This window comes from Aegilops tauschii, chromosome 2, assembly GCF_002575655.3.
Source record: "Aegilops tauschii subsp. strangulata cultivar AL8/78 chromosome 2, Aet v6.0, whole genome shotgun sequence".
Classification (NCBI taxonomy): domain Eukaryota; kingdom Viridiplantae; phylum Streptophyta; class Magnoliopsida; order Poales; family Poaceae; genus Aegilops; species Aegilops tauschii.
Window position 1 is genome coordinate 645,131,555 of NC_053036.3, and position 72,089 is coordinate 645,203,643.

Below are 72,089 nucleotides of genomic sequence, written 5' to 3' on the forward strand. Positions count from 1 at the left end.
TCTCGCTGAGCTTGGCGAAGCCCTGCCGAGATCCCCGCTGCTTCCACCACCACGCCGTCGTGCTGCTGGATCTCCATCAACCTCTCCCTCCCCTTGCTGGATCAAGAAGGAGGAGACGTCTTCCCAACCGTACGTGTGTTGAACGCGGAGGTGCCGTCTGTTCGGCGCTCGGTCATCGGTGATTTGGATCACGACGAGTACGACTCCATCAACCCCGTTCACTTGAACGCTTCCGCTCACGATCTACAAGGGTATTTTGCACTCTTTTCCCTCTCGTTGCTAGAAGACTCCATAGATTGTTCTTGGTGATGCGTAGAAAAATTTTAATTTCTGCAACGATCTCCAACAGTGGCATCATGAGCCAGGTTTATGCGTAGTTTCTATGCACGAGTAGAACACAAACTTGTTGTGGGCGTAGATGTTGTCAATTTTCTTGCCACTACTAGTCTTATCTTGTTTCGGCGGCATCGTGGGATGAAGCGGCCCGGACAGACCTTACACGTACGCTTACGTGAGACAGGTTCCACCGACTGACATGCACTAGTTGCATAAGGTGGCTAGCGGGTGTCTGTCTCACCCACTTTAGTCGGACCGGATTCGATGAAAAGGGTCCTTATGAAGGGTAAATAGAAATTGGCATATCATGTTGTGGTTTTACATAGGTAAGAAACGTTCTTGCTAGAAACCTATAGAAGCCACGTAAAAACATGCAACAACAATTAGAGGACGTCTAACTTGTTTTTGCAGCATATGCCTTGTGATGTGATATGGCCAAAAGGATGTGATGAATGAAATATATGTGATGTATGAGATTGATCATGTTCTTGTAATAGGAATCACGACTTGCATGTCGATGAGTATGACAACCGGCAGGAGCCATAGGAGTTGTCTTTATTTTTGTATGACCTGCGTGTCATTGAATAACGCCATGTAAATTACTTTACTTTATTGCTAAACACGTTAGCCATAGAAGTAGAAGTAATCGTTGGCGTGACAACTTCATGAAGACACGATGATGGAGATCATGATGATGGAGATCATGGTGTCATGCCGGTGACGAAGATGATCATGGCGCCCCGAAGATGGAGATCAAAGGAGCAATATGATACTGGCCATATCATGTCACTATTTGATTGCATGTGATGTTTATCATGTTTTACATCTTATTTGCTTAGAACGACGGTAGCTTAAATAAGATGATCCCTCGCAATAATTTCAAGAAAGTGTTCCCCCTAACTGTGCACCGTTGCGAAGGTTCGTTGTTTCGAAGCACCACGTGATGATCGGGTGTGATAGATTCTAACATTCGAATACAACGGGTGTAAGCCAGATTTGCACACGCAATACACTTAGGTTGACTTGACGAGCCTAGCATGTACAGACATGGCCTCGGAACACGGAAGACCGAAAGGTCAAGCATGAGTCGTATAGAAGATACGATCAACATGAAGATGTTCACCGATGTTGACTAGTCCGTCTCACGTGATGATCGGACACGGCCTAGTTGACTCGGATCATGTTTCACTTAGATGACTAGAGGGATATCTATCTGAGTGGGAGTTCTTTGAATAATTTGATTAGATGAACTTAATTATCATGAACTTAGTCTAAAATCTTTACAATATGTCTTGTAGATCAAATGGCCCACGCTAATGTTGCCCTCAACTTCAACGCGTTTCTAGAGAAAACCAAACTGAAAGATGATGGCAGCAACTATACGGACTGGGTCCGGAACCTGAGGATCATCCTCATAGCTGCCAAGAAAGATTATGTCCTAGAAGCACCGCTAGGTGACGCACCCATCCCAGAGAACCAAGACATTATGAACGCTTGGCAGCAGCGTGCTGATGATTACTCCCTCGTTCAGTGCGGCATGCTTTACAGCTTAGAACCGGGGCTCCAAAAGCGTTTTGAGCAACATGGAGCATATGAGATGTTCGACGAGCTGAAAATGGTTTTCCAAGCTCATGCCCGGGTCGAGAGATATGAAGTCTCCGACAAGTTCTTCAGTTGTAAGATGGAGGAAAATAGTTCTGTCAGTGAGCACATACTCAAAATGTCTGGGTTACACAACCGCTTGACTCAGCTGGGAGTTAATCTCCCGGATGACGCGGTCATTGACAGAATCCTTCAGTCGCTTCCACCGAGCTACAAGAGCTTTGTGATGAACTTCAATATGCAGGGGATGGAAAAGACAATTCCTGAGGTATATTCAATGCTGAAATCAGCGGAGGTGGAGATGAAAAAGGAACATCAAGTGTTGATGGTGAATAAAACCACTAAGTTCAAGAAAGGCAAGGGTAAGAAGAACTTCAAGAAGGACGGCAAGGGAGTTGCCGCGCCCGGTAAGCCAGTTGCCGGGAAGAAGCCAAAGAATGGACCCAAACCTGAGACTGAGTGCTTTTATTGCAAGGGAAGTGGTCACTGGAAGCGGAACTGCCCCAAGTACTTGGCGGACAAGAAGGCCGGCAACACCAAAGGTATATGTGATATACATGTTATTGATGTGTACCTTACCAGCACTCGTAGTAGCTCCTGGGTATTTGATACCGGTGCGGTTGCTCATATTTGTAACTCAAAGCAGGAGCTGCGGAATAAACGGAGACTGGCAAAGGACGAGGTGACGATGCGCGTCGGGAATGGTTCCAAGGTCGATGTGATCGCCGTCGGCACGCTACCTCTACATTTACCTACGGGATTAGTTTTAAACCTCAATAATTGTTATTTAGTGCCAGCTTTGAGCATGAACATTGTATCAGGATCTCGTTTAATTCGAGATGGCTACTCATTTAAATCCGAGAATAATGGTTGTTCTATTTATATGAGATATATGTTTTATGGTCATGCCCCGCTGGTTAATGGTTTATTCTTAATGAATCTCGAACGTAGTGTTACACATATTCATAGTGTGAATACCAAAAGATGTAAGGTTGATAATGATAGTCCCACATACTTGTGGCACTGCCGTCTTGGTCACATTGGTGTCAAACGCATGAAGAAACTCCATGCAGATGGACTTTTGGAGTCTCTTGATTACGAATCATTTGACACGTGCGAACCATGCCTCATGGGTAAGATGACCAAGACTCCGTTCTTCGGAACAATGGAGCGAGCAACCAACTTATTGGAAATCATACATACTGATGTGTGCGTTCCAATGAGTGTTGAGGCTCACGGTGGCTATCGTTATGTTCTCACTCTCACTGATGACTTGAGTAGATATGGGTATGTCTACCTAATGAAACACAAGTCTGAGACTTTTGAAAAGTTCAAGGAATTTCAGAGTGAGGTTGAGAATCAACGTGACAGAAAAATAAAGTTCTTACGATCAGATCCTGGAGGGGAATATTTGAGTCACGAATTTGGCACACTTAAGGAAATGTGGAATAGTTTCACAACTCACGCCGCCTGGAACACCTCAGCGAAATGGTGTGTCCGAACGTCGTAATCGCACTCTATTGGATATGGTGCGATCTATGATGTCTCTTACCGATCTACCGCTCTCATTTTGGGGTTATGCTTTAGAGACTGCCGCATTCACTTTAAATAGGGCTCCATCGAAATCCGTTGAGACGACACCATATGAATTATGGTTTGGGAAGAAACCTAAGCTGTCGTTTCTAAAAGTTTGGGGATGCGATGCTTATGTCAAGAAACTTCAACCTGAAAAGCTCGAACCCAAGTCGGAGAAATGCGTCTTCATAGGATACCCTAAGGAAACCATTGGGTATACCTTCTACCTCAGATCCGAAGGCAAGATCTTTATTGCTAAGAACGGATCCTTTCTGGAGAAAGAGTTTCTCTCGAAAGAAGTAAGTGGGAGGAAGGTAGAGCTTGATGAAGTACTGCCTCTTGAAGCGGAAAGTGGCGCAGCTCAGGAAAATGTTCCTGTGGTGCATGCACCGACTAGAGAGGAAGTTAATGATGATGATGATCAAGGTACTTCGGATCAAGCTCCTACTGAACTTCTTAGGTCCACAAGGACACGTTCCGCGCCAGAGTGGTACGGCAACCCTGTCTTGGAAATCATGTTGTTAGACAACGGTGAACCTTCGAACTATGAAGAAGCAATGGCGGGCCCAGATTCCGACAAATGGCTAGAAGCCATGAAATCCGAGATAGGATCCATGTATGAAAACGAAGTATGGACTTTGACTGACTTGCCCGATGATCGGCGAGCCATAGAAAATAAATGGATCTTTAAGAAGAAGACAGACGCGGATGGTAATGTGACCATCTATAAGGCTCGACTTGTCACTAAGGGTTATCGACAAGTTCAAGGGGTTGACTACGATGAGACTTTCTCACCCGTAGCGAAGCTGAAGTCCGTCCGAATCATGTTAGCAATTGCCGCATTCTATGATTATGAGATATGGCAAATGGACGTCAAAACGGCATTCCTTAACGGCTTTCTTAAGGAAGAATTGTATATGATGCAGCCGGAAGGTTTTGTCGATCCTAAGAATGCTAACAAGGTATGCAAGCTCCAGCGCTCCATCTATGGGCTGGTGCAAGCATCTCGGAGTTGGAACATTTGATTTGATGAGATGATCAAAGCGTTTGGGTTTACCCAGACTTATGGAGAAGCCTATGTTTACAAGAAAGTGAGTGGGAGCTCTGTAGCATTTCTCATATTATATGTGGATGACATACTGTTGATGGGAAATGATATAGAGTTCTTGGGAAGCATAAAGGCCTACTTGAACAAGTGTTTTTCAATGAAGGACCTTGGAGAAGCTGCTTATATATTAGGCATCAAGATCTATAGAGATAGATCAAGACGCCTCATTGGTCTTTCACAAAGTACGTACCTTGACAAGATATTGAAAAAGTTCAATATGGATCAGTCCAAGAAGGGGTTCTTGCCTGTATTGCAAGGTGTGCAATTGAGCACGGCTCAATGCCCGACCACGGCAGAAGATAGAGAAAAGATGAGTGTCGTCCCCTATGCCTCGGCCATAGGGTCTATTATGTATGCCATGCTGTGTACCAGACCTGATGTAAACCTTGCCGTAAGTTTGGTAGGAAGGTACCAAAGTAATCCCGGCATGGAACACTGGACAGCGGTCAAGAATATCCTGAAGTACCTAAAGAGGACTAAGGATATGTTTCTTGTTTATGGAGGTGACGAAGAGCTCGTCGTAAAGGGTTACGTCGATGCTAGTTTCGACACAGATCTGGATGATTCTAAGTCACAAACCGGATACGTGTATATTTTGAATGGTGGGGCAGTAAGCTGGTGCAGTTGCAAGCAAAGCGTTGTGGCGGGATCTACATGTGAAGCAGAATACATGGCGGCCTCAGAGGCAGCACAAGAAGCAATCTGGGTGAAGGAGTTCATTACCGACCTAGGAGTTATTCCCAATGCGTCGGGCCCGATGACTCTCTTCTGTGACAACACTGGAGCTATTGCCCTTGCCAAGGAGCCCAGGTTTCACAGGAAGACCAGGCATATCAAGCGTCGCTTCAACTCCATTCGTGAAAATGTTCAAAATGGAGACATAGATATTTGTAAAGTACATACGGACCTGAATGTAGCAGATCCGTTGACTAAACCTCTCCCTAGAGCAAAACATGATCAACACCAGAACTCTATGGGTGTTCGATTCATCACAATGTAACTAGATTATTGACTCTAGTGCAAGTGGGAGACTGTTGGAAATATGCCCTAGAGGCAATAATAAAATGGTTATTATTATATTTCCTTGTTCATGATAATTGTCTATTGTTCATGCTATAATTGTGTTATCCGGAAATCGTAATACATGTGTGAATACATAGACCACAACATGTCCCTTGTGAGCCTCTAGTTGACTAGCTCGTTGATCAACAGATAGTCATGGTTTCCTGACTATGGACATTGGATGTCATTGATAACGGGATCACATCATTAGGAGAATGATGTGATGGACAAGACCCAATCCTAAGCATAGCACAAGATCGTGTAGTTCGTTTGCTGGAGCTTTTCCAAATGTCAAGTATCATTTCCTTAGACCATGAGATTGTGCAACTCCCGGATACCATAGGAGTTCTTTGGGTGTGCCAAACGTCACAACGTAACTGGGTGGCTATAAAGGTGCACTACGGGTATCTCCGAAAGTGTCTGTTGGGTTGGCACGAATCGAGACTGGGATTTGTCACTCCGTATGACGGAGAGGTATCTCTGGGCCCACTCGGTAATGCATCATCATAATGAGCTCAATGTGACCAAGTGTTTGGTCACGGGATCATGCATTACGGTACGAGTAAAGTGACTTGCCGGTAACGAGATTGAACAAGGTATTGGGATACCGACGATCGAATCTCGGGCAAGTAACGTACCGATTGACAAAGGGAATTGTATACGGGATTGATTGAATCCTCGACATCGTGGTTCATCCGATGAGATCATCGTGGAACATGTGGGAGCCAACATGGGTATCCAGATCCCGCTGTTGGTTATTGACCGGAGAGTCGTCTCGGTCATGTCTGCATGTCTCCCGAACCCGTAGGGTCTACACACTTAAGGTTCGGTGACGCTAGGGTTGTAGAGATATTAGTATGCGGAAATCCGAAAGTTGTTCGGAGTCCCGGATGAGATCCCGGACGTCACGAGGAGTTCCGGAATGGTCCGGAGGTGAAGAATTGTATATAGGAAGTCCAGTTTCGGCCACCAGGAAAGTTTCGGGAGTCACCGGTATTGTACCGGGACCACCGGAAGGGTCCCGGGGGTCCACCGGGTGGGGCCACCTATCCCGGAGGGCCCCATGGGCTGAAGTGGGAGGGGAACCAGCCCGTGGTGGGCTGGTGTGCCCCCCTTGGGCCTCCCCTGCGCCTAGGGTTGGAAACCCTAGGGGTGGGGGCGCCCCACTTGGCTTGTTGGGCAAGCCACCCCCTTGGCCGCCCCCCATGGAGATTGGATCTCCTAGGGCCGGCGCCCCACCCCCAGGGGCCCTATATAAATAGGGGGGAGGGAGGGCAGCTGCACCCAAGCCCCTGGTGCCTCCCTCTCCCTCCCGTGACACCTCTCCCTCTCGCTGAGCTTGGCGAAGCCCTGCCGAGATCCCCGCTGCTTCCAAAACCACGCCGTCATGCTGCTGGATCTCCATCAACCTCTCCCTCCCCTTGCTGGATCAAGAAGGAGGAGACGTCTTCCCAACCGTACGTGTGTTGAACGCGGAGGTGCCGTCCGTTCGGCGCTCGGTCATCGGTGATTTGGATCACGACGAGTACGACTCCATCAACCCCGTTCACTTGAACGCTTCCGCTCGCGATCTACAAGGGTATGTAGATGCACTCTTTTCCCTCTCGTTGCTAGAAGACTCCATAGATTGTTCTTGGTGATGCGTAGAAATTTTTTAATTTCTGCAACGATCTCCAACAATTTAGTCCCGGTTCTTATACGAACCGGGGCAGATGGGCCTCCACGTGGCCACTGCGGCGAGCCCTGGCAGGAGGGCCTTTGGTCCCGGTTGGTGGCACCAACCGGGACCAAAATGCATCCACGCGTCAGCAGCTGGCAGAAGGTGAGGTTTTTTTTTGAAAGGGGGTGGTTTAGGGGTTTTGGGGGTTAATTTAGGTTGTTAGCTAGCTAATAGAGAGAAGTGTCCTCTCTTAACTCCGTGGTTGGTTTACCAACGCTACTGCTATGCCTAAACATGGCTTATAGATTGAAGTGAAGGCAACATGTGATGCATGTCGAAAGTAATACTAATCCTAACTTGATCAAGTTTGGATTGTACTACTTTCGACATGCACCACATGCATGTTGCCTTCACTTCAATCCAATCCATGTTCATTTCACCCACTAATATATAATAACTCTTCATGCTCGCATCATGCATCATCATAATAACAAGTCCTACTAATCATCATCATACAACTTATACTCGTTATTAATAACAAGTCATACGATCATCATCCTCATAGTCATCGAACCAACCCTACTTAATTGTTCTTAGCACATGATCATCAGTATTAGGTAGGACCTAAATACCCTCTTTAAGGTAAAATAGCATAAAACAATATAGACCCTGACTCTCCATTATGGAGAATGGAGATCATCCTGTCTCCAATTCTTGCGCTTCGCTTCCTTTTGCTTCCAAGAACCTCCTTACGACTGTCCATACATTTTTTCCATTCTTTGATTGTCATGTCTCCACTTCTTTTAGAAATCCGGTATGGACAGTTGAGATTCGCAGGATGACCTGGCAGTATGTTCAAGACATCAAGGCAACCATGCTGATACATCAGATGAGGCACACAATCATTCGGGATTATCTGTTGAAAAACATAGTAATAACTTCGTAGTTAGCAATGATGTATTAGTTTTAGAAGTATGCAAAAGATGCACATATGTCGTAATAGTAAAAAATCTTACCAGGCTATCTCCATGGTAGTTACCGTAGTTCAACACGTGCACTAGTGGCACGCATTGACCATAATGTTGAGGAGTTTGATTGTAGATATTGTAATTCTCAAGATCAGTACAAAATGCTATCAGATGATTTTTCTCCTGATAATTTAATTCGAAGCCATCGGTGTAGTGGGTTTTGTCTACCATCTTCCGCACATTCTTTGAAGAATCAAAATAAGCTGTCAATGGAAATAAGTTGTCAACTCTTGTGAAATAAACAATATAAATTAGTTAATAACTATGTTTGAGAAACTCACGTAGCGGTAGAATTGGAGGCGTATCAACAAGGACCCAAATGTCCATATTGTCTTGCTCGATTTCAGGATCACCAAGATCCATGGTGACAAGCATATCCTCATGAAAACCATACATCTTGCAAAGTGCTTCCCATTTTTTGCAACCAAAATGGATTACGCTCTCAGTATTGTACAGATTTACTTCGAAATCGATACCATGATGGGTCCTTAGGTGAATTTTCTTTGTTTCCATACTTTCATGGTCTTCAAAACACATCCTCTCCAAGACATAACGTCTTGCATAGCATCGGATAAGCTAGTCGAATTGTAAAAGATGAAAAGTACACGTTGAAATATAAAGTTGAAGTCGTGCTTAATTACGAAAAAACACTTGTCGTTGTTGCGTACCGTTTCAAAATCGAAGGTCTCCTCGAGCTTAATGCTGAAGCGCCGATCTTCGTCCAGCTCAAGGAACCTGTCGCACAGACCTCGGTCGTCGTGGCACCAGTCGCACTCCCCCGAGAGACTTTAGTCGTCCGAGTACGACATTTCCTATGTTCATAATTCAAATATTAAACTTATACAATTAAATATATGTACTAAAAAACCTAAATTAGATCATTATTATTCATCATGGGTTGATTATCGGTCTGTCGAGTCTTTTCTTGAAAACTCTCAGCTCACGTGGTGTACATATTTGACCGTCGGTGATGGTAGCTCCTCCTTTCGTTCCCGAGTGCATTACACCAAATTGTCTAGCACACGGTAATGAAGGAGAAGCTACGTACCCCCACGACAACAGTCGGGATTCTTCGTCCTCTCATATATATATGGTGGAGACTCCTCACTGATTCCTCTCTGACATTTGCGACCGTCGGTGATGGTAGCTCCTCCTTTCGTTCCCGAGTGCATTACACCAAATTGTCTAGCACACGGGAACGAAGGAGAAGCTACCCCCACGACAACAATCGGGATTCTTCGTCCTCTCATATATGGTGGAAACTCGACATACTTAAAGTCAACCCGAAATTTGCCGGAACGGAAATATACATGTTTTTATCTACATCATATGAGCATTCAAACTTGATGGCCATTACATTTCAACGGTTGAAAATATGAGCAAAAACATTTCAAAATATCTTATATATAGGACTCATATTGACATGGAGATTTGGCTGGTCTCACCTCGAGGTCGGAGGGGGGTCGGTGACGGGGACAACAGCGGGGATGATGGAGGCAGCTCCTAGCTAGATTTCTGCAAAAACAAAGACCCTATAAGCTATCAATGCATACGCCTAGCATAGTGCTCTCAAATTTTAGCATTCAAAGTAGGAGTAGTTTTCCAATTTGAGCATTCAATAAGCAAAATCAAATCATAAAATAAAGTAGTATTCAAATTAGCATGCATTCAATTATAAGCAAAACTACATCATGCATCTCTTGCGTCCGTACATCGTCGAATATTATCACTAATACACCTCGAATAGTATCTGCAGCTAGAATCGTAGCGCCCGACGGGTATCGGCGCGGGCGGTGGACACCCAAAGAGAAGGAACCATCACAGGATCATAGCTCCAGTGAGATCCCTGAAGAACCTCCCATGTATTGTCGAACCTGCCCTCCAACGCAACCATGTAGCGACGGACGTGCTCGTCCTCCTCGCTGGCACGGTGACGTACCACCTCCGCGGTGTCCGGAAGCCTCGGCACCGTCACTGGCCCACGCGACCGCCACCAAGCAAGGATCGGGTCAACGACGGGCTGGCTCCTCACCAACCTACGCCCCCGGAAGGTAGCACCTCCCAATACCAGCCCGACGGAGCCCAGTCCCGGACATGGCCCCTCTGATCAAGCAGGCCTCCTCCGCCGAGTCGACGACGAGGATGCGGGATAGGCATCGTCGACGTCGATGCGGGAATAATTGCTTGAACTAAAAAAATAAACTAGTTTCTATTAATTTTCTTGCTAAAAATAAACTACTTCTATAGTACAATAAAGTAGTTTTATTAAATCAACTAGTTCAATTATCTAAGCACTTACTATAAATAAAATAAAGTAGTACTTACTAAAAATAACCTACTTCTATAGTAAAATAAAGTAGTTTTATTAAATCAACAAGTTCAACTACACTAAGCACTTACTATAAATAAAATAAAGTAGTGCTTACTAAAAATAAACTAGTTCTATAGTAAAATAAAGTAGTTTTATTAAATCAGCTAGTTCAACTACTAAGCACTTACTATAAATAAACTTGTTTAACTAGTTCTATTATTTATCGATCCCCCCCCCCCTCATGTTGAAGTTATCGGGAGGGGGTATATCGACAACGACATACCCAATAAAAAATAAGAAGAGGAAGAAGAAGGGAAAAAAAGAGGAGAAGAAGAAAGGAATAGAGAGACTCTATTCCTTTCTTCTTATCCTCTTTTTTTCCTTCTTTTTTCCTCATCTTATTTATTTCTCCACTTCTTTCTCTCCTCTTCTTCTCCTTCTTCTTCTCCTTTTTCCTGTCCTTCTTTTTCTTCTTCTTCCTTCTTCCACTTTTCTTCCTTTTCATTATTTTACTTTTTCCTCTCCGATCCACTAACCTAGAATATACTATCCTAAAATGCACTAACAGTAGAACTAATAACCTAAAATGCACTAAATCAACTAACCTTAAATGTAACTTTTGCAACACAATTTTTTTCTAATTCAACTAATCTAACTAATTTTACTAATCACTTACTAGTTTTAAACTTATCAATCCTTAAATGTAACTAATCTAACTAATCTAAACATCTAATTCAACTAATCTAACTAATTTTATTAAACACTTACTAGTATATATACATGGAAAACAATACATATACGAAAAAATGAAAAAAAGAGAGCCGGGGCGGCGGCGGCTCACAACGGGGCCGGCGGGCGAGGGCGACGACGGGGGCGGCGACGGCGACGACGACGGGGGCGGCGACGGCGACGGGGGCGGCGACGGCGACGACGACGGCGACGGTGGGGGCGGCGGGGCAGGGCACGGGCGACGGCGACGGCGTGGGCGGCGGACGGCAACGTCGTGGGCGGCGGACAGCGACGGCGTCGGGCTCCGGGGCGGGGGCGACGGTGACGGCGCCCGGCAGCCTAGCGGCGTCCTCTCCACGCGCGTCGTCGGGGGCGAACTGCAAGATGCAAACCAAAGTTTCCACGAGTGTGCCTTATATACATGAAGCTTTAGTCCCGGTTCTTGTCACGGACCGGGGCCAATGCACCCTTTTGGTCCCGGTTGGTACGACCAACCGGAACCAAAGGCCTCTTTTCAGCAGCCCAAAGGGCGGGAACAAAGACCTTTGGTCCCGGTTGGTGGCACCAACCGGGACCAAAGAGGGGCATTGGTCCCGGTTGTTGCTACGAACCGGTACCAATGCCACCCATTAGTCCCGGTTGGTGGCACCAACCGGGACCGAAGATCGTGTGCTGGAACTGGCGCGGTGCGGTGCTATGTTTAGTCCCACCTCGCTACCCGAGAGGAGCTCGGAGTGGTTTATAAGCTCTGCCGGGCCGACCACTTCGAGCACCTCTCTTCTGCATGCTTACGGGCCTAAATCCACTCTCTATGCCTGTGGGCCTATTGGGCCTACTGCGGGCCTGCATCCTGGCCCTAGTAGTGGGTTTCTAGTCGTATGCAGGCCATGGTGGCCCAGTAGGTGGCACTTTTTTTAATTTTTTTCCAGTTTTTTTGCTTTATTTTTTTTATTTTTTTATTTTGTTTCTACGTACAGCAAAATACTTATTAGTTTTTCAGTTATTCTTTTTGGTTTTATGTAATACAAATTATAAACTTTCTGTTAGTGCCATTAATTTTTTCCAGTTTTTTTGCTTTCTTTTTTGTTTTATTTATTTTATTTTGTTTCTACGTACAGCAAAATACTTACTAGTTTTTCAGTTATTCTTTTTGGTTTTAGGTAATAAAAATTATAAACTTTCTGTTAGTGCCATTAATTTTTTCCAGTTTTTTTGCTTTCTTTTTTGTTTTATTTATTTTATTTTGTTTCTACTTACAGCAAAATACTTACTAGTTTTTCAGTTATTCTTTTTGGTTTTAGGTAATAAAAATTATAAACTTTCTGTTAGTGCCATTAATTTTCCAATTTTAGTTTCTAACAAAAGAAATCTTTATGATAATTCTTTTTCATGCATTTACTGATTTTTTTGAGCTATAAGACCCTAAAATGCAAAAGCATTTCAAATGAACTCTGAAAAGGTTGAAAGTTGGCATGGTATCATCATTTCACCCACATAGCATGTGCAAAAAAGTTGAGAGGGTTACGGCAAAAACTAGATGCAGTTCGTGTACAAAACAGACAATCTGTTTCGAAGTATCAGGGTTTCATACGGAAACTCATCTGTTACAACAGGCATTTCATTTTTTTGAACTTATTTGAACTCCAGACTTTTTGTGTGTTCAAAATGCACCATTCAAAGCCACATCATCAATTTTTAATCCTTTCTAACTTCATTTGTTATTATTCATGCATTTACTGATTTTTTTAAGCTATAAGAGCCTGAAATTTAAAAGCATTTCAAATGAACTCTGAAAAGGTTGAAAGTTGGCATGGTATCATCATTTCACCCACATAGCATGTGCGAAAAAGTTGAGAGGGTTACGGCAAAAACTAGATGCACTTCGTGTACAAAACGGACAATCTCTTTCGAAGTATCAGGGTTTCATACGGAAACTCGTCTGTTACAACAGGCATTTCATTTCTTCACATGTAACTGCAGTGATATTCTAGATCAAAGAAATCATCATAATAGTTGTGGAGAGAAAGTCTTCACTTTTTCTTCGCTTGTGTTCTTTGCTTATTGCGCCGTAACCATGGATAATCTTCATCGTTTAGCAGGATGCTTGGGTCAGCCTTGACTTTGAAGGGAGGAATTTCATGAAACTTTTAATAATCTTCAGACATGTATGTCATGCCCTCCACTCCCACGATGTCCCTTTTTCCTGAAAGAACTATGTGGTGCTTTGGCTCGTCGTATGATGTATTCGCTTCATTATCTTATCTTTTTCTCGGTTTGGTAGACATGTCCTTCACATAGATAACATGTGCCACATTGTTAGCTAGGACGAACGGTTCGTCAATGTACCCAAGATTTTTCAGATCCACTGTTGTCATTCCGTACTGTGGGTCTATCTGTACCCCGCCTCCTCACTGATTGACCCATTTGCACTTAAACAAAGGGACCTTAAAAATCATGTCCGCAGGCAAGTTCCCATATGTCCACTATGTAACCATAATATGTGTCATTTCCCCTGTTGGTTGCTGCATCAAAGCAGACGCCGCTGTTTTGGTTGATGCTCTTTTGATCTTGGTCGATCATGTAAAATGTATTCCCATTTATCTCGTATCCCTTGTAAGTCAATACAGCCGAAGATGGTCCCCTGGACAACGAGTACAAATCATCACAAACACTGTTGTCACCTCTGAAACGTGTTTCCAACCAACTGCTGATAGTCCTGATGTGTTCACATGTAATCCAGTCGTCACACTGCTCGGGTGTTTGGAGCGCAGACTGTTCTTGTGTTCATCGACATACGGGGTCACCAAGGTAGAGTTCTGTAGAACTGTGTAGTGAGCTTGAGACCAAGAATGCACGTCCCTGCATATTATTGAGTCCGCTCCAAGCGTGCCTTTTCCAGTCAGTCTCCCCTCATACCCTGATTTAGGGAGACCTATCTTCTTAAGGCTAGGAATGAAGTCAACGCAAAACCCAATGACATCCTCTGTTTGATGGCCCATGGAGATGCTTCCTTCTGGCCTAGCGCGGTTACGGACATATTTCTTTAGGACTCCCATGAACCTCGCAAAGGGGAACATATTGTGTAGAAATACGGGGCCCAGAATGACAATCTCGTCGACTAGATGAACTAGGACGTGCGTCATGATATTGAAGAAGGATGGTGGAAACACCAGCTCGAAACTGACAAGACATTGCGCCACATCACTCCTTAGCCTTGGTATGATTTCTGGATCGATCACCTTCTGAGAGATTGCATTGAGGAATGCACATAGCTTCACAATGGCTAATCGGACGTTTTCCAGTAGAAGCCCCCTCAATGCAACCGGAAGCAGTTGCGTCATAATCACGTGGCAGTCATGAGACTTTAGGTTCTGAAACTTTTTGTCCGGCATATTTATAATTCCCTTTATATTCGATGAGAAGCCAGTCGGGACCTTCATACTGAGCAGGCATTCAAAAAAGATTTCCTTCTCTTCTTTGGTAAGAGCGTAGCTGGCAGGACCTTCATACTGCTTTGGAGGCATGCCGTCTTTTTCGTGCAAATGTTGTAGGTCCTCCCGTGCCTCAGGTGTATCTTTTGTCTTCCCATATACGCCCAAGAAGCCTAGCAGGTTCACGCAAAGGTTCTTCGTCACGTGCATCACGTCGATTGAAGAGCGAACCTCTAGGTCTTTCCAGTAGGGTAGGTCCCAAAATATAGATTTCTTCTTCCACATGGGTGCGCGTCCCTCAGCGTCATTCGGAACGGCTAGTCCGCCGGGACCCTTTCCGATGATTACGTATAAATCATTGACCATAGCAAGTACGTGATCACCGGTACGCATGGCGGGCTTCTTCCGGTGATCTGCCTCGCCTTTGAAATGCTTGCCTTTCTTTCGACATTGATGGTTGGTCGGAAGAAATCGACGATGGCCCAGGTACACATTATTCCTGCATTTGTCCAGGTATATACTTTCGGTGTCAGCTAAACAATGCGTGCATGCGTGGTATCCCTTGTTTGTCTGTCTTGAAAGGTTACTGAGAGCGGGCCAATCATTGATGGTTACAAACAGCAACGCGTGCAGGTTAAATTCCTCGTGTCTGTGCTCATCCCACGCACGTACACCGTTTCCATTCCACAACTGTAAAAGTTCTTCAACTAATGGCCTTAGGTACACATCAATGTCGTTGCCGGGTTGCTTAGGGCCTTGGATGAGAATTGGCATCATAATGAACTTCCGCTTCATGCACATCCAAGGAGGAAGGTTATACATACATAGAGTCACGGGCCAGGTGCTGTGATTGCTGCTCTGCTCCCCGAAAGGATTAATGCCATCCGCGCTTAAAGCAAACCATACGTTCCTTGGGTCACCTGCAAATTCAGCCCAGTACTTTCTCTTGATTTTTCTCCACTGCGACCCGTCAGCGGGTGCTCTCAACTTCCCGTCTTTCTTACGGTCCTCACTGTGCCATCGCATCAACTTGGCATGCTCTTTGTTTCTGAACAGTCGTTTTAACCGTGGTATTATAGGAGCATACCACATCACCTTCGCAGGAACCCTCTTCCTGCGGGGCTCGCCGTCAACATCACCAGGGTCATCTCGTCTGATCTTATACCGCAATGCACCGCATACCGGGCATGCGTTCAAATCCTCGTACACACCGCGGTAGAGGATGCAGTCATTAGGGCATGCATGTATCTTCTGCACCTCCAATCCTAGAGGGCATACGGCCTTCTTTGCTGCGTACGTACTGTCAGGCAATTCGTTATCCTTTGGAAGCTTCTTCTTCAATATTTTCAGTAGCTTCTCAAATCCTTTGTTAGGCACATCATTATCTGCCTTCCACTACAGCAATTCCAGTACGGTACCGAGTTTTGTGTTGCCATCTTCGCAATTGGGGTACAACCCTTTTTTGTGATCCTCTAACATGCGATCGAACTTCAGCTTCTCCTTCTGACTTTCGCATTGTGTCCTTGCATTGACAATGACCCGGCGGAGATCATCATCATCGGGCACATCGTCTGGTTCCTCTTGATCTTCAGCTGCTTCCCCCGTTGCAGCATCACCGTATTCAGGGGGCACATAGTTGTCATCGTCCTCTTCTTCTTCGCTGTCTTCCATCATAACCCCTATTTCTCCGTGCTTTGTCCAAACATTATAGTGTGGCATGAAACCCTTATAAAGCAGGTGGGTGTGAAGGGTCTTCGAGTCAGAGTAAGACCTCGTATTCCCAAAGCTAGGGCATGGACATCACATAAAACCATTCTGCTTGTTTGCCTCAGCCACTTCGAGGAAATTATGCACGCCCTTAATGTACTCGAAGGTGTGTCTGTCACCGTACATCCATTGCCGGTTCATCTGCGTGCATTATATATAATTATGTGTGTCAAAAGTAAGAAAATTAGACAAGTATCTATCTAAAGTAAGAATTTTTTTCTTTCAGAAAGAAGATAAGAACAAGAGGCTCACCACGGTGGTGCCGGCAACGAGATCGGCGCGGGTGATCGACGGCGGTGAAGACGGGGACAGGGCGTGACGGACCGCTAAACCTAGACAAATCTCGGGGAAAATGGAGCTCGGAGGTCGAGCTTCGAGAGGAGAAAGCTTAACTAGTGTGGCTCGGGCATTTCATCGAACACCTCATGTGCATAGGAGGTGACCTAGAGCACCCAAATGCCCTCCCCTCGCCAGCCAGCAAAAAACAGAGCACTGTGGAGTGCTCTGCCGCGGCGAAGGGGTATATATAGGCAACTCATTTGTCCCGGTTCGTGGCTGAAACCGGGACTAAAGACCCCCATCTGTCCTGGTTCGAGCCACGAACCGAAACCAATGGTTGTGGGCCAGGAGCGGGCCAGGAACGAGGACCATTGGTCCCGGTTCTTGCCATGAACCGGGGCAAAAGGGTCCCGACGAACCGGGACCAATGCCCCACGTGGCCCGGCCGGCCCCCTGGGCTCACGAACCGGGAAGTATGCCTCCATTGGTCCCGGTTCGTGGCAGAACCGGGACTAATGGGCTGGGCAGCCCCCAACCAAAGCCCAGTTTTCTACTAGTGTACGGTAGCGTCGCTCGGCGTCGAAACCCGTGTCGTCCTCCTTCCGCCGTCTCCATGAGCACCGGCGATAAGACCGATGAAGTGAAGATGCGGTCTCTGGCGAGGAAGAGTAGAACACAGGAGACAGACCGACCAACATGGGACACAAGGCACCGCCGCCTTCCGTGGCCTACTCATCCTCGAAGGAGTCCGCGACCTGTCCGTCGCTGGTGGACGTGAGGTCCATGATGGAAATGGTAGCGCCTGTGTTGCCTCTGTCCCAACGGGCCGACTGACGGTTTGTCGGCGGCACGCACGAGGTGCAGCTGGCTATCTTCTCCTTTGTGATCGCCTGCAGCTGCGCCTCCGAGGTTGCCGCTTCCTGGCAAGCGGTGGCTTGAGCGGGAACGACATCGTAGATGGCACGCTGCTCCGCGACGAAATTTGGGTTCGCCGCGGCCATGGCCACCACGGCCTCCTCGCTCGCCATAGATCTGGCCCTCTACCAGCCGTTGCTGCTCCAGGCGGAACATATTGTACCGTTGTTCCTCATGCGCTTGCTGGAACATCGACAAAGGCGCCAGCGCAGGCTGCACCTCCAGCATGGCGGCGTTGAACTACGCATGGGCCTGCTCCATGGTGAAGCCGGCGTGCACGGGAAGGGCGGGAGCCAGGGCGGAGTCGTCGGAGCCCGTCTCCATCGTGGTGTCGTCCTCGTCGTCGGAGACCTCGGGCGAGCTGGCCGGCAAGCCGGCCTCGATCCATCTGGAACGGTGGCTATGCCAGGCGGCGGCAAGGGCGGCCACCGCGTGTTTCATCTCCGGGGACAGACTGTCCCACAGTGCTTTCCCGCTGGCGGTCATGGCGGATGTAGTGAAGGGAGGAGGATGTGGAGGGAATAGTGTTGTGGTGTGGAGTTAGCCAGGTGTGGCCACCTTTATATAGCGGATTCCGGTGAGGCGAGGCGTCCGGGTGCGTCAATGCGCGGCGCAGGAGTCGGTTTCTCGGCCGGTGAGCCTGCTTAATGGCGGCAGACGGATGGATAGCGGTGTTGAACGTGCGCGGTAGATATCTGTCTCGTCATGTCCAGTCACGCGTCTCCGGCATTGAACAGGCGCGGACACCGGAGACGCATCGCGGGCGCCGCGCCGCCGCTTCAATGGCGAAGGCAGTGAGAGGTCGCGCCCGCCCTGAGCCGTATTCAATGTTGAGCGGTGCACTTTACAGCAGCATGAATGCGGGCAGCTGGCGTCGGGCGGGAGCGCAAGCGGAATGGTGGATTTGGTGGGCCAGGGCTCAGAAACGGGCTTGGGAGCGGTCCGGACTCCGACAGACCTTTCTCATTTTTGTCTTCGGTTTGTGAGAGAAATCACGTCCGAACTGCTTAATGGACTGATACATGCTTAATGGACTGATACACGTGATGGCTTTCGCGATCTGAACAATGCGGTGCGGAGGGTTGCGAGAGTTTTATGTCTCCGCATTGGAGATGCCCTAACTGGCCGTTCGGCTTATAAATAACAAGGGGTAGTGGGTATCTTGTGCAAGCCACACGACCTTCATAGGAAGGTGCAACAAGCTTAGCTACAGCCACAGAGCTAGCAGCTAGCAATGGCGTCCAGAGCAGCAGCGGCCGCCCTGGTCGTCCTGGCCATGGTCTGCGCCGCGCAGTCGTCCCTCTCGGCGGCGGCGGCCGCCGGAGGTCTGTCCCCCGACTTCCACGCGGCGACGTGCCCGCCGCTGGAGCAAATCGTGGCGTTGCACGTGCGGGAGGCCTTCAAGAACGACTCCGGCGTGGCGCCGGCCTTCATCCGCATCCTCTTCCACGACTGCTTCCCGCAGGTGCGCGCTGTCAAAAATAAATATTTGTATGTAGTACGTATGTACTAGTATGTATGTATCAAAATGCATCACATATCTTACCCTAATGGTGTAGGGCTGCGACGCGTCGGTGCTCATAGAGGGCCCCGGCAGCGAGCAGAAGGAGAGGCCCAACACGACGCTCCGCAGAGGAGCGCTGGACCTCATCGACCGCATCCGTGCCGCGGTCCACCACGCCTGCAAGGCCACGGTGTCGTGCGCCGACATCACCGTGCTCGCCACCCGCGAATCCCTCTTCCTGGCCGGCGGGCCCCGCTTCGACGTCACCCTCGGCCGGCTCGACTCCTTCTTCCCCGCGTCGCCGGAACAAGTCAAACTGCTGCCGGCGCCCTTCCACAATGTGGACAAGCTCATCGAGTCCTTCGGCAAACGTGGCCTCGACGTGGCCGACCTGGTGTCCCTCTCCGGTGCGCACACCTTCGGCGTCGCCCACTGCCCGGCCTTCGAGACCGGTTCAAGAATGGCTTTGACACGAACCCCGCCATCGACCACGCGTTTGCCACGACGCTGAAGAAGAATTGCGACAAGGACTTTCCTCGCGGCACCGTGGAGCAGAACCTCGATAGGCGCACGCCGGACATCTTCGACAACAAGTACTACTTCGACCTCATCGCGAAGCAGGGGCTGTTCAAGTCGGACCAGGGTCTCATCGACCACCCGGCCACCAAGAGTAAGGCCACCCACTTCTCCCTCAACCAGGGCGCCTTCTTCGACCAGTTTGCCAAGTCCATGGCCAAGATGGTTAAAATGGACCTGCTCACTGGCAACAAGGGCGAGATCCGGGCCAACTGCAAGGTCCGAGGCAAGCCCCCACGCATCCAGACTGCCGTCGACGACGAGGGGATCGCCGCCGACATGTAAGAGTTGTTCGATGTAACGTAGAGTTCGTGAGCGAACTGTGTGACGCACGCACAGTGGAGTGTGCTGTGCTATCTAGTCAACAAGACGAGCGGTCAATCCGTATGCTTCCTAGCATAGGATCGATCGAGGTATGTTCTTTTTGGACACCCCTTTAAGATCTTCAGTAACATTGTAATGTCTTTTTTAGTTTTCCCACATCACTAAGCTGCAAGACAATAAATGGTGCCATGTCACTGTGAGTGCTACTGTATGCTACCATGTCACTGGGAGTGTTCTCTAGGGGGCTCGAAAAATCGCTGTCTGGGAACGACCCGGCGAAAAAATCAGCTTGGGGCCAAACGGGTTCCTAGCCGTCGGCCCCAGGGTCGCCCCAGAAGGCTTTTTTATTTTCTTAAAAGACATTCGGCTATTATTCGGCAAACGGGCATAAACTTCGGCGACTTAAACAGTTTTTACATAGAAAATTTAAAATTTACTAAAAACAAAGGCCTAGACTATAGGAAGAACGCGCTCAGCGTGGCGAAGCCGCCGCCGTCGCCGCCATCGCCGTTGTCCTCGTCGTCCTTCTCCTCCTTGACACGGCCGCCCCTGCTGGACCCCTGCCCGGGGTCGCCCTAGCGGACCGGTGTCGGCGCGTCGTCGTCGCTGTCGTCGTCGAGAACGACGACGCCTCACTAGTACAAAACAGGGCTTTGGTCACAGGGCAAGATTCACATTAGTCCCGGTTCAGTCACGAACCGGGACTAATGTGAGCATTGGTCCCGGTTCGTGCGGCTGAGGCATTAGTCCCGGTTCACCTGGGCCCTTTAGTCCCGGTTGGTGCCACGAACCGGGACTAAAGGGTGCGATGCCCATTAGTACCGGTTGGTGGCACCAACCGGGACTAAAGGTCTAACCTTTAGTCCTGGTTGGTGCCACCAACCGGTACTAATGGGCTTTGAGGCATTATACCGGTTCATGGCACGAACCGGTACTAAAGGTCCCATTTTCAAACTCTACCCCCCCCCCCCCCCCCGGACCGCCTTTTCAGTTTTAGAAAAAACAAAAGAAAATGATGGAAATGTCAAAAAAATAAAATAAAATAAGTTTCCCATGTGATATGTGGTCTAGTTGTTGGGAAATTTACAAATATGAATTTCGACTTTATTTGCAAAATCTCTCTGGAATTTGTAAAATGGGCATAACTTTTGCATACGAACTCGGATTAAAAAAAATTTATGAAAAATCATCTACTCAGAAAGTTACATCCGATTTTAACCGGGGGAACCCCGTTAAACATTTTCAAAATCCTCAAAAACCTAACAGAAAAAAAGTTACGGGGCTTTTAAGATATGGAGAGGCAAAAAAATTCAAAAAATTTCAAACTGTGGTCAAACTATGGTCAAACTAATTATTCTAGAATATTAGTGTTACTAAATAATTATTTCAGTTTTTTTTGAATTTTGGTCAAATCTGGTCAAACTATGGTCAAACAGTGGTCAAACAATGGTCAAACTAATTATTCGAGAAATATTAGTGTTACTAAATAATTATTGTTTTTTAAAACAATAGTTTCAAACTCAAACAGTGAAATGTGTCACTTCATGCTCAAGCTAAATTCCTGAGGGTTAATAGGATTGACATCTTACTATTGTCAGGAAAACAACAAGTGCAGACTTGAAAACGAGGGAGAATAGAACCCGGAAGTTAAGCGTGCTCAGGCTGGAGTAGTGAGAGGATGGGTGACCGTCCGGGAAGTTAGATGATTTGGAATGATGAGGGGTGATTAGAGATTAGAGGATAAATTGAGTAGTGATGAGGGGTGGTGATTAGAGATTAGAGGTTAAAATAATTCAGAAATTTGAAAATCATAAAAAAATTCAAAAAAATTCGCAAAAAAATTTTCAAAAAAATCATAAAATTTCCTTTAGTCCAACCGGGACTAAAGATGGAGCTCCACGTGGCCGCGGCCTTTAGTCCCGGTTCGTGTAAGAACCGGGACTAAAGGGGGAGGCATTAGTAACGACCCTTTAGTCCCGGTAACGACCCTTTAGTCCCGGTTCAAAAACCGGGACTAAAGGCCCTTACCAACTGGGACAAAAGCCCCCTTTTCTACTAGTGCCTCCCTCATCGCGGCCATGGCGCCGAGCGGCGAACTGCTCTATGGCGCGACACTGGCGCTCTAGCTCCGTCTGCTCCCAGTCTTCGCGCGCCCACTTCAAGGCCGCCTCGTCGGAGAGCCCCGAGCGGCATCTCCGCGGGCTCGGCCTTGACGCTGAACAGCGCCGGTGACCCGAAGGAGGAGGAGCGGGAGGAGGAGGAAGAGGAGGACGCCGTCCTCCTCGACATCCATTGGCCGCCGCTCCGGGCCCGGGCGGCAGGGTACGTCAAGGGCGGGTCGTTGCTGCCCTCGAGGTACCGGAGAACGGCGTGAAGCGAGCGGCCAGGGGCGCCCCACCACAGGCGGCGGCCCTCGCTGTTCTTGGTGCCCCGCACCACCGGTGCCCCGTTGGTGGAGGCCAGCCGCTGCGCCTGCCGGTGCTGGAAGTACGCCGCCCACGCCTCATGGTTGTCGGCGGCGTACTGCAGGAGGGCGCGCTGCTCCTCCGTCAGCGACGCCCGCACGCGGTCGACCTCGTCGGCAAATTAGTCGGCGCGCGTGTTGACGTCGGGCGGCGGGGGAATTGGGACGCCACCGGCACTGAGCCTCCACCCCCCGGCCCTGCGCGCATGTCGGGAGGCGCCGGGATGTTGTCCTCGAAGAGGAAGTACGCTTCCCACTCGTGCAGCAAGCGGCGGCCGAAGCCGTTGGCCGCCGCCCCATCGCCGGGGAATCGCTCGCACACTGTCGCGGCTGGGCTTGGGGGAGAGAGTGGAGGAACGTCGGCGGCGGCTGTGCACGGGGAGAGAGAGGCGGAGCACGGTTGCTGCGGGCGGGTGTGGCCAGAGGCGAGGGGGAGGCGTTGCTTTTATAGTGGCCGGGCACCGTGTGTACGCGTGGCGGGAGGGAGGGCGTCGCCGCGCTGCCCGTGAAAGCGCCGCCCGTGAGGAATCAATGGAAGGCTGACCGGCGGCAGCCTTGGCATTGATTCCTCGCGGGAAACCGAGGTGTTGTGAGGACGACGAGGCAAGTGTCGCTGACTCGGCGGGCCCGCAGTTAGTTCGCACCAAAATCGCTTGCCCCGGCGCCCCCAGCGCGCCGGGTTCGGCCTGGGTCCACCGGCGCCAATTTCGACCCAAACCGGCGAAAAACGGGCTCCTGGGGGCGCGACTGGGCCGATTTTTGGGCGCCGGCGCGAAAAAAAAACGCCTGAAGGGGAGGGGGAGGGGGGCGTGTTGGGGGCGCGGCTGGAGATGCTCTTAGATGTAACGTAGTGTTCGTGAGTGAACTGTACGATGCACGCACTGAAGTTTAGTTGGTGTGTTTTGTGTGAATGATGTGCTGTCTAGTTAATAATGATGAGTGATCGGTTCATATGCTTCCTAGTATAGGTTCGACTTAGGTTCCTTTTGGACGACAGTGCAAGATCTTCAGTAACATCGTAATGTCTTTTTAGATTTCCAACATCACTAAGCTGTAAGACCGGAAATGGTGCCGTATCACTGCCAGAACACTGTATGCTATTGCTACCATGTCACTGGCCGTATTCTGTGTTCACTGTGTGATGGTCAACATATACAACAAAACAAGCCAAATAATGCAACAAAAAGTTGCCATTTAAATTATAAGCAACAACGTAGAGAAACGATCAGCCGACTACTGTGGAGAGAAGTACATTATTGTCGGCTACTTAACAACCAGTTGCCGAAATCCATGGCCGGTTTATTTTGGAATCACTTTGCAAACGATGGTTGGTGGACGAATATTGCACGACACTCGTGATCAACGTTTGTAGCCCACTAAATAAATGGGATATAGGGCTGCAATCTTGTGTCATGTGGAAATCGGCCATAAATATGGTCAATGTAGCAGTGCTCGGTTGATTTATGTTAGAGCCTTCCAATTCATGTCAAGCCGCACTGCAACAACATGCTTTTTTTTATGACGAGAGGTGCTTCGGTACATCCCCCTATGAAATTTGAAAATTGCATTCTCGTTCTCGTCCATCTATGTAAATCATTAGGTTAATTCTCAAATTTGTTGGGTAGTTCACTATGCTCCACCGGCACTCTAATCCTTGCTCCGATCCTCTTCTTCTTCCTTCTTGCCACCGGAGAGTGAGCCATCTCATGGTACAACCAATGGCCTATCTGCACAAATAGTGGCAGGAGAGATCGATGCATAAAGAAGAATGGGGGGGGGGGGGGAGACCGGCTAAGAAACAGGAAACGATTTTGTTGTGCCCGGGTGAACGATTCCTATTGTACGACAGGGTGGGTAATCCTAGCTATGGTACTTGCTTTCTGCACTACCTCCTAGCTTGATATCGCAAACTATGGCATGGTACTTGTTTTGTGCACTACTATACTACGACACGGTTAAACTGAGCTCGAGAGCTTAGAAAAGCACCTTCACTGCTGCTGCTGCTGCCACTACTGTTTGTTCATCAAATAGTTTTGATGTTCAAATATATACTTATACCATTGCCAATTGTTTTGATAAATTTATGTGTAGATACATCAAGAGGTAAATACACCAGTGGTGTTTGAACTTGCCATGGATGTGCACTTTAGTGCCTGAACTTGCAAAATACATTGAACTAGTTCCATAACTTGGCATGGACGTGCATATACGGTTCAAATGGTGTTTGTATACGTCCGTGAAGCTAAGGAGGCGGGCCAGCATGCCATGGGGCCCGCTGTCAGTGACAAGGGTGTGTGGCCTGTTTTTTTGGAAAAAACCCTGAAATTATTTTCTTACCATAAGGCCCTCAGGGAGAAATCGATAAATTAGAAAATAAAAACTAGAGTATAATTATAAGATAAAAAATAAAACTGGTGTGCTGGATCGAACAAGCGACGTACCAGAGTCAGAGTGCATGCGGCTAGCCACTCGACAACTTTAATGATTCATAGCCTTTATAAACATTTGGCCGAACAAAATAAATAAAGAGAATTTAATAATCCAGCAAAAACACCATGGGATCTGTGACCCAAATATCGGACCAAAGCTTATAGGAACGGATGCCACTCCAACCATTGAGTTGTCATGTATCAAAAGTACAAGTACTCTTTATGACTGTATAACAAACATAATTTCAAAATAATGAAAAAAATCTTCATGTCACTTTAAAAATAATTCACGTGTTATTTTAAAACATATTCATAAAATTGAAACATTTATGAATGACTAAAATGTTTATATGATTCAAGTATTATTCATGTGAGGATCCGTAGTCTAATGGCGCACTGGGCTTGTATTTTTTTTAGATAAACTCCGTCCCAAAATAGGTGTTTGAAGCTTAGCACAACTTTGTACTAGAGTTAGTATAAAGTTGAGACACTTATTTTGGGACGGAGGGAGTACTATATAAACTTATTAAAACAACAGTTTTTTTTAAAGCATGAACACGTTGATATACTACATAAATAGTTTGTTAAAAATGTGAAATTTTAAAATTATGTGAGAATTTGTTTAAATATATGAACATTTATAAAATTACTTTTATTTTTTATTAAAATGCGAACATTTTTTCAAATTATAAATTATATTCTTAATTTTTAATTTTATTATGTGTATTTCTGTTAAATTACTGCATCGGTATTTTATGAAATGATATGAACTTTTTAACGTAATTTGTTTTAAATATATGTATATTTTTTGTAACGTGATAATAATTTAAGTAATTTTTAGAAAAATGAAATGAAAAAGAACAAACCCGTTGAAAACTGAGCCACACTGTGGTCCATTTTAGCCACACGGGCTCGTTATGTTATAAACCTAAATTTATCATTTTACCATTCGATGTCGCCAGTTGGAGTGGAATGTGCGACCATATAGCCCCTGGTTGTAGGTTCAAACCAATGACAGTGTATTGTTGGAATAATTTTTTTAATTTATGTTGTTCAGCTTTATGTTTATAAAGCGTATGAATCCATTCTTGACACTAAATTTGAATGGGTCGATTGGCTAACCATGCACACCTGCGCGTGTGGTTCAAACCCTGGACCAGTTTTAATTATTAATAGATTAATAAATTGTTTTAATTTATCAATTTCTCTTTGAGGGCCTTTTGTAAGAAAAATATATTCTAGAGGGTTTTCCGCAAAAAACCAGGCCACATGCCTTGTCTCTTACATCCTGGCGTGCCTCGTCAGCGTCATGGACGTATAAAAACAAGATTTGAACCGTATATGCACGTCCATGCCAAGTTGTGGAACCAGTTCAATGTATTTTGCAAGTTCAGGCACTAAAGTGCACATTCGTGACAAGTTCAAGCACCAGTATTGTATTTACCTCCATGCATGCATACATCATAGTACATTGATTTTATATTAGGAGCATAATATCATCTTTCGGTATTCATTACTAGGTTGAGTAGTCGTCATGTTAACGTCTCCAATGATAAACAAACCAAAATCAACTTATAGCCGTCCAATTGCAAAGACCTTATACCTTCGAACAATAAAATACACCTGCTATTTTTTCAGTTATTGTGGATAAGGGTAAATGCAATCATGGTGTGATGTTGTATCCTCCCTCGGGTATAATAAAATAACTAAAAAGGTTACGTTATTTAAATTTTCTCAATACACAAAGCTAGATTGATCATAACTAGTGTCAATAAGATGCATATTAACATTAGTTGGGAGGCATATTAACCCTACACAAGTTAAGCATCTGATCCTACCAATGCACAGCACCTCCAATGATCAAGTAAATTGTATGTGAACTATTCATGATTGTTCCCTCGTGCCAAACTAATTGACAATGTTGTTAGACATGTCTTAGCACTGTCAAATCAATTAACAATATATTCTACATATCATAGCGTGCCTCTTCTATGAACCAGTTGCGGATGGCAGATCTACCACCTATGATGCTTCGTAAGCATGTCAACCGATTTCATCTTTGATCCTCCGTAAGCATGTCATATATATGGCCTAGTGTGAATGCCCCCTCTACCATGTTGATGGACAGCCGATGATCTCATCTTCGGTCGCGATGTTACATATCACTTTTGGAGATTGGTCGATGATATTTACCCCACCAACACCTGGGTCGCCGCTTGAACATCATCCACCTTCATGTTCACGTGCTACCGATATCTTTGAAAGCATCATGACCCTGTTGTCTTCGAGGAGATATGGGGTGTTAAGTTAGGCTTAAGTTTACTTTTTTTTTGGCTCATAGGGCTTATCAAATACTTCGGACGTTGTCTCTCCCACCCGCCTTCAAAAGTTTTTCCTAGACGACATAATCCTTTGGCAATCTTGACTATCGCATGCCATCCACGGTGTAGCTAACACTTGACTATCTAGCACGTGATCATGATACATATAATCTCTTGTGTCCCAACACACTTAACACAATTGTGAATCATGTGGGTGCACTAATTCAACAAAGATATTGATAATGTATATGATATATGAAATTTTAAATTTTTGGACTAAATAAAAACATCAAACTTAAAGTGTGTAAAAGTGACCAAAATGAGGTTTTGATGGTTGGAAGACTAGGGTTCATAGGTTCACTAATTGGAAACTATGCAAGGAGCATTTGCTTTCTATTTACTACAGCGATAGAAGAGATTTTCATACAATTTGGAGCACTTGTTAATAACAACAGCAGATTAAATAGTCGATCTCACATCTCACATGCATGTTGCTTGGTTTTTCATCAAACGTCTCGTTGACAGCACAAATCACAAATAACAAAAAACAGTGAGAGAAAGATGGGTTTAGTCGTAATGAATGTAGAGATCAAAATCCATCACAAAAAAGAGAGGAACCTATTAAATGAATTGTAGCCGCACAGGTCATTCATCCTAAATCTATGCCAGTTCAAGATAAAAGAATCAAAAATACCTTGTGATAAAGCTAAATGTAGGGAACAAGGAATTAATGAAAATCAGGATACGTCAACCATATCTACCTTGTCGAGAGCGAAAGATGTATAATATGAGAGAAGCCCACGATCTCTCGACAGCACAGGGCACGAGTCAATCCAGACCTCCTGAGAAAAGATAGGGCTGGGAAAGAAGAAAAATACAAGCCTATTAACTTTGAAAAATCAAGTCCTTGTACATCAGTTCAAGCAGTTAAGATTTAAGAGTGAGAAGAGGCTAAATAAAGGTACTGATATAAGGTACTTAACTCGAAAAAGAGAATGATGGTTCAAGTTAGGTTGCTGCACAAGATACTGTTTTAACCAGGAAATTTATCGACATAAGAAGTGTCAAGATACCTTTTCAGAGATAGAAGAGCAGAATTCTTCCCAGAACCTCCTGAAGTCTGACTCCAGATCATCCCCCCCCCCCCCCCCCCCCCCCCCCCCCCCGGCTGCAATTACAAGAGGAAGAATATTGAGAATAAGAGTATAAACTGTAAACCATATAACTTCTGCAGAAGAATTTCATCATTCACTTCAAATAGCAGAATCAAATGTCTCAGCCCTCAACAATATTTGAAATGAAGGACTGCAATGTTTCTTTCATTGTTTGAAGGTATAATTCATGCACAAAATCAAAAAATGCGTGAGTGTGGCACTATGCGTGTACACACATGTTACCTCCAAAGCTTAAATAAAGGTTTATCTAACAGGTAAAAGATTGAACTATTATATCACGTATATGCTCTGCACGTCCTAATCTTGTCCCTTTTTCACATAGTAAATGATCAGACTATTCATCTCTTACCAATAGATTATCTAGTGGTCATTCGGTAAGGAATCAGACTGGCGGGAACTCAAGAGTACTGAAAGTGTGAAGTAATTCGTCTTTTTTGTTAGTTTAGGGGTGTCTAATAGACAACAGAGCAATGGAAAGGTTAAAAAAATAGTTAATAGAGAATGTCCGTTTCCTGACCAAGAAATCACACATATATGCTACTGAATTAAAATAAAGTAGACATATAGATCAGAAGGGGGACCTCACGTGGGGATGTGCAACATGCAGTGGGAGGTGCTGTAGAAAGGAGCAACCTGCATGCAACCACAAGGTCGTTTTATACAAATTCATGGCCCGTGAATTAGCTACTGAGCCAAGTTCAAAACCCTAGAAATTAAGGGATGGGGAGAGGAGGAAGACCATATCGTCAAGAAGGCTGCTGCGTGAGGGAGAGACGGAGGGTAGCGACAGCGCGAGCGAGCCGTGGATCTCCGACTGAAAGCCTCGAGCAGGCTACCCCGGACTCACCGCCCATGTTGAGTTCGAGCAACCGCCGTTGATATGGAGGTTGGTGGCGCAGAGGCCGCGTCGTTTCACACAAGCTCAGTGGGTGACCTGTGCTTCTCCTCTTGACAATGGCGCCACCTCAGACTCCAGGGAGTCTTCACCATGAGCAAGCCTGCAGCTATAGGACGTGCCTACCTCGCCTTCACCCAGCGGCCGCCAATTTAAGATCCATCTCAACGCCAACGACGGCGCCTGGCCCTTCCCGTCGCCTTCGTCTCCCGGTCCTGTGAAAAGATATCAGCAAAGTCATTAAAAATGGAAGGTATTGCACTCTAAATCAAGAACATGATTAAGGAAGCACAAAGTTCCTCTGTAGGTCGAGCTACATGGAACCTCTTATCTTCAGCCCTCCAACATTTCTTTGAGATCCGTACTCTCCAACTAACTTAAAACAAGAAGATTTCTCTTTTTTGTTTCTCTCAAATGAAACAACGTATAGACTTCAAATTTTGCAGATCAAACAAACTTTACAACTTCAATGTGTGAAAAAACTTTCAGATTTTTTGGACAGACCAAAATATAAAATGAAGATGTTTTTTTATTAAAAAATAATTTTTAGCATTTAAAATGCATGCAAAAATCTGAAAGTTTTTTCCCACATAGTAATTAGAATATTTGGTTGTCCTGCAAAGTTTGAAGTTTATACGTTGTCGTTTGAGAGAAACAAAAATAACAAATGTGCCTGCACGGATCACGATGCGAAAATGGATGGCTAAGATAAGGGGTACCACGTAGCTCGAGCTACACAAAAACACACTCGGAAGGAAGAAGTGCATTAGTTTCAGAGCGTAATGAAAGAAACATATTCTAATAAAGCATGACAAGAATGCATTAGCTTCAGATGATAATGACAGAAAACCGTTCTGCTGTCAGTTGAAAAAAATCATGTATTGGCTAATTCCGATGAAGATCAACAGAGTTAGCTTCAACTGGCAGCAGAACTACAGATGTGATCACTGATGCTTATTGGATGTAGTTGTGGTTTCAGAAGTAGCAAGAGTGCATTAGCTTCTGAAACCACAACTACATCCAATAAGCATCAGTGATCACATCTAAAGCTAATACCAATATACCTTTATCCCACATAGGCAGTATGTTATCTTTGTCTCTTTTAAATGCTAATGCAAACCAAGTGATTTCAATTATATACAAATTAAGCGCTTGCAGAAAATAAGAATGTCACTCTGCCACACAACTGCTTGGAGATGATTAAGAATGGATGGCAAGCATATGGAGGCCAGTGCATTACAAACAGACAGGACATGCGTAGTACATTGTTGAACAAGGGAGAATTTACAACAATGAAATATGGACAGGATGAGATATCCAAATACAACAGACTGGCTCCATATAAATGTGCAATACCCGAAGAAAATGGAGTGCCTTTGTATCTTCATCAAGGATCCAATCATTGTGCTGCAATGTCTAGTGCAAAACATCCAATTAATACCCTGTTCTTATTACGTGGATTTCAGGATATACATGATAACAATACATTTATTTTCTATATACTTTGATGGTTTAATGTAGATAAACTTAAGAAGGTGAAAGTTAATTACATCAAAGCAGCCTGTCATACAAATGTCATTTGAATCCTACCAAACCAACCTATAAAAAGTCACCTCCCCCGTATAATGCATCACACGCATCTCCAGCTCGAGTGTTTGACTACAACAGTTCTTTCGTTTTTTCCTTCTCAACTATCGCCTGATCGATCAACGTTCAAACACGTTTCTTAGGGACCACAAAGACCAGCCAACCTTTCCAAAAACACTATGAATCCTATCTTTACAGTCTTACATAAAGTGCAGGACACCATGAGTACACTACACACTCAATCACTCAACAGAAAACCGAGTGGAACAAGACGGCATATAAGAAATCCATTAAAAAGGATCATACTATCATGTACACCAAAACGGATTGATCACCCTTCTCAAACATGATAATCACTTCTAAATTATACAATTGTAGTTGGAAAGCAACCTCACTTTTAAGATTCTAGCAGCTGGAAATTAAAGAGAATCATTATAGTAGAACATAATAGTTAAACTTGACAGACTTTGTACACTACTTTAGTTGTAAACTACTTTTCTTCAACAAACAGTTACAAAGTTGCCACAACAAGAGAATATGAGAGGAAGCTGCACCTCACTGAAACCGATTCTGAACTTCTTATGCTCATCAACGTATTTATTCTTGAACTTATTGTACCTTCACAAACAAAGAACAATGGCATCACCATGTCAAACTTAGGACGAAGCAAAGGAAGGGATAGCATTGATAAATAATTATTTGAAGGAAATTAGAACTTGCAAGCATACCACTAGTTGTTTAGAAATGATGCTTTGTTGCTGGAATGGAATTTATTTTTCTCTAGAAGTTGATGGCTTGGGTACTCAAATGGTGGGAATGATTTAGGCACCGATCCAATAGGCAAGCTCCCAGTAGTATATGTGTGAGGAGATGAGCTCAGGTCTGAAATTTTATAGGTACTGAACAACAATAAATAGTCACTTGTGCGCACTTTCGCGGATGCGGCGAAGCGGCTCGCCAACCGGCGTCTGCATCTACCAGCTGCGCCGGTGATCGCCATCGTGTCAAATAGAACACAAAATCCTAGTCTTAATTTTATTTATGTATTTATGTAATGTGCCGAATGAAGACCGTATAGTTGGAACTTTATTTAAGTTTTATGTAAGTTTTAATTTATGTGTATATTGTTATATTTAGTTTTTTTTTTTTGTCTAAATCTTAATTTTTGTTTGCAAAGGTCATGTCTGCCCTAAAATGGAGGGAGCCGTTGAATGCACCCGACACTGACTAAAGCTGTTAGAATTTAGTTAACCTGACCTTCAGACTTCTTCATGGGGTGCTGACGATTAAGCTAGTTGAAAAACCAAGTCTTCACTTTGACCATTCCTCGTAGATATATACTGGGGACATAGGAACGCTCTGTCGCTACTGTAACGTGTTCATGCGTTGGGAACCACGATGTATGCGGAGAGATACTAATTCAGTGATAATAGAATGGAGTATACTACTACCTATGTTCATCAGTATAAGACGTTGCCTGGGTATAGGAACAAATCGTTGGATTTTGGGGCGGACGAGATCAAACGCTGAGTAACACAAATTCAAGGGTGCCGCATCAAACACTGGAAAATCAATAATGCTAGAGCTACGGATGGGATTCCTACAAAAATTTGTGTACGGACTGACGTGGGAATCATGCAGCTGCTCCATGCTGATTTTACGGAACAACTGATCTCGTTCTTTCCCAATCGTGAAACTCCACGATGGATCCGTAAGGTTAGCCCGTAGGAGTCATCCGTAAGTGTAGCATTACTGCTGAAAAATAGCCAACTGAAATTGGTTGGATGTCAAGTTAAGGTTGGGTAAGTCGGTCATAGAGCGTAAGCTATCTTTAGAGGGAAAACTCCACCAAGGATTTGATTTGCTGGTCACGCATAGCCAAGGTCATTCATAGACTTGGTGAACAACTAATGTTTCGTCCTCGCTCACGCCTTAGTCGTCTGCATCCGAGTGCCTAAAAGCAGCCGCAAGTGTCTCCTCTTCATTTGCGGCTACCCATTCTGAAGGATTGACTCTTAAGTCGGTCACATACTCGGGACTGCAAGCACGGCGGGAGCTCGACGGCTCCTCGGTAAGGCGTGGTAGTGAACGTCGGCCGCAAGTCGCTTCCGTCGAGGCACTGCCGTGGCGTAACACTGAACCATTGCCTCCAGACCAACGAGACATGGGGAAAAATCACCAAAATTCTTATTCTTCGGGTCAGCCGCCGCAAGGTCTCGTTCCGGGAAGACCTAATTTGTAGCCGTGTTTCGTCACTTTGCCAGGACCAGGATCCACCTTCGGACCCATCATCAACCTTGCTGCCCCATGACGATGTGTGATTAGTTCTACTTAGACTATGAATCCATGGTGTAAATAGTATGAACTGCTTGAGAACAAAGACATGTTGAAACCGTTGGACTTTACTTTATGTTTTGAACTATTATTTCTGCAACTTTAATGACTATATTTGTTATCCATGTAATTGTTTTTAAATTCGCGTCAAACTTCGAAGAAGGAAACTTCAACCCGCACATAGGTGATTGTATTTGCTCTCTTTGGAATTGTCTCGTTTGCATCAAATTTAGAAAATGGCGTAGACTTGTAGGCAAGAGTGAGGGACACCAAAACAAAGAGGGAAGAAAGAGGCCAATTAATTAATTTGTAGGAACCTTTGACGGCATCGAAAGCCTATGCAAGAAAGATTCTAATTTTAGGATAACCGGCGCACGATCTTTGTTTCTTTCTATGTAACCATAAAGATTGGATGATGAGTGCTTATATATTAATTGATTATTAAAAATGGAATTTGGAAGTGTGTGTTGCCGCATGAAGTCGTGCGTTGCACCTACGTGCCAACTTGTGAATAGATATGTTCAAGAACAAAACTAGTGAATAGATCGTGGCCAAGTTGCTGCTTATTTTTTATTTGTTGCTGATTACCGAGGAGATAATTAATATTCAAAAATCAGAATGTACATTATTATGAAACGAAGGGAGTACGTGCTATCTAGTGAATAGGTCTGTTCAAAACAAAAACAAAAACAAAAACAAAAACTGGTGAGTAGATGGTGACCAAGTCGTTGCTTAGTCGAATCGCAAAAAAAAAAAAAAAGTCGTTGCTTAGTCCGTTAGGGGTGTAACATGGTTGCGCAACCAGTTGGCAAGTTGTACGGAAAACTGCCAAGAATAAGGTTATCTCATACGTTACGTACTATCTATATATGAGAGGTCTAAGAACGATAGCTGCAGCGGCAGTGCGTGCTAAGGTCTGAACAATAGCTTCCCCCAACCCCTCAGGCCCCATGGTGAGCATCGACGTCGAGCGAAGCAGCCCGGCGCCGCCGTCCTGCAGGCAGGCGGGGCTTGAGACCGTAAAAAAGTGGCAGCGGATTCCATGCAGCATGAGGAGGGCTTGGCCGGCCGTCTGCGTTGTGGCCGCGACCCTGCTCGCAGTCGTCGTGCTCTCCGCCGCCCGGGATGGCTATGGCTTGCCGATGGTACCCAGCAGCTGGCTCTCAGTAGAAGGTACGCACGTAAGACGAGATATAGTTGGATATCGAATTGCTTGATTTCTTGTCCTGTGCATGCAGCTAAGTCACAAATTACCATGGCGGTGGACGAATATTTCTCATTCACGCGAATCCTTTTTTCCGGCTTAATTTTCCGTGTTCGATCGATGGAGAGAAAGTGAAATTCTTAGAAGTATGTACATTGTTTCTGTAGATAATGACGGTCGGTTGTTTGAATGCAGCATTGTCTTGACTATGGGCATCCGTTTTTGTGATCCATGCGTGAGCAGTCCTTTTCGTTGTTCGTCCAAATAAAACTTTGCAGGTCAATATATTATACTTCAGTGTGTCAAAATTAATTCTTTATAGAAGATAGTGTTGGTCGATTGAGTGCTGAATTTTCCTTGACCACGACATCGCCGAATCTTACGTTAGCCATGGGCATCTGTTTTTGCGATCCGTGCGTGAACATTTTTTGTTTGTTCTCCCAAATAAAACTTTGGAACTAAAACTTTGCAGATCAACAATCTATTGCAACTTCAAAGTTTGAAAAGAAAATTTATCTTGACCACGAGATTGCATGGTCATCCGTTTTTGTGACCCATGCATGAACATTTCTTTCTTCTGCCGAATAAAACTATATATGCAACTAAAACCTTACAGGCCAACAATATATTGCACCTTCGTTTGAAAAATAATTCTAGATTTTTTGGTGTGCCACAAAAACTTTAAATAATAGAATTTATGTGTAAAATACTCATTTTAGATATCTATGGTGCACCAAGAAAAATCTAGGGTTATTTTCTAAGCATTGAAGTTCCAATATATTGTTAACAAGCTTGAGCTTTTGTATGTTTTGTCGTATGAGAAGAAAAACCAAAATTTAAGCATGGATCTCAACACAAAAATCGATGGTCTGGATAAGGGTGTGTACGTATTATGGTGCTGAATCACAAATTTTCCTATCAATTTTTAAAATTTTGGAATACGAACTTGCTAATTAAATGTCTATAATTTTCTCTAGATGTACCTCCGTCCAACCTCACCACCGACCAGCTCCTGGACGGTCTGCTCACCGCAGAATTTGGCTCGCGCTCATGCCGGAGCCGGTACGAGTTGGCCAGCTACCATGACAAGAAGAAGAAGAAGAAGCACGCATCACATAAACCATCCCCCTACTTGCTCGCCAAGCTCCGAAATCACGAAGCGCTCCAAAAGCAATGCGGCCCCGGCACGGCCCCGTACAGGGCGGCGATCCGGCAGCTCGAGTCTGGAAATGGCATCGTCACAGCGAAAACTGCCGCTACCTGGTCCCCATAAGCTATCGAGGCCTCGGGAACCGGATGCTGTCCACAGTGTCAGCCTTCCTCTACGCTGTGCTCACCGAGCGCACCCTCCTCGTCCAGCACGACATGGCCGCCCTCTTCTGCGAACCTTTCCCGGGGACAACGTGGCTGCTCCCGTCCTCAGGCTGGTTGGGTGGTGGCTTCCCGCTTGGACACCTCAAGAAATACGGCAAGGACTCCAAGGAGAGCCTCGGCAACATGCTCAAGGCCAATGTGGTATCCGTGGGAGACAATGGGAACGCGTCGTGGTCGGACTCGGACCGGCCACCGTACGTCTACCTACACCTGGATGGCGGCTACGGTTTCTACGACAAGCTCTTCTACTGCGACGAGCAGCAGCGGCTCATCCGCGGCGCGCCGTGGCTGCTGATGAGGACAGACAGCTACCTCGTCCCCGGGCTCTTCCTCGTCCCATCTTCCGGGACGAGCTGGAGCGGATGTTCCCGGAGAAGGACGTCGCGTTCCACCACCTCGGTCGGTACCTATTCCACCCGGCCAACGACGTGTGGCGCGCGGTCACGAGATACTACGACGCCCACCTCGCGGGCGCCGGGCAGCGCGTCGGCATACAGATACGGGTTTTCACACAGAATAAACCCTTGCAGAAGGTCCTGGACCAGGTCCTCTCGTGCGTCCGTAGGGAGAAGCTGTTTCTCCCGTCCGTACAGATGAACAACGCGTCTGTGCTGGTCACCTCTCTGAGCTCGTGGTACTACGAGAGGATCAAGGCCGAGTATGGCGGCAGCCGGGTGCACCAGCCGAGCCACGAGGGCAAATTTGACAATTTTGACCTGGAAACAAAATAAATTCACAGAATGAACTGGGTGCGAAACTATTTCACACCCCTGACCCTTTTGTGTAGCGCCCGCCACGCCGGCGCCACACCCTACGGTGCAGCGCCTAGCTCCGGGGCGTTGCACCTCTGTCCACCGTGGCAGCCCATGGGCCCGCACCCAGCAGTGCAATGCCTCGGAGCTAGGCGCTGCACTGTGACTTATCTGCAAACGCGCCAGCCCTCTCCTCCCCCACCCTCCCCATTGGCAGTTACAGAAAAACAGGGCGGCGGCCATCTGCACTCCTCCTCTCAATCCCCTCTCCCAAATCCTTCCGATCCGACGATTTGGTCCGTGCATTTGTTCACCAATCCATCGTAGAAGGTACTCTCCTCCGATCCCCTTCTTTCTATCCATAGAAAATATTATATTTTGAAGATTTGGGGAACCCTTGTTTGAATCTTGCATGTATTAGATTTGGGCAACTTTTGTTTGAATCTTGCATATATTAGATTTGGGGAACCCTTGTTAGATTAGAATGTGGTTTGGATAGATAGGTTGACATGTTATTTATATAGTTTGGATACATAGATTGACATGTTATTTCTATGGAGAAGTAGATTGACATGTTATTTGTATGGAGAAGTAGATTGACATGTTATAGTTTGGATACATAGATTGACATGTTATAGTTTGGATGCATAGATTGACATGTTATTTGTATGGAGAAGTAGATTGACATGTTATTTCTATGGAGAAGTAGATTGACATGTTATAGTTTGGATACATAGATTGACATGTTATTTGTATGAAGTAGGCCCGAGTAGGGGGAAGCACCATATGCTTTGGATCTTGCATGTAGTAGGCCTACTTTAGTTTTTTTGAATTGAAAAGATAATCGTGTTGACAAGAATGCTTTGTTGTAATTGTTAGGATGGTTTGGCTTCTCGATGATCATTGGGACAAACAACACCGGTCGTACGCTATGTCGGTGCAGCAGCGGGTAATACTGAAAGTGGCCGGTGTTATGAATTTCGTATGTTTTTTCAAACACAAATGCCCCATATGTAATGTTATGATTTGTTTGTTTGTAGGAGCTTGCACCTCTGAAGCTTCGGTCTCACGGGATCAGCCTTGGAGGGATGCGCTATGATGAGTGGTACACACCTTATGTTAGGGAGGCAGGACTTCTCCCTTTCATTGAGTTGGTCCGCCGGTCGACGCCACCCAACAATGCTGCAGCACTCACCGCGCTTATTGATCATTGGAGGCCGGAGACACACACTTTCCATCTTCGGACCGGGGAGATGACCGTGACGCTGCAGGATATTGCTATGATCACCGGTCTTCCTATCGATGGCAATCCTTTATGTATGAACACCGATTCTGAAGGGTCGCGCGCGCAGATGCATGCCCTTATCGGTATGGTTCCTCCGGAGCCTCGGGAGCCAGAAAGGGAAGATAAGAAGAAGGAAAGAGTCGCAGCGGGCGCTACTTTCACGTGGATATCATCGAACTTCGCTCATTGCCCCGATGATGCTAATGAGGACATGGTGAAGACATATGCTCGTGTCTACATGTGGTACGTGATATCGAGGACAATGTTTGCTGATGGCACAGGCAAGAATGCTCCATGGATGTGGCTGAAGGCGTTGACCGTCTTCGATAGCAAATGGAGTTGGGGTTCGGCGACACTAGCTTACTTGTATCGACAGGTATGAAGTTGTTTCCTTTTCACTTCATTGATACATTATCAATGCGCTCTTGCGGCAAATTTGACCATGTTCTTTTTTATGTGCAGTTGGACGATGCCAGTTGTAGGCACACTGGAGGTATTGGTGGTTGTCTGCTCGCACTTTCCATATGGAGCTGGGAGCGTTTGCCGGTTGGACGACCTAAGACCGTGAAGTACGAGGATTGGGACGATAAAGACGACCCACTACGGCTCCTCACTTGGGCTTACAAGTGGGATGTGTTAAATGAGACGACGGATGATCCCTCGGTAATGTACAAGTTGTACAAGAGCGAGCTGGACGCGATCACGCCTGAGCAGGTGAACCGACCTTGCATAAGTGATTATCATGCTTGTATCTTCACTCGATATCAATTTTGCATTCAATCCCATTTTGCAGGTGGAATGGGAGCCGTATGGAAAAGGAGAGAGTTTTGGTAACCCTATAGAGTTCAGGCTTAATCCGATGTGCATTAGGGATAGGGATCTCTGGCATATGCGGTGCCCACTGATATGCAACTGGGCGGTTGAGCTTCACCTGCCACATCGGGTGTTCCGCCAGTTTGGTTTGTTCCAGCCACACCCGCCGGAGTGGGAGGACACGGACAAGTTGCTACACGCGTAAGATATAATTAACCTTGAGCACTTAGCAGCTTCTCGACGGTTTCGATGATGCTAATATTCTGTTTCTAACTTGCAGGTTGGATAGGAAAAAGCAGCGGAAGATCAAGGATTGGGCCAGCCATCACAGGAAGTATGTCGTGCAGTTCGCACTTAGTGTGGAGCAAGCAAGGGCTGGAAAACGAGCCCAGCTTCGTGAGCACTGCCCGATCGCGTTCAACAACTATCTCGCATGGTTTCTTGCAAGTACCCGCGTGGAGGTATGCCAGCCGGCGTATGCTGAGGAGATTCTGGAAGAACCCACCGTTTTTGATGAGGTAGCCCAGCACCAATACAACGCATTAGTCAGGAAAGGCAACTCGGTGATCCCTTCAGCTCCAATGATGAACTTTGTGGTTAGCCCTTTTTGCTTTTCCATTCGCACTTTTCACATCTTCGCTTGCCTAACACTTTGATACCGTTTCTGTTCATAGCGTGCCCAGATCAAGAAAGCAGCTGACGAGACCGAGACTATTCTGGAAACAACCCCGGCTGGCAAAAGCGATGGGGAAGGTGCACTTCGAGAATTCATTAAGGTTCACATCTCCTTCAAACTAGCACTTAACATTTGTTGGTACGTTCCATGTCTCATTCACTTGTACATGTTGCAGCGCCAGGGCCAAAAGTTAAGGCGGCTATCAAACCTTTTCGGTTGTCGTGACCCCGAGTATGTATCACCAGAACGGTCTAGGTCGGCGACACCATCAGATCCCGCTTCGGGGCAGAGCCATGGTGAACCTTTCGAGGATGAGGATGTGGGTGCGGTCACCCAAGAGGTATGTCATGACGATATATATCCATTTGTTGATGCATTGCTAACTATATCCTCACACACGGTCTTTCCATATCTTTTGTTGATGCATAGGTTGCTGATGATATGACCTTGGGGACGTACCGGGCTCGGTCTGCATACGAGTTGAAGCCTAGGAGGGGAATCAACAAGTACACACCTGAAGACTTCACCCAAAGAGGCAAAAGGACGGTCGGCACCTCGCGGATGGCGGCTTTGGATGACTATTTGGATGACGATGTCGAACCGGAGGCGGAGCCGGAGCCGGAGCGGGTTCCTCTTCCTAGGAAGGTGAAGAAGATAAGCGTCAAGAGGGGGGAGGACCCAGCAAGCGTGGAAAGCACTAGTCATCTTAGTTTTTTTATAATGTTGAACTTCGAGTGCGAATTGTTATGTCGTTGAAGTTGGAGTGGTCGTACCTTTTATGTCGTTGAACTTGGAGTGGTGGTAGCTCTATGGTCAACTGGAACTTATTGTGATGGTTCTTTTCTAAGAAATGATGTCTTTTGTGAACCCTTTTTGAACCTGAATATTTGTTATACTAATTGTTGAACTGTGGCTGAAAAAGACCCAGTAGAGGGGGGGAGGAGGCACAGTAGGTAGGCCTCAAGTTTCAGGCAAAAAAATTGCTAAGTGTTTGTGCAGCGCCCAGCACGGAGGCGCCACACTCTACAGTGCAACGCCTAGCTCTCAGGCGTTGCACTGTAGAGTGTGGCGCCTCCGTGCTAGGCGCTGCATATGTCTGTAACTAGCCATACTTCTGTTGCTTTCTGGATAGCTACAGACATATGCCTAGGCGTTGCACTGTAGAGTGCGGCGCCTCCAAGCTAGGCGCTGCATATGTCTGTAACTAGCCATACTTCTGTTGCCTTTCTGGATAGCTGCAGACATGTGCAGCGCCTAGCTTGGAGGCGCCGCACACTACAGTGCAACGCCTAGCTCGCAGGCGCTGCACTATAGAGTGCGGCGCCTCCAAGCTAGGCGCTGCACATGTCTGCAACTAGCCATACTTCTATTGCTTTTCTGGATAGCTGCAGACATGTGCAGCGCCTAGCTTGGAGGCGCCGCACACTACAGTGCAACGCCTAGCTCGCAGGCGCTGCACTATAGAGTGTGGCGCCTCCAAGCTAGGCGCTGCACATGTCTACAACTAGCCATACTTCTGTTGCTTTTCTGGATAGCTGCAGACATGTGCAGCGCCTAGCTTGGAGGCGCCGCACTCTACAGTGCAACGCCTAGCCCTAGGCGTTGCACTGTAGAGTGCGGCGCCTCCAAGCTAGGCGCTGCACATGTCTACAACTAGCCATACTTCTGTTGCTTTTCTGGATAGCTACAGACATGTGCAGCGCCTAGCTCGGAGGCGCCGCACTCTACAGTGCAACGCCTAGCTCGCAGGCGCTGCACTATAGAGTGTGGCGCCTCCAAGCTAGGCGCTGCACATGTCTGCAACTATCCAGAGTGCAACAGAAGGTATGCCTCCAGTTTCAGGCAAAAATTTCGCTAAGTGTTTGTGCAGCGCCTAGCACGGAGGCGCCACACTCTACAGTGCAGCGCCTAGCCCCCAGGCGCTGCACTGTACAGTGTGGCGCCTCCTGGCTAGGCGCTGCACTGGACTGTAGCTATGCAGCCAGAACAGAAGGTACTTTACAGTTTGAGGCACTTGGACTTGGACTTAGTGAATTTTTTAGCTATCCAGAGAGCCACAGCAGCTAGGCGCCACATGGTAGATTGCAGCGCCCAAGTACTTCACGACACATAATAGTTCATAACACATAGTACTTCACGACACATAGTAGTTCTTACAACCAAATCAAAGAGGAGACATAGTAGTTCACTGCACATAGAAGTTCACACAACCAAATCGAGGAGGAGACATAGTAGTTCACGGCACATAGTAGTTCATAACCAAATCACATTGGAGACATAGTAGTTCACAACCAAATCGAAGAGGAGACATAGCTCTATTGCGTAGAGCAAGGCCCCTTTCCCTTCTTCTTCTTCCTCTCTTCTTCCTCTTCCTCCTCCCTTTTTCTTATGCGATGAGCCTCCTTAACCACCCTCTCCATGAATATCTGATTGTCCCTCTCTTCTTTTTCAGCTGCAATTGCCCAAAGCTTCATGGTTCTTTCTTCAAAATCCTGTTGACGCTTCTTCTGTGCCTCCTCAACTTTCCTCATCAACGCTTGCTCCCTAGCGCGCATCGCATTTGCCGCACTCTGTTTCCGCTTCCTCTCCTTCTCAAGCTCCTCTTCCTTCTTCTTCTTTAGCTTGGCTGCATCCTCCTCTCTAAGCTTCTTCGCAGCCTTCTCCCACCATCCGGCCATCTCATCTTCGCCATCCTCCTTCATCGTTGGTTTGTTGGGTTGGGAAGCCGCCATACCTACAATGAGTGGAACATAACGGTTAGTAAGGACAATAAGAACAAATGGAAGCACATATGAAAAAGAAGAACATATGAAAAAACAAGAACATATGATACATTATAGTTAGTGAGGAACATACGGAAACGGTCCATCTAGGTATCCAAACATTCCTCTATAACGAACTTGCGCTTGTCCATCACCACGGCCAAGTCCACCACCAAGGCCAAGACCATCACCAAGGCCGAGACCATCACCACGGCCATTACCACCACGTCGAGCTCTTCCACCACCACGGCCGAGACCACCACCACCACCTCTACCACCACCATGGCCTCTTGTAAGTCCAAGTTGCCGACCTTTTTGTTGCCTAGATCCTCTTTGGCTAACACTTGGTTGGCTAGGCACTTGTTGGCTACCACTTGGTTGCCTTGGCACTTGTTGGATACCACTAGGTTGGCTAACACTTGGTTGGCTAGGCACTTGTTGGCTACCACTTGGTTGCCTTGGCACTTGTTGGCTACCACTAGGTTGGCTACCACTTGGTTGGCTTGGCACTTGTTGGCTACCACTAGGTTGGCTACCACTAGGTTGGCTACCACTTGGTTGGCTCCCTTGTGTAGCTCCATGTTGGCTTGTGCTTGCATCATTTTTCTTGGACCTTTTCCTTGGTTTGGTACATTTTCTTTTGTTGTGGCCATGACCTTTGCACTCCCCACAACGGGAGCTCTCACGAGGCTCTTGGAATTGGTCGTTGCCCGCTTCGCGGCGCCCACCATGGCCCCATCCGTCCATGTCGCCTCTAAGACGCTTTGTCTTACGTCTACCCCGTTTAACAACCTTCAACTCCGGATCCGGCCATAGTTGAACTCCATGATACTCCGGCCATTGTGATTGGTCAAAGTATGGGTGAAAGCGGGGAGCCCATGTTTTCTTGACCGTCATGATTGAGAACTCCGACTCCCTCACGGTGCGTGGGTGATTGATGTCCACATTCCTAACGCGGCCGGCGGCATACAAATGTGAGCATGGGAGATGAAGCAACAATGGCCTCCCGCAAGTGCAGTCACATTGTGTTAACGACACCTTGAAAGCCCGACCTCCATGTTGCCGTCCATCATTTGTGGTTCCTCCTGGCTCTTTCACTTCGTACTTCCACTCTTCATTGTCATATAATATAGCTTCTTCTGAGTCCGCCTTCCGTGATTGAAATAGCAACCATTCATCAACTTTGGGTGGTAACTTGTACTTGTACTTCCGTGGGTTCTCACCCGCTATCTGTGCATCGGTTTCCATCGAGTACTTTACAAAGTACGCATTCATCTTGTCAAATGTGTATTGAACTATTGCCCTCACGGGTAATCCACGTGCACCTTTGAGCACCCTATTGAAGCGTTCGGCCATATTGCTTGTCATTTGACCGTATCTCCAGCCATCTTCATCAAAAGCACGTGCCCACTTGTTCCGGTATTGAATGTGCCTATTGAGAAAGTCTTGATCCCCGGGATCAAGTTTTTTGTGTGCGAGCAATTTGTTGTACAAAGTGGCGAAGCGCTTATCGGAGAAAGCGAGACAACAATCTTGAAGATCATCGGCCAACTCCTTAAGGCCACATGCCCTATAGAAGTTCGAACAAAAGTGCCTCATGCACCAGCGATGGTGCAACGGAGCATGCCCGGGAATGTCAATCTCCACGGCGTTAAGAATTCCTTGATTCCGATCCGATATGACACAAATTTCCCTTTGAGCGGGTAACACCTTCGTCCTCAAAAGATGCAGAAACCACTCCCAGTTGTCATTGTTTTCCACCTCAACCAAAGCAAATGCCAATGGCAACACCCGGTTATTGGCATCACTTGCTATCGCAACCAACAAGGTGCCCTTGTATTGTCCGGTCAAGAACGTGCCATCAATTGCGATGACCGGCCTACAATGTTCGAAAGCCCTCACACATTGTTCAAACGCCCAAAAAGTACGGCCAAATACTCTGACTTTCCTTCCTTCATGAACCGTTGTTTGGTGCCCATGAGGCTCGACTACATGAACCATGCCCGGGTTTGTCGCGGCCATGGCTAACAACAACCTAGGGATTCGGTTGTATGCTTTCTCCCATGTACCATACAACATCTTAAATGCGGCTTGCTTCGCCTTCCATGCCTTGCCGTATTTCACCTTGTAATGAAAGATGGCTTTCACAAGGTCAATGACATGTTGGACGCTCATTGTTGGAAGTGTGGATATTGAGTTGGAGAGCCTGTAAGCGATGAACTCGGACGTGAGTTGTTTGTGGTCTTCGGACACAATCTTCCCATCCACCCTTTTGCCTTGGCACATGTGAGTTGGCACACAACTCACTACATGCCAAGTAGGACCTCCTTTCCATGGTCTTGCACGCACAATCCACGGACAACCGCCACGGCGTCTTGCCACTCCTTGTTGGACCTCCTTTCCACGACCTCTACCACCACCACGGCCTCTTGTAAGTCCAAGTTGGACCTCCTTTTCATCTTCACATGCACATGCAACCGTGTAGCGCACATTGACGTCCGAGTGCACCACCTTGTGTGGACGATAATGCGTAACCGAGTAGTTGTCGAGCCACATCTTCAAATCCAACAAGCTGTCGAACTTAGAACCTTTAGCAATCCGGTTCTTGTCGTCTACCAAATCACGGTGAGAGCTTGGCCTAACCCCAAGAGGTACACATTGGCCACCATCTACCACGGCTTCATCCGCGAGACTAACATCCTTGAACAATGTAGTCCGATGATCCCGACCAAATACCTTCTCGAAAGCTTTGGCCTCCTTCACCGTGAACCCCTCCGCATCAACTTGTTCATCGGGACCATCGTCATCCGAGTCCGGTGCATATGCACGGGAAAAAGGGATGGAATGGTCCATTGTCTCTTGCAAATGATATTTGTCGAGATCACCCACATTGTTGTCATGGAGATCAACTTCATTGTCATCGTCCGCATACTCATCATTGTCCTCTTGCAAAGATTCATCTTGGTTGTTTCTATAAGGGCTCAATGTTGGCCTCACTTCTTGGGTCAAAAGAGGTTCAGCAATTTCATCTCGCTTCAAGGATGGGGGGCTACTAGCAACCAAAGGGGAGGGGTTCCGGTTCAAGTCCAAATGCAAACTTGAATCAACCTTCTTCATTGCAAATAACTCAAGAGCCTTGTCTAGTGATTCGGCCACCGTCTCCTTGTATGCAACCCAACGTTGCTCCGAGTTTACACGCATTGTCTTCCAACGGATGTGCATTCCAAAACCAACATTATGCCTTCCCTCCAACTCAATGATATCACTAGGGTCCATCCAATTCAAATCTTTCCTAACTTGTTGCAAGAGCTCCGCATAGCTAGGACTACTATCAAACACCATGTCAAACTCATCCGGGTCCGGTTCTTTATTGCCTTTCAAAAAGGCGTCTTTGTCCCCATGATGAACAAACACACATGTTCTTCCCATCCCTATAAGCAATGAACACAAGGTAACATTGCTTCCATGAGTACTAATCCATGGATTAACACCGAATACAAACCCTAATATATATATATGAAACAACAACCCTAACCCTAACCATAACCCTAACCCTAACCATAACCATAACCCTAACCATAACCCTAGCCCTAAACCTAACCCTAGCACCAACATAAGAACACCCATAAGAATAACCCTAGCATACTAACAAAGCCTAATCATAGAAATTGGCAAAAAAACATCTCACATCTCCATGCAAATCTCTAGATCCAAACAAAACTAGGGTTTTCCCAAACTACCAACAAATGAGCAATGGGAGAACTTTACTTCGATCAAAACAAGGGGATCGGAGATTATTACCTTGAGGGAGGGTTTGACTTCGAAATCCACGGACAAATTCTTCAAATTTGCAAGATTTGGAAGAAGATTTGAGAGGGGGGGAGAGGGGGAGAGGGGGCAAAGCTCGGGGAGAGAGTGAGAGAGTGTGTGGTGGGGGGGTGGGGGAGGGGGGCCCAGCCAAGTGGCTGGATAAGTCACAGTGCAGCGCCTAGCGGCTAGGCGCTGCACATTACACGTGTAGCGCCTAGCGGCTAGGCGCCTAGCTCGGAGGCGTTGCACTAATGGGTGCGGGCCCATGGGCTGCCACGGTGGACAGAGGTGCAACGCCCCGGAGCTAGGCGCTGCACCGTAGGGTGTGGCGCCGGCGTGACGGGCGCTACACAAAAGGGTCAGAGGTGTGAAATAGTTTCGCACCCAGTTCATTCTGTGAATTTATTTCGTTTCCAGGTCGAAATTGTCAAATTTGCCAGCCACGAGGGGTGGCAGAAGATGTGGGATGCCTCGCAGGACAGGAAGGCGTTGAGCGAGATGTACCTGCTCAGCACCTGCGACGTTCTCGTCACCACCGGGTTTTCCACCTTCGGCTACGTCGCGCAGGGGCTCGGCGAGATACTGCCATGGATCATGCCCGCCACGCCCTTCTGGTCCACCGAAACGGGGGTGGTACCAGACCCGCCGTGCATGCGAGCCATGTCCGTCGAGCCTTGCTTCCACTCGCCGTCCAACTACGACTGTGCGGCCAGGAAGGATGTGGACGTGGGGACACTTGTGCCGTACATCCGGCATTGTGAGGATGCAAGCTGGGGGCTTAAACACCACCATACGGAAGTATATATACGTAATATTATCATCAGTCTGATTATATTTATATACTACTCCCTCCATCCCAAATCCCAAAATACAAGGCACAAGCTATATATGGACCAAGGCTCCCTTAAAACATCATTATCAAGTTAACTGAGCATACTTCTCTATCGCTAGTTTGTAATTTGTACCGAGCCAGTGACCTAATAAGTTGATTTTGTTATCGAGTAAATATCATAAAACTACTACTTTACAGGCTAAGGTTTCAAAAAACTATCGATTTTTAATTTTTCTCAGATAACTACCAAATGGATGGTCGGCTATTTCAAAAAACCTCAAATGACCATTGTTTAAAAACTAAACCTGTTTATGACAGGTCGGGCCCGCACCTAAACAATCTGTCTCTTTGACCGTTAACTAACATGTGGGGCCCACATGTCAGTGTCTCACTACTGCAGGATGCTGCTAACGCGACACTACGATCAGAGACCCTTTCCGCTCGTGCGTTGCAACGGGAGAATATATATATCATATGCCCAACCTAATAAATATGGCTCGAGGATCCCTCCCTCGGCACACACATGTCCACGTCATCACTTATCCTCCTTTCCGCCCTCATTGACGATGCCCACGGTGTTGACCGTGATCAATCCCAACACAATGTGCTTGGCCGCCACATGACACACCTTACCGTTATCGACACCGTGTCCTAGCCTCAAATCTCCGTTCTCTCCTTGGCTTGGCTTCTCCTCCATTCCTCCTCCTATTGACGTTAACAAAACCAAATTCCAGATCACTCGTCCACCCTATTTGACCCTTCTCAAGGCATCCGACCGATTGGCAACGAAGCACAGGCGCTCAGCCGCTCATATTTCCACAGTGAAAGAAGAGACTTCATGGTTCAACAGACCCGAGATGTCTTGAACAGAGCATAAAACAAGCTAAGCATATGTTCTTACAAACACCAAACAGAGGATATAATTTATAGCTACCAAGATGTATATTCGCAATTATACAGAAAATTTCAAAAACTGTTGTTGCAGATATAACACCGCCGTTATGGAAAAAAAAAGATTGCAGGTGATTCAGTTATTCGAGTATTTTCCCATTAGCCTAGTATAAGGAAACACCAAGTAGCATCCGTGATTGATCAATTATAGCTACCAATATGTATATTCATAATTATACAGAAAAATTTACAAACTGTTGTTGCAGATATAACACCGGCGTTACAATACAAAAAGATTGCAGGTGATTCAGTTATTCGAGTATTTGCCATTTTGGCCTAGCAAGAATACACCAAGTATCATCCGTGATTGATCACTGGGACATACTTTGTGCTTCATAAGGCTAATGCAGGCATACAAATGGATAAAAACAAATATTGTATTTTCTTTTCGTCCGGAATAAGACTCCCTAGTAGTGTTAGGTAGCTGCTGACACCCAAAGCTGAAGAACAAGAGAGCAGAATGTATATTCCCTAACACCACATCACAAAAAGGAATTAACTGGAAATAGATCAAGCAAAACTGAACTAATCACAACATCCCACTGCGACAGAAATTAAACACACTTCTCGGAACATCATCATAATTTTTTTTGATTGGTAAGTGGAGCAGAGGTATCCTTGACATGTGATGTTACTGGAACCAACTCATCAGTCTGCAAACTACCATCTGTTCGAATGCTACAGAAGCAATCTACATTTCAGGATAGAATGCAGGAGTATAGATTGTTAGGACTTCACCTGTTTTTGGTTTAAAAAAATAGGTATCTTGGGACACAGCAAGCTGAAATCATCCGATGTATAAATAGTCAATTAGGATCTAAGGCATAGTACGTTTTTTATGAGGTTCATAGAAAAGCATCTATCTAGAATACCAGTCGGAATAATTATGTAGTCATGAGCTAAAGGGGGGCCGAACAAAGAACCTCATATACGCTAATTCGATAAATATATATATCCATACTAATAACCTTTTCATACAGAATTAGGAAATTGTCCTACTGAATGATGAAAAAAAATTGGAAGACAATATGTTGTTCATATGCACCTGATTTCTCCATCAAGTCATGTCTTCCATTCCTATTGGCCGTCAGCTTGAAGCTCTCTTGTAGTACCGATTCCCCGCGCCACAAACCAATAGAAACGACGATCACCACAGGGAACTGATAGTGCTATGGCAGCCAGCGGCTCATTTGTGATGAAGGCTGGAGTGCTATGGAGTCTTGCATAAAGAACAACATAAAGATTTGGGCTTAGGGTAGGATATAAAACTTATAATGCTTTACATGTTTTGCCTTTTCCCCCTCAAATTGGCAATAATAATACGGAAGGAGATAGGCCAAAAGATTGATTAAATACGTGTGTAATTGCTATTTTTATCCTAACAATGGCCAATCGCTTTACAAGAGGGTAGTAGAGATACCACTGTATTAGAAAAAACAATATGACAGATAGAACTCGAAATTGCCAACCTGTAAAGAGAGGTGTGTATTTTAAGTTTTACAAACTTTCGAGATTTCTCAAGATGATTTCTAATATTGTGTATAATCTATCTTTGGCAGATCTGCAGTAAGCTTTTCAAATTGTCGCCCATGCAAAAATTAAGCTACATGTATGGCGTACTTGAGTTATATAGGTTCTGTTTACATCACGTACATGTACCGTGTGCACACAACCCGCCTATATTTCAACTCCAATGTATGTGCTTTAATAATCGGATAATCCTGATCCGAAAAAAACACATAAATAACTCAAAATGAATTGTGGATTTGTTACATACTTTTAAGGATAGAAATACCATACCTCATGTATATGAGATCAACCACAAGGATGCTGACTCGGATAATCCTGATCCCAAAAAAACACATGAATAACTCAAAATGAATTGTGGATTTGTTACATACTTGTAAGGATAGAAATACCATACCTCATGTATATGAGATCAACACTCTGGGACTCTGATCTCTCTTCTATTCGGGTTAAATAATTTTACTAACTCTGACTCTAGGTTCTCGTAACTACTTCCTCCCGGAAAGCCCCTCACTCCAGATGATTACTTGGTGCACCAGAAGATTTCAAAGATACTCTCGGTTGTTCTCTTGAGACTTTGTGCCCACCGCTTTCGCTATTCCCGACCACTAATAAATCCTTATGGATAACTGCTTACGCTTGTCGTTCATACCTTCGTTCCCAGTTGCCCTTGTTATTACTTGATACCCTGAAAATTTCTCCGATATTCCAAGAATCCTTTGTGCCTACTGCTTTGCAGCTTTTTTCCGCATTAATACCCACACGAACAATTCCTCGCACTTATCGGGGATCCGTCCATCCCCAATTGTTCAGGGGCTTCACAACACTCTTCGAAATACTATCCGATCTTTCGAGAATCCTCTGCAGCCTATGGCTCTTCAAATTCTTGTGTACCTGCATTATGGTTAATTCCAAATGCCTAGCAATATTCATTGACGTCATTTGCCTTTATCATCTTGGGTCCCTTGATTCAATATGTTGCGAATATTCGCAATCCTTAATCAGATCCTAGAATTCATCCTTCCGGCTCAGACGTCATTTGAAACATGAGCTGGATCTCGACCAATCAAATTGCCATCGATTGTACCCCTAAGCCTGCTCGACTTATCCATCCTTAATCAGAGCGTTTGCTTCTGGTCCCTTGATTTGGAAATCATAATTCCTTTGCATTTGAGCTTTGGATTAGTCAGTTGTTTCTATAATCTGATCTCCTTGCATTCTTTCATCCTCTGATCGTGTGCCGATCCCCACATCAGCCCCGTTATGGACCGTCAGATCCTTTGTTGAATTATCATCTAACAGTGTCCTTCGTCTACAAAAACCTCAAGAAGTTCTTCCTCTGATACATAATGCCATTGCTAAATTCTATTGTCTGATTTGGCCAACCATGCTCTGCTTTCGAGCTGGTGACTTTTACTATTGAAGCTTGTGGTATATGTTTCTAAGATACCCCGATGGGTTGAACCTATGCCTTCCTTAATCTGTGTGAACCCGAAAAGTTTTCACGGGTCATACTCCTCTGGTAATTCACCAGGTAGGTTTTCACACTCAAATCATTTTTAATAAGAGCAGTGAATGAATGGTCATGCATTGGAGAAGTGGGAGTCAACCTTGAACTTTGTGTTCATGCCCATGGACACGATGTAGATCTTATTGTGGAAACTTCTCTTAAATTAATTATTCCCTTGGTTTAAGTTCATCTTATATTTGGGATTTGGTCTTTTGCAATCGTGGTTCCTGCCATGATTGTTCTCTTTTGATTCTATTTCTCGGACAAGTTAAAGTACTTTCCTTCTACAAATAAATACGCTTGCCCAACCCCTATTTTGATCCACCTTCGAGTATTACCCCCTGGTATCTCGAGGATATCAACCCATTGCACTACATCTTATGAATTTCTGATGAAGTAGTACCTTTCCCCGTCGTAGTCACTCCATGGATTCTGGGTTGTCGTCAACCGAGAACACCGATTAGTGAATCGAATCAACACTGTGATTCAGTACTCCTAGTACTTTGTTGTTGAGAAGTTTAATACTCCATCATGTCACTCCTACATCATTATCGTGCTAAATTTAACTATGCTACCTGGTTCTTCTTCCCGGAGCAAAAATTTCGACGATGAGCTAATCTTACGTCGATCTTCCTCGGCATATCATTTCTCCTTGAACAACAAACTTGATTTCGAGTTTGTGTCGTACCCATAGTTCCAATAACCTTTCGCTTCATCATTCCTTTGACTTAATTTCATCGCCGATCGATTACATCTTCATGAAATTTCTCGACAAATGTGACGTGATCATCATCAACATTATGAGCTCTTTCCGGATAACAATTGAATTCATGATGAAATACCATCCTTGCCCTCGATGAATTGTATTATCATCGATCACTTTATTGCCTTCCGTTCGACACAAACTTGTTCGTTTTTTCTGTATACCTTGAGTTCCTTGTTATCCAGCATCTGTTCTTCCTTACCTTGGAGTATTACCATCTTTTATGCCTAGAATGTCATGAGAATTTCACCACCTCTTAAGAATTCTTGATACAAGTGATACTTCTTGCCATCTCTGTTCATTCCTTGGTCCCCGTGTTGTTTCTCACCGGAATACCGACAAATGGACTGTGATGTGTAAAATTCAAAACTTCTAGCAACCCTACTGCATGTAAGTTAATGAACGATAGTTTCATACTTTGTGAATTGGTTATCAAATCACCATTCTAACATTGATCATGCTACATGAGCCCTTATTTCGGGTGCACCTTTCAACCAATGTTTAATTATGTATATTTTTCCTCGAGCATACGTCATTGTATCATTTGATATGGCAATGTTATCTCCTTGTTCACATAATTGTGGAAATCCATCTTTTTGGAAATCTCGATGAATTGTCGCTGAGATCATCAGCCACCTCCTAATCCTCTCCTTGGTTTATTGATAAACTCTTGTTTCGCAACTCGCTTCCATAGTTCATTTCCCGAGAATCTTACAATGTCATCTCGTCAATTTGTGTTGTACCTTTTCTTCTTAGGCATCCTGAGTCCGAGGTATCCTGACACCAATCAGATCTGAATCTTGGTCAGATATGATGGTTGTAACATATTTCCAAGAGGTATAACATTAGTCTTTATATGACCCGGTAAGGAGATGTCATGCATAGCACACCTGACCGGAGGACCTATTGTTATGATTTCATCTTTAGCAAGGTTAGCCATTCTTCAATGAGGAAATCGTAAGACTTATTCTATAGGTTGTTCCTGATGGTTTCCTTTGTGTATCCAAAGGTCTGACCTTGCTTGAAGACCATGCCAATGCTATCTCGAAGCATGTTTGTGGTACTCTGACTTTCAATAAGAACATTTGAAGCACAATGCTAAATTTACTTTATCAATTATCCTAACACCGTTGTATGGGTAATGTCATGAAATTTCTCTCTCCTTTCCTAAAGGGTTTTCTACGTTATATCCTGATGTGGCTTGAAGCTACGTCGGTATTTCCTCAAAGAGGAAGGGATGATGCAGCACAGCGACGGTAGGTATTTCCCTCAGTGATGAAACCAAGGTTATCGAACCAGTAGGAGAACCAAGCAACACAACGTAAACGGCACCTGCACACAAATAACAAATACTCGCAACCCGATGTGTAAAAGGGGTTGTGAATCCCTTTCGGGTAGCAGCGCCAGAAATTGGCAAACAGACATGAATAAATTGTAGTAGATTGATAGATCGAACGCCAAATAAAATAAAATAGAAATAAATTGCAGCAAGGTATTTTTGTATTTTTGGTTTAATAGATCTGAAAATAAAAGTAAAGAAAAATAGATCGCAAAGGCAAATAATGGGTATCTTGTGCAAGCCACACGACCATGCAACAAGCTCAGCTAGAGCCACAGAGGTCGTAGCACCGTCGTGGCGCCGGCCCTCATCCGCATCCTTTTCCACGACTGCTTCCCGCAGGTGCGTACCAACATTATTAGAAATAGTTATGTTCTTTTTCCATCTTGAATTAATTATCACTCAAACGGAGGTCCTGGTGTCCCTCTCCGGCACGCACACCTTTGGCGTCGCCCACTGTCCGGCCTTCGATGAACCCGACCATCGACCGCATGTTCACCACGATGCTGCGGAACAAGTGCGACAAGGACACCCCTCGCGGCACCCTCAAGCAGAACCTCGACGTGCGGCCGCCGGACGTCTTCGACAACAAGTACTGCTTCGACCTGATCACGAGGCAGGGGCTGTTCAAGTCGGACCAGGGCCTCTTCGACCACCCCACCACCAAGCGCATGGCCACCCGCTTCTCACTCAACCAGGATGCCTTCTTCGAGCAGTTTGCCAAGTCCATGGCCAAGATGGTCAACATGGACCTGCTCACAGGCGACAAGGGCGAGATCCGGGCCAGATGCACCGTCCGCGGCACTCCCCCACGCATTGAGGCTGGCGCCGCCGGCGATGGCGAGGGGATCGCCGCCGACATGTAAGAGATGTTCGATGTAATTTAGAGTTCGTGAGTGAACTATGTGACACACGCACGGTGGTCAAGTAGATGTGTTTGTTTGGGTGTGATGTGCTATCTAGTCAATAAGATGAGTGGTCAATCCGTATGCTTCCTAGCATAGGATCGATCGAGGTAGGTTCTTTTTGGACACCGGTTTAAGATCTTCAGCAACATCATAATGTCTTTTTAGATTTCCAACGTCAATAAGCTGCAAGATCAGAAATGGTGCCATGTCACCGCCAGAACACCGTATGCTATTGCTACCATGTCACTGGCAGCCACAACACTGTATGCTATTGCTACTATGTCACTGGCAGTGTCCTGTGTTCACTGTGCGATGTCAACATATATAACATAAGCCCAATAATGAAACGAATGTCAACATATATAACATAAGCCCAATAATGAAACGGAAACTTTTGCCATTTAAAGTATAAGCACAACATGGAGAAACGATCACCCGACTACGGTAGAAAGAAAGTACATTATTATCAGCTACTTAACAACCAGTAGTCGAAATCCACGGCCGGTTGCTTAATTTTAGAGCCTTCAAATTCTTGTCAAGCCACAGTGTACAGCTAAGACGGTTCTTTTTATTGAGCAGTGCTTCGGTACACCCCTAGGAACATGAATCATCATTAGATTAATTAACAGAAAAGCTAGCTGGCTGAGTTTCCCTGGGAAAGGGGTGGCAAATGAACCCCTTTTGCTAGCAGCTTTAGTTTTGAGACGAGATCAAGTGACAGTTTTAAACGAAAAATTGCCTTCTATGACAGAAACTGCTATGTCGCTCTGAAAAAACTGCCACCCATCACAACTAAAAATGCCAGCAAAATCGTTCGACCCCCTCCTGGCAAACATTCGCCAGTTAAGGGGTTCTTAATTCATCCTCAAATTTGTTGGGTAATTAGTTATGCCAGCTCCAGCCCACACACACGTGAGACGTGACCTATTCCTAGCCTTGGCGGTGCTCCACCGGCACTCTAATCATTCCACCGATCACTTTCATCTTCCTTATTACCGCGGGTGAGTACCTTCCCGAGCCATCTCATGGTACAACGAATGGCATATCTACACGAAGAGCAGCGGGACAGATTGATGCAACAAGAAGAATGCGGCAAGCGCCTTAAGAATTTAGGAAAGAGACCAACTAGGAAACAGGAAATGATTCTGTTGCGATGGGGCCTGCTGGGCTGAGTTCTTGGAGACAACACCTATTGTGTGACTAGGTGATTCATCCTAGCTTGACATCGCAAACATGTTTACATGTGACCCATAGGCCTCCCCATGACTGCTCTCCGGTACCAACGGGTCACTTTTCATCTTTGGTAGGTTGATCTGTCGGAACTCCATCCCTATAGGTGGAGGAATTTGAAGCCATTGTCATCACCGACAATTTTTTCATCATTGAGATCATCATCTCCATCACCATTTACATTAGCACCATCCCCATCATCACCTGCATCTCCCTCTTTTTTAATCTATGAACTGTTACCTCGGATCTGGTGTTGATTACTGCTTGTAGTTGATGCTTAGAGGTTTAATTGATGAAAGATTCTTATGTTCAAATTGTTTGGTATATCAATACCCCCATTGATCATGATTCATATGATGTCTTGTGAGTAGTTGATGTCTACTACGCAACTTTATTCTTGTAGACACGTGTTGGGCCTCCAAGCGCAGAGTTTTGTAGGACAGTAGCAATTTTCCCTCAAGTGGATGACCTAAGGTTTATCAATCCGTGGGAGGTATAGGATGAAGATGGTCTCTCTCAAACAACCCTGCAACTAAATAATAAAAAGTCTCTTGTGTCCCCAACACACCAAATACAATGGTAATTTGTATAGGTGCACTAGTTCGGCGAACAGATGGTGATAAAAGTGTAATATTGATGGTAGAAATATATTTTTATAATCTGAATAAATAAATAAAAGGTAGCAAATAGTAAGCGGGCACAAAAACGGTATTGCAATGCTTGAAAATGAGGCCTAGGGTCCGTACTTTCGCTAGTGCAATCTCTCAACAGTGCTAATATAATGGATCATATAACCATCCCTCAAAGTGTGATGAAGAAATCACTCCAAAGTTCCTATCTAGCGGAGAATATAAGAATAAATTGTTTGTAGGGTACGAAACCACATCAAAGCTATTCTTTCCGTTCGATCTATTCAAGAGTTTGTACTAAAATAACACCAAAGCAAATTTGGATTCGTAATATTCAGTCCAACATAAAGAACTTCAAAGAGTGCCCCAAGATTTCTACCGGGGAAACAAAAGACGAGAACGTGCATCAACCCCTATGCATAGATTACCCCAATGTCACCGCGGGAATCCGCGAGTTGAATGCCAAAACATATATCAAGTGAATCAATACGATACCCCATTGTCACCACGAGTATTCATGTGCAAGACATATATCAAGTGCTCTCAAATCCATAAAAGTATTCAATCCGATAACAACGAAATCTCAAAGGGAAAAACTCAATTCATCAAAGAGAGGGGAAAACACCATATGATCCGACTATATTAACAAATCCCGCGATACATCAAGATCGTGACATCTCAAGAACACGAGAGAGAGAGAGAGAGAGAGAGAGATTAAACACATAGCTACTGGTACAAACCCTCAGCCCTGAGGGTGGACTACTCCCTCCTCATTGTGGTGGCCGCCGAGATGATGAAGATGGCCACCGGAGATGATTCCCCCCTCCGGCAGGGTGCCGGAACTGGGTCTAGATTGGTTTTCGGTGGCTACAGAGGCCTGCGGCGGCGGAACTTCTGATCTAGGGTAACCCCCAGGGTTTTTGGAATTTATAGGGTAAAGAGGGGGTGCAGAGGCCACCGAGGTGGGCACAACCCACCTGGGCGCGCCTGGGCCCCCAGGTGCGCCCTGGTGGGTTGTGCCCCCCTTGGGGCACCCCCCAGGTGCTTCTATAGCCCATTGGTGGTCTTCTGGTCCATAAAAATCCACAAAAAGTTTCACGGTGTTTGGACTCCGTTTGATATTGATTTCCTGCGATGTAAAAAACATGAAAAAACAGCAACTGACACTTGGCACTATGTCAATACGTTAGTACCAAAAAATGATATAAAATGACTATAAAATGATTATAAAACATCCAAGAATGATAATATAACAGCATGGAACAATCAAAAATTATAGATACGTTGGAGACGTATCAGTAGTCCATTACGTTCTTGAGGAATGAGCGAAAGCTTGTTGCTAGTAACCATGTGAAATTATAAAGTTCAATGTTGTTTTGATGAGCGAATGTCGACGGCATATCACCTCACCTTGATGGGCCTAGAGGAGAGCATTTGTGTGGTTAGTTTGTCTATGATGGATGGTTGGTGCGACGGAAATTTTCATACCCTAAGCTCATGAACTATTGCATAAGGGCTTGTTGTAACCCTAGCATTTAATGTTATAGTTAGATGTTATCTTAATTACTCTTGTGTAGTTGCCGATGCTTGCATTAGGAGTTAAATCATAAGTATGTATCTTGTTCATGTAAGAATAATTCATTACCATAGATTCCACCACACAACATATTATCAAAGCTATGAAAGTTAAACTCAATGGAACTTGGTGAAAACAACTTGCTGAAATTCTCATGTGTCCTTGGGAGCGATTTGACCCTTATAAGTGCCGCCTTGTCCTTAGCACAATTAAGAATTGGGACATTTATTGCACCATTGATCTTTTGTTATGTAAGTTCTTGCAATTGTTCTTGTGATCGAACAAACCATCAAACACTCTTTGCAGCTTTTAAAGTGATTCATTGTTGATTTACTAGCAAGATGCCCGTGCTACGCCACGGAATCATAAAAGATCGGGTGAAACATTATTTACTGAGGAGTCTAGTAACATATGATTTCCAATTGATAAACCCCCTCGTCCAAGCCAAACTTTTTTTTCTCCATTTTCACCTTGCAGAAGACTTGTTACCCCTGCCCAATTTTCTCATGATTCTCCCATGTTGGGGGGACAAAGAGCATGCGACAAATAGAAAATCCATCCACACAACAGTTTGTTCATACAGTGCAAATATCTCACAAGGGCTAACTGAGCTCCAAGACAGCTTTTTCTTAAGCCTAACAGAGCTATTGATTTCATTGCTAGGAGTGAATACTGTACAAACACATGGAAATCAGATGAGAAAAGATAGAATAGCCGGGAACCACTAAGCTAGATTACTATCACAAAATGATGTGTGGTTCGTCGGCCTCCTTCCAACGTTGGCTTGTCAACAGCAAGGCATGCAAGCATAGTAGCCGACAACTCCAATTTGTGAAAAGTGCGGCAATTGCGTTCATGCAAAATCTCCCAAATCACCGTCACGGCCTGCAATCTCCAGTACATATCATCATGTACAGCCTTAGAACAACTATTGCAACATAACTGCTGCTTTCCCTGAAATAACTGCAGAAAAAAAACAATATTGTTGTTACTTTTTATCCAATGATTCAACAATGCTCATTTCGTTCTAGTATAGTATTAAGCAAACCAGACTTAAATGTGAAGATAAATGGCTGCAATTAATATATCAGAATAACATACATACTATAGCCTATCGAGTATCTTCTGGACCTGCCATGTGGATCGTCATTTAGTAAAATAAGTGATTTGGTAAGAACCAAAATCCAATTGTAGTTGGAGCCAGTACTGAGTATTTATGTGCTTAGATTAAGTACAAATGCATATTTGGTCAGCTTAAGCAACTGCTTCAAGATTTCAATTGTAAGCAATATCTGGTATCTTTTCTACATAGCTACAAGATGGAATTAAATGTCTAACAATGCGCATTTGGTCAATAGTATCAATTAACCACTTCAAGATTTCAACTCTAAGGAATACCTGGTATCTTCTCTACGTAGTAGGAGGTCGAACTAAAAAGAAATCATTTAATTGTTCAATGATTTGTAATGTCCAATGCCTCCTTTCACATGGGAAAAAGGGATACCCAGAGCACATGAACCAATCCTGTCTACATTACATGCAGATGTAATGCAGCATGTCAAAAAATAAGCACTAATTCAGAATGAAAATACAAACAAGTACTGAATACATGTATAATATGGTACCACAAAGTGTGGCTATGTGCTGTCTAGCAATCTATGTGAATAGATTAATTAAGTCAAACCACTATCATTTATTGTGTACCAATGATATTAGCATAGTAGTGGGCTAGCATAGCAAATATAAGCACAGTAAATAATTCCTATAGTATTATAGGGAAAAGGTACCAGTGTTTGATCTCCTAATCAATCAGTTATTCGTGTCTAAGAGAATAGAACAGAAAAATCTTCCTCAATAGAAGAACTCACAACGTAACAAACCAAATATTGCTTTAGAGTCAAGAAGTAGAACCATACAATGACTCGCAACTTCCCAGTTTTCATGTCAATGACACCAAACGAAAATGTCATCATTGTCCAATAGTAGAACATGATGAATCCGACATATTGTAATAATTAGTTGGTATACTAAACAATTTAAACACAATCTGTAGCCTTCATGATATTCAGGTCTATTCCCCTAGTAGTGACAATGGCATGTGTGTTCATATTTTCAACCAACTCTTGTGATTCATTTCTAAAATAGCTAATGTCGCAGAGAAATGATAACTTGTATAGTTCCATCCGCTAGCACCATCACATATATGCAGCTGCACAAGTAATAAGATTCACCCATACCTTGGTCCTTGACGAAGGAGATCAGAAGGTGAAGCCCGTTCAATCTGAAGATTGTTGTGACCAGCGTGTGGCTTCTTTGGGTGTATTTGAGGCAGCATGAGTCACATATGCCTACCCATTTGCTTTATATTGGTCTGCAAGAGTAGTTTCTAGATAACTCAACATTGGCGCGCGAATTTGAACTCTGGGTCACAGAAAAATTGATATATGTATTGGGCTGCAAGAGTGGTTTCTAGAGAGTTCGGCCTGGGCACGCGGATTTAAAGTTGGGTGACAGAAAATTTAAATCTGGGAGGCGGCACGGGTGGGCAGGACGAGGATTGTGGAGGAGGACCAGTAGCCAAGCATAGTAAGTCAGAGGGAAGGATAAGGAGCAGCGGGTGGCGCCGCCGCCGCTGAGAGCAGCTCGTAGCCGGCGGCGTACTTGCAGCAGTCAACATTGGAGGAGAAGGGGAAGGGGGCGGATGGCACAGCGAGGAGGGTGGTGGTGGCGATAGCAGGAGGTGGTCGATGGGACGTCTGCAACATATGAAGAGATAAAAGAGGTGCCCGGGAACATACTGCGTCGGCGGCGTACCTACGGCGGTCGGCATCGGTGTAGCCATGGGTCGGGGAGAGGGGATTGCGAGGAGGGAGAGGTGGGAGTGATGGTCGCCGGTGGTCTTGCTGCGGCACGCGAGGAGGCAGTAGATGCGTCGGCGTCCTGCTTGCCAAGATCGGCGTCCAATAAGACGGGGAAAGGGGCGGAGGAGATGACGGGGAGGATGTGGTCGGGGTGGCGGTGGGCAATGAGGCTGAGTGGAGGCATGAGAGGGGCTGGGGTCGGACAGCGCCGGCAGCGGGCATCTGACCAGATCGATTTCAACGCTGCCGGCGGTGGCGCCTCCTTTTCCCCCTTTCCTGGAGATTGGAGATGGGGACGGGTTAGAGCCTCGGGGAGAGATGGAGTTGAGCTGTTAGACCGGAGAGATGGGGATGACATGGCTTTTGTGTAAATGTTCATGAACTAGGGGGTGTTTTTTGCAAAATTTGCCACACATTGCTTCGTGTTCGTTGGATGCAGATCCGATGATCGTCGATGAACCAAGGCAGGCACACCATCATCACCAACTCGCATTTTTATAGGAGTAGAGATATCGACCAATTGTCCAAGTCCTTCTAATTCTCATTGGGTTATATACTCTTACTTATCGAAAAGGGCTACAATAGACCCCTACACTCGTGGGTTCTAGCGCCACCGTAGAAGAGGGGTAAGGACCCTTCTTCTTCTTCCTTGGCTTTCTCCCTTGGAGGGAGGGGTGTTTCCCCCTATGGTTTTTGGTGGCTATCGTGGAGAGGAAGAGAGCTTCCCTCGAGATTGGGTCTCAGTTTCAAGGCGGAAATCTATCTTGCTCACCATTTTAGAATTTCTTGGAGATACGTAACTACGAAAAACTCAGAAAAAATGGCGGATCTGAAAACCCGTGTGCAAGCTCTCGCCGTAAGGGTGACCCATGCACAATTTTGTGGGACCCATGGACATCCCTTATGACTCAGCTTAGGCCTAGGGCGCGTGGTCTGGATGAGTAGAGCCCTTCTGGGACCATCTGGTTGTCTCCTTTTGCAAGTCTTTGTGACCCGAGAAAATATTTGTGCCTAATATTTTTCATATGTTTCTGAGTTCAGGAAGTTCCCTGAAAACAAAAAGGTAAGATATGCAACTCTACCTTTTCCAACAATTTTAGTAGGTTAGCCAAATAAATATAAAGTTAAATTGATAATTTAGTGGCATGAGGACTTTGAAAATTATAGATATACCTAGTACGTATCAGGTAGCATAAGAGAAGAACCCATATGAGTTGTTGTTGTTATTGTGTAATCATTTGAATATTTGTTTGTATTTTTGTGTGGAAGCGTTGATGTTCGTCGGTCATTTTTATAAACAACGGTATTTTGTTATAAACTATACAACAAGCACATGTTTTAGTTTATTACTGAACCAACTATAACACTTAAAACACATTTGACCATGGAATAGAACCTACTATAAAGAAACATCCAAATGATCTCGTGAAAAGCTGCCTGTACACACTTCATATATTCTAGAAATATTTAGGTGCTTATACACAATTATAGACTAGAAACTACTGTCAAGTTATTTGATTGACATCACACTTCAGAGATCTCAACAAAAACATTGAAGAGAAATGAGAGAGAGAGAGAGATGATATATATACACTTTAACTCACCAAGTGTCACAAGAAAATATATAGTTTTCTGTTATTCGTTTACTCGTATCTATGTGAATTTGGTTTAAAGATCATTTTAAGGGGCAATATCACAAAAATGAAACCTCTCCTACAACAATTATCTAAGTTTAGTCGAGCACAAATGTATTCTTCAACGATGTACAATAAAGCTATATAATAAAAACACTATAATTCATAGTAAGAAAACCTTATAATGTAGTTAATTATGCTCACCAAATAGTTTAAAAATAGTTAATAAGATTATCTGTTGTAAAAATGAGCTATAAATAAGTATAAAAGTTTAGTACAAATGTTTTGTACTTGCCTTGCCCCGGAATTATTCTGACCTGCTCTATTTAATTATAAAAATCATATTTTATTGATTGTATATTAGAATCAGGTCGACTCCTTATTTGATAATTATAATATTAATTATCATGTTCATGTCATCAAAGACTATTGACAAACAAGTTTATGTATTATATGCTGATCTAATTGAAGAAAGAAGATACTTAAATTTGTTTATCATTTATTTACAAATTAATTGTATCTTGTGTTGAATTGCAATTTTATAGTCATTTGGAGGACCAACCAAATCCTAATTTGCATTGGTCCCAATTATACAAAATGTATGATTACTTGATAATTAATCATTTATTCCACACTAATAATAATCTAATTGAATATATCTTGTAATTAATGAACCAATTAAAATTGCACTTCTAAATATCATAGTACTAGATGATTAACCCACACAATGTTGTGGGAATGATATGAGCAATTTTGAAAATAGGTTCTAATTTGCCGTAGGAATGTTAAAAGATTTTTAAAAAATAAAAAGGTTGTATAATTGAAAATAATACATACACGGAGAACCAATGTGAATGCTTTCCAAAACCAAAAATTACTAAAAAAATTAAAATTTAGGAAATTTTATTAGAATTTCAAACTTTTTACAAATCCGAGAACTTTTTTGCAAATTTGAGAACTTTTACCGAATCTACAAGCTCTTTTCGAGATCATGGACATTTTCCATATTTATAAACTTTTTTAAATCCATGACAGTTTTAAAATTCTTGAAAAAATTTGAGTTCATGATAATTTCTCAAATTCATTAAATTTTCCAATTCCGCGATTTTCTAAAGAAAATTGTGAATTCTTTCCAAACCCATGAAAATTTCCAAATTCGTGAACTCTTTTCAAATTTAGGATTTTTCTTCAATTTCACGATTTTTTTAAATTATGATCAATGTTTGTTCTTCATGGACATATTTTAAAATTTGCAAATATTTTTGGTATTCAAAAATATCTATTTAAAATTAGTGGTTTATTTTGGGTTCAAGAACTATTTTTTAAAAATTCTTGAATTTTTTAAAACATTGGGATATTTTTTGAATGTATGATTTTTTTAGTCTACAGAAAACTGGAAGTCTTTTTTTCTAAACGAATATCTTGCTGGTCTTTTTAACCGGCTTGTGCAATTGAATAATATACCCATTGTAAGAAAAAGGCTATCAAACTAGTCAAGCACAGAGTGAACTGAGCTGAGCGCTATATGGGCAGCGGCCAGCCTTAAGGTCGCGTGAGCACGCGTTCTGTGGCGCCCAAAGTGCTTGGTGCAAGAACTCCGATCCACTAGAGCTCACTTTGATAGTAGAGCTCGCGTCTAGAGACCTTCTATACAAAGCTTCAAGCGCCCGATAAGACACTAGAGCTCGCTTTGACAATAGCGGACCGCGGCCCATTAACATGATCGCTCGGCCGAACGAGGCACTTGGTCGCGGCCAATCCTAGTTTCCATGGGGCGTATCTATACGAGAGCTCCTAAACAACGCTCTCAACGTCGGGTCAAGGTACTGGCGCTCCAAGGCGCACCTAGGGGGTCGGCCCAGTAAAACCTTCGCTTCGATCGAACGCGACGCTGGAACGACAAAAGAATGAGTACATAGGGGACGAGAGGCCAAACATTCGTTTGTTCGCTCGCATCTCGCTGGTTGACCAGTAGAAAATGTTCATAAAAAGGTTTAAAAAAAGTACACAAAAGTGAAAAAAGTTCATTGTCTTTAAAAAAATCAATAATTATGAGAAAAAGTCATCGACTTTGAAAAAGTTTATCAAATTTTGAACCAAGTTCATCGATTTTGAAAAAAAAAATCATCGATATTGAAAAAAAATCATCGATTTTGAAAAAAGATCAACAACTTTGATAAAAATTCTGTGATTTGGAAAAAGTTCTCAAATTTGCAAAGATTTCATCAATTTTGTTAAAAAGTTCATTTATTTTGAACGAAGTCCATGCATTTTGAAAAAGAAAAAAGAAAAGGAAAAAAATAAAGGGAAAACGAGAAAAAAAAAGAGGTAGAAAATAAGAAAAAATACAAACAATGTAAATCACATCGCGCGAAAGAGAAGAAAAGAAGAAAACGGAAGGAAATAGTCATGGCAGTAGGGGAAAGTATCCAGTGCTTTGAGGTACTCCCAGTGCTCCAATGTCAAAAAGTATTTATAAATATTTCAAAAAATTCCGGAAAAAAATGAGAATGTTCACAAGGAAATTCACTACATCCCCTAAAAATTTCAGATCCAAAATCAAAATGTACATTGAGAAACAAAAAAGAGAAATCCAGATCTGAATAGTATCAATGTTGCTTTTGTCTCTTCTTTGCACTATTCATGCTAGATTTCACATTTTTGTTTCTCAATGTGTGTTTCGAGTTTGGATCTGAAATTTTTAGGGCTTGTAGTCACGTTCATTGTTAACATTCATACAAAAATTCAGAATTTTTTGAAACATAAAAAATATATTTTTTGATATTAGAGCACCGGGAGTACCCCAAGACTGGGAGCACTGGATACTTTCCCATGGCAGTAGAGGTTTAAACTAATTGAAGGGGTCGCGAGTTCGATTCTTGTCGGGCGCCCGTGCCCTTTGTTGCAGTTTTAACAGAGAAAAATATAAATAGGCCGGAGCAAAACGGAGGGATGTGTGTGCCGGTTTGCGAATTGCACATTAATGGGCGCATATGGTGCCAAATAGGAATTGGCCGTTTATACCTTGCTTCTTGCGAGGCTGAAGGAAGACTCGCGTGAAGCGAGGCACTAGATGGGCCTGCTCAAGCGCGTGCAGGCGACAACCTAGTTTTTTTTTATTGTTTTCCATGTGCTTATTTTTCTTTTTTTACTTTTGTTTATACTTTCAAATAAATATTACAAAAAAGCACTATATTAAACATTAAAAAATATTAACCAAGCATTTCAAAAATGTTAAAAGTAGCGAAAATATTTCTCATGTATATGAAAATGTATACCAAAAATATACAACCTGTTTTGAAAAAATCGATCATTTATTTAAAAAATGTAACCCAAGCATTGATTTTTGTAATGTATTTAAAAATGTAATCCAAGCATTTTACATTTTTTAATGTATTTAAAAAATGTCAAAATTGTATAGAAAAAACCTTGACCATGTATTCAAAAAAATTAACTACTATTTAAAAAATGTTAATAAAGTATAGAAAAAACATGTTGACCGTCTATTCAGAAAATGCCGGCCTATTGAAGAATGTTAATCCTATACTGAAAAATGTTAAATGTGTCAGAGAAAAATGTATTATATATATACCAAACGTGTGTATAGAAAAACAGTGAAAACCCGAGAGAAAACAAAAGAAAACCGATGAAAAACATACAGAAACAGACAAAATCAAAGAAAAATAAAGAATAAATAAATAAAAGAAAAAGGCCTTTGAAAATAAAGAAAAAACCAAAGGAAAACAAAGGAAAAATAGAGAAAAAACAGTAAAAACAAAGAAAGAAATAAAGAAAAATCAGTGAAAAAACCAAGAAAACCAGTGGAAACCCGGTTGTGTTCCTTCAAGTTGGGCGTCGTTCTTATCTATCACAAAACTGAGCGTGACATACTGACTACTGGTGCTACGAAGAAACTCGGATGTCGCCGGCCCTTGCGTCCCTCGCGCACCTCCAACACGCCTCGGTGGCGCACGCGCAGCTGATCCATACTGGGGACGCTGACCGCACCCGTGCACGCGCCGCAGCAGCAGCGACGACGTACATCAGCGAACGTACTCACAAAACCTAAGGCTCCTTCCCAGGGTTTCGCCAAGATCCATGTGGGCGCTGGGATATCGAGAAATCATGCCCGGGGAGCAGCGGCGGCTGTATGCCGCGATGAGGGCGGCAACTTCATTGGAAGCTCGGCCTTGGTGATTTCAGGAATAGTGGACGTTGCGACACTCGAGGCCATAGCATGTCGGGAAGGTTTAGCGCTCGCCGAGGACTTACTTCTGAACAACTTCATCATAGCCTCTGACTCAAAGTGATCAATGACATTGCCAAGCATGCCTGGGAGAGTATGTAGCGATTATCGTAGAGATTAACCAAAGAGCTACATCTTTTAATTGTATTTTCTCTTTTGAAGGTAGAGCATCTAACATGGATGCGGATAGGTTAGCCACGTTTGCACATTCTCTTGATCATGAGCGACATGTCCGACTAAGGCTACCGCACGATCCGATTTATATTCTACACCATGTGGACTTTGAGCCATAAAAGCTTGGTTTAACCAAAAAAAAAAAAGCAGATCCGCACCGGGGACGCCGACCGCACCCGCGCACGCGCCGCACCAGATCCTGCCAGCCGCCACCATGCCTGTTCTGGTCCAAACCGGTCAAAAAAAAAGGTTTACTGCGCCTTATAGTCTAAAAAAGGATTAGTGCGTCTGAGACCAACTATGATTTTGGGCTATTAGTGCGACTAGCACAGCACAATCCATGCATAAATAATTAAGTATCCCTCCGCTAACAAGCATATTAGTTATTATTATGGCTATTTAAAAGTCTCCTTGTTCTTATGCATGTGTATATAGAGTACTGAAGATCTAACTCAGACCAGTATACACACATAAACGACCCGGCCATGGAAGCTATAACGAGCAGATTCAGACGGTTACTTCTCTTGGTGTTAGTGGCTTGCGGTGCACATGTGGTCGTCTGCGGCTCCTCCTTGAATGGAAACGAGACGGATTGGTTATCACTGCTTGATTTCAAGAATGCCATCAGCCTCGATCTGCACCAAGCCTTCATGTCCTGGAACGACAGCAACCACTTTTGCAGTTGGGAAGGTGTCCTGTGCAGGGTGAAGAATCCACGTCGTGTCACTTCTCTAAACCTTGCAAGTCGGGGTTTGGTAGGACACATCTCTCCTTCAATCGGGAACCTAACATTTTTGCATTCTCTAACACTCACGGAGAATACACTCACAGGAGAGATCCCACCCACCCTTGGTCGCTTGCGTCGCCTCCAAACCCTGCGCTTGACTAATAACACGCTGCAAGGAAGGTTGCCGAGTTTCGCAAACTGCTCAAGGCTCAGGGTGCTGCATGTTTCGGTTAATAATTTAGTTGGCCAACTTCCTGTTCATTTGCCTCCTCACCTTCAAGTACTGCAAATTTCACGTAATAACCTCACTGGCACCATCCCAGCTTCTCTTGCTAATATCTGTGCGGATAATCACATCAAGGGCAATCTTCCAAGTGAGTTTGCAGATTTGTCCAGCTTGCAGTACCTGTATGTAGGTCTCAATCAGTTGGTAGGCAGGTTCCCACAAGCCATCCTGAATCTTTCTTTGCTCATCGGCCTTGACCTTGCTGTCAATGGCCTAAGTGGAGAGGTACCACCAAATCTCTGTACCTCTCTGCCCAATCTCCAGAAACTTGTATTGGGTGGCAACTTCTTTCTAGGGTCCATTCCTAGTTCATTCACTAATACTTCCATTCTAAACTTCATCGATTTGTCGCTTAACAACTTCACAGGATTGGTGCCCACCACGATTGGCAAACTTACCAAACTCTCGTTCTCAAATCTTGAACACAATCAGCTGGAAGCACATAGCAAGCAAGACTGGGAGTTTTTGGTTAGCTTACGCAACTGCACCGAGCTATATATATTCTCTATAGGTTGGAATCGCCTATCAGGGAATGTACCAAGTTCATTAGGTAACCTTTCAAATCAATTCCAGCATCTATACTTGGCAGAAAATCAACTATCGGGAGATTTTCCTTCCGGCATAGCAAACCTTCGCAACCTGATTGTTGTATCAATGGGGGGAAATCGGTTTACAGGTGTGGTTCCCGAGTGGATTGGAACTCTCAAAACTCTGCAGAGAATAGTTTTAAATACAAACTTCTTTACCGGGGCCATTCCGTCATCCTTGTCAAACTTGTCTCAAATAGGAGTTATCTATCTTTGGAAACTTTCCAGTGCTTCAATATTTGGACATTTCCAAAAACAATCTTCATGGTAGGGTTCCAGTGGAGATCTTTAGAATCCCAACAATATTTGTAATTGATTTATCTTTCAATAACCTTATTGGACAACTTCCTACTGACATGGGCAATGCCAAACAACTTGTATATTTGGTACTTTCATCAAATAAGCTATATGGAGATATTCCAAGCACTCTCGGTGATTGTAAAAGTTTAGAATACATTGAGTTAGACTCGAATAATTTCAGCGGAAGCATTCCCACTTCATTAGGCAACATAAGCAGCCTAAAATTCTGAATATTTCTGCCAATAACTTAACGGGGTCAATACCAGCATCTCTTGGCAACCTACAACTTCTTAAGGAACTAGACTTGTCATTCAACCATCTTCATGGTGAGGTTCCAACTAAAGGGATTTTCAAGAATGCAACTATCGTGTGGATTGATGGAAATCAAGGGCTTTGTGGTGGGGCATTGGAGTTACACATGCTAGCATGTTCTACCATTCTTTCAAATTCAACTAGAAAAAAGGGATCTTTGGTTGTCAAAGTAGTTATCCCAATAGCCATAATGGTGTCACTTGCTATGGTCATATTTGGCTCTTGGCTTTGGAGAGGAAAATACAAGAGCAAATCTATATCTGAACCATCATTTGCTACAAAATTTGCCAAAGTTTCTTTCAATGATCTAGCCAGAGCAACACAGGGATTCTCAACGTCCAACTTAATTGGCAGAGGGAGATATAGTTCTGTATATCAAGGAAAACTAGCTGAAGATGAAGATGATGTTGCTGTGAAAGTTTTCAACTTAGAGACAAGAGGAGCACAAAAGAGCTTCATCGCAGAATGTAATGCGTTGAGAAATGTGCGGCACCGTAATTTGGTTCCTATCCTAACTGTGTGCTCAAGAATTGATTCTAATGGTAATGATTTCAAGGCCCTAGTGTATGAGTTCATGCCACGAGGAGATTTACATAAACTACTATATTCAACCCAAGACTCTGAAGGCGCTTCAAATAACCTTATTACAATGGCTCAAAGGATAAGCATTGTCGTGGATGTAGCGGATGCAATGGAGTACCTACACCATAACAACCAAGGAACAATGGTTCATTGCGATCTGAAGCCTAGTAACATTCTTTTGGATGATAATATGACAGCTCATGTTGGAGATTTTGGCCTGGCAAGATTCAAAATTGCTTCCACAACATTACCTATCGGTACATCAAACTCTTTGTCGGTTGCACTCATGGGGACGATCGGATACGCTGCTCCAGGTAATTGAAATTTTTATTCTTGTGTTGCTACATTTTTTCTGCATCTCTGTGTACCAGTGAAAGCGACATCAGCTCCGCTTTTTATTCATTTTGCAGAATATGCGGGAGGTGGTCATGTTTCAACTATCGCAGATGTCTATAGCTTTGGTGTCGTTCTTCTAGAGACATTCATTCGAAGAAGGCCGACTGATGGCACCTTTAAGGATGGACTGAGCATAGTAAAGTTTGTAGAGATCAATTTCCCCAATAGGGTATTGGATATTGTCGATCCCCAGCTACTACAAGAGTTGGAGCTTTGCCAGGAAACTCCAATTGCCATGAAGGAAAAAGGTCTACATTCTTTGTCGTCCATGCTAAACATTGGCCTTTGCTGCACCGAGTCATCTCCGGGTGAACGTATCAACATGCAGGAGGTGGCTGCCAAGGTACATAGAATCAGGGATGCATATCTCAGAGAAGACTGAAGAGATGATTCTATTGCTTTAGTAGTATTAGCTACCTGAATAAGTAGCTTGTTGTACAATTGGCGTTTATCGCATAGCATGTATGTAAATACCTGGATTTTACCAATCCGAACTCTCTGCGTGTTGATGCGTTAGCCCAGCTAATGCACGCTGAATAATAAAGATGAATATCATTTCCATATATCAATATTACCAAACATATATATGTTTTATTGATTAATATTTGATGGTCAAGTTCATCTTTGTTCATTTGATTAATACTGAAGGAAATATGCCCTAGAGGCAATAATAAAGTTATTATTTATTTCCTTATTTCATGATAAATGTTTATTATTCATGCTAGAATTGTATTAACCGAAAACTTAGTACATGTGTGAATAAATAGACAAAACATAAGTGTCCCTAGTATGCCTCTACTTGACTAGCTCGTTTATCAAAGATGGTTATGTTTCCTAACCATAGACATGTGTTGTCATTTAATGAACGGGGTCACATCATTAGGACAATGATGTGATGGACAAGACCCATCCGTTAGCTTAGCATTATGATCGTTAAGTTTTATTGCTATTGCTTTCTTCATGACTTATACATGTTCCTCTGACTATGAGATTACGCAACTCCCGAATACCGGAGGAACACCTTGTGTGCTATCAAACGTCACAACGTAACTGGATGATTATAAAGATACTCTACAGGTGTCTCCGAAGGTGTTTGTTGGGTTGGCATAGATCGAGACTAGGATTTGTCACTCCGTATATCGGAGAGGTATCTCTGGGCCCTCTCGGCAATGCACATCACTATAAGCGTTGCAAGAAATGTGACTAATGAGTTAGTTGCGGGATGATGCATTACGGAACGAGTAAAGAGACTTGCCGGTAATGAGATTGAACTAGGTATGAGGATACCGACGATCGAATCTCGGGCAAGTAACATACCGATGACAAAGGGAACAACGTATGTTGTTTTGCGGTTTGACCGATAAAGATCTTCGTAGAATATGTAGGAGCCAATATGAGCATCCAGGTTCCGCTATTGGTTATTGACCGGAGATGTGTCTCGGTCATGTCTACATAGTTCTCGAACCCATAGGGTCCGCACGCTTAACGTTCGATGACGATTTGTATTATGAGTTATGTGATTTGATGACCGAAGTTTGTTCGGAGTCCCGGATGAGATCACAGACATGCCGAGGAGTCTCGAAATGGTCGAGAGGTAAAGATTCATATATTGGAAGGCTATATTCGGACACCGGAAGTGTTCCGGGTGATACCGGGTCACCGGAAGGGGTTCCGGGCAACCCCCGGCAAAGATATGGGATTTATGGGCCAAGTAAGGGAACACACCAGCCCACAAGGGGCTGTTGCGCCCCCTATTGGGCCAGCCACGTGGGGAGAAAGGGAAAGGAGAGGAGGAAAAGGAAAGTATGAAGTAGGACTCCTACTTCCTTCCCCTCCCCCCTCCTTCCTTCCCCCCTTGTCCAAATATGGTAAGGGGGGCCGAATTGGACTAGGGGCCCAAGTAGGAGGAATCCTACTTGGGCGCGCCCTAGGCTGCCTCCCTCCCTCTCCCTCCTTTATATACGTGGGGAGGGCACCCCTAGAACACACATCAATTGTTCCTAGCCGTGTGCGGCGCCCCTCTTCACAGTTAACACCTCGGTCATATCGTCGTAGTGCTTAGGCGAAGCCCTGCGCCGGTAACTTCATCATCACGGTCGCCACACCGTCTTGCTGACGGAACTCTCCCTCAGCCTCAGCTGGATCTAGATTTCGAGGGACGTCACCGAGCTGAACGTGTGCAGATCACGGAGGTGCCGTGCGTTTGGTACTTGATCGGTTGGATCGCGAAGACATTCGACTACATCAACCGTGTTACTTAACGCTTCCGCTTTCAGTCTACGAGGGTATGTGGACACACTCTCCCCGCTCGTTGCTATGCTTCTCCTAGATAGATCTTGCGTGATCGTAGGAATTTTTTTGAAATAATACGTTCCCCAACAGTGGCATCCGAGCCAGGTCTATGCGTAGATGTTATATGCACGAGTAGAACACAAAGAGTTGTGGGCGATAATAGTCATACTGCTTACCAGCATGTCATACTTTGATTCGGCAGTATTGTTGGATGAAGCGGCCCAGACCGACATTACATGACTGCGTTCATGAGACTGGTTCTATCGACGTGCTTCGCACACAGGTGGCTAGTGGGTGTCTGTTTCTCCAACTTTAGTTGAATCGAGTGTGACTACGCCC

At 44.7% G+C, this 72,089-nt stretch overlaps 4 pseudogenes; all 4 read left to right on the forward strand.

Moving 5' to 3' along the window:
* Window positions 1-19,037: 19,037 nt before the first annotated feature.
* On the forward strand, window positions 19,038-20,312 carry LOC109747440 (peroxidase 12-like; annotated as a pseudogene).
* Window positions 20,313-34,362: 14,050 nt separating this feature from the next.
* Window positions 34,363-47,911, forward strand: LOC109747431 (galactoside 2-alpha-L-fucosyltransferase-like; annotated as a pseudogene).
* Window positions 47,912-52,481: 4,570 nt separating this feature from the next.
* On the forward strand, window positions 52,482-53,876 carry LOC109747432 (peroxidase 2-like; annotated as a pseudogene).
* A 12,877-nt stretch (window positions 53,877-66,753) lies between these two features.
* LOC109747433 (uncharacterized) lies at window positions 66,754-69,840 on the forward strand (annotated as a pseudogene).
* The last annotated feature ends 2,249 nt before the right edge of the window (window positions 69,841-72,089 follow it).